The 72,089-nt window shown below is 36.9% G+C and overlaps 1 long non-coding RNA gene across 2 annotated transcripts; it reads right to left on the reverse strand.

The window, feature by feature from the left end:
• Positions 1-15,361: 15,361 nt before the first annotated feature.
• LOC103104358 (uncharacterized) lies at positions 15,362-47,695 on the reverse strand. Of its 2 annotated transcripts, none has more exons than XR_468416.3 (4): positions 47,616-47,695; positions 42,857-43,005; positions 36,785-37,092; positions 15,362-15,536 (listed from the first exon to the last, which is right to left on the reverse strand). It is a non-coding gene; the product is annotated as an uncharacterized LOC103104358 (long non-coding RNA). The 2 variants fall into 2 exon arrangements; XR_468415.3 differs by lacking the exon at positions 47,616-47,695 and adding an exon at positions 47,471-47,609.
• Between the last annotated feature and the right edge of the window lie 24,394 nt (positions 47,696-72,089).

A 72,089-nucleotide genomic window follows, 5' to 3' on the forward strand; every position in this document is an offset into this window, starting at 1 on the left:
TGGCATCCAGGTCAGAAGAGAGGCAGCCAGAGCAAACCCCATTCCACCTAAAGGCTTATGGTAGTTCTTCTGCCTTGAAAGGTTTTGGAGAAGAGAATGAGAGATCATCTGAACATTTACTATCTAGATGAGGTTCCAGTTTGGCAGTCACGTAAAAAATTGTCACCAGGTAGTAGATAAGTAAATGCATTCTGAAGTAGAGGGGAAGGATTTCTTTGTTATATCCATGTCTATGAGAATGGAAACCTGGCAGGCAATAGGCTGCTGGAGCCTATTGACCAGTTCTCAATATGGATGGCTAATTTTCAAGAACTAGATCTTGACTAAAAGAATATTTGACATAAGCATCAAATGAAAACTTGGTATATTTCTTTGACAATATTTTAGTTGACAAACAATTTGTGACCTAGTCATCTAAAGTTAAGTGCTGTGCTTTTTAGGCAGAAGGATTTATTTCAGAGGAAATAAAGAACAAGGCAGCTTCTAAATCAACACTGGGAAATGTGTTCTTAGCGCCAAAGTTAAGTAAGAGTGGGGGAATGTTTTACTTCTTTGGGATCATCAGAATGAACATTTTAATGCTCCCTGAGTGTGGAAACTATGGTTCAGTCTGAAAAGATTTGGGACTTTTCATAATGTGAGGAATTTGAAACAAAAAATGGAAGGTAACAAAGGGGCTTCTTTAGGGAATTCTTACTTTTTCCTTTCCCTCTTGCACTCATTTGGATAAGACCAAAAGAATTATTAAGCAGGAGTTGCAAGGACTCAGCTAGATACTGCAGACAGATGCTATCTTTGGTGAGCAGGAAACATAGATTTAAAAATAGACTTAGAGCCTAGGGACATTATTTGGCTGACTGGGTGGCTGTTTGTACCCCGATGTCAACACTCTCTTTCTGTTAGTAAAGCTCTGAGGACTGACAGACTCTTTTTAAGGTGACATAATTTCCCTTAGTCTACATGTACTGATGTGTGAGGATGTGGAGGCATACGTACTGGTACTACATCAGTTAATTTCAGGCCAGGATTTAGAACTGAAAGCAACCTGAGAGGTCATCTAGTCCAACATCTTCAGCTTGTAGATAAGGAAGCCAAGTCTCAGTCAACCTGTAGTCAACCAGCCAATAATTCAGAAAGCCAGCAATTGATTTCAGGTCCTTAGACTCCCTCGATCCAATTCTATTTCACCTAAGAAAGCTTCTAAAACTTAAATGAAGACCAAGCAAGATGAAGGGAGTTCAGCTGTCAAATGAAGACTGTACCTGACCTTGACCAGTTATATCCAACTCTTCATGACCACATTCAGTGTTTTCTTAATAAAGATGGTGGAATGGTTTGGCATTTCCTTCTCTAGCTCATTTTATAGATGAGAAAACAGAGGCAAACAAGGTTAAGCGACTTACTCGGTTGGGGTCACACAACTAGTAAATATCTAAGACTAGATTTGAACTCAGCAGAATGAATGTTCCTTATTCTAGACATGGAGCTCTATCAATTGTGTCACCTAACTGCCCAAAATGGCATAGAGAACTTTTAGATAAGATAATGGTCTCTATCAGTGCAGGTCAACATCTTTTCTACAGCTTTAGCTTTAGAAAGTTGCTCAAAGCACTGAGAATTCAGTTTTGCATAGGTCAGGAGAGGGTCTTGAATCTAGGTCTTCCTGGCTTGGAGGCCAGTTTTCTAGCCACTATACCTGTGCTGCCTGTCTGAAATTAGACAAAGTAGCATTAATCCTAAGAAAGAATTGCACTTATTTGAGACCATTATCTTATCTCCTTTCTTATTGTCCAGTTCCCAAGTCAGACTACCAGTTTTTTAAAGAATTAGATATTATTGAATAATAAAGAATATTTAGTATTAGAATCATATGCAACGTCACATTATGTTCCTGAAGGGTAAGAATAATCTAAAAATGCTTTCCATGTCAGTTGCACTATAAAGTTTACAAAATGAAGTAGGGGGCAGGCCAAGAATCAAGAAAGCCTGAGTCATATTATGGCAGGACCCCACTTTCTCTAAAGAGAGATGAGTTTCCCCTAAAGGCCAACAAAGCTGACCCTTGGACCTGATTAGCTTCACAGTCTCCTTTGATGTGGTTTTCTGTTCGGCTAAAGATATAAAAAGAACCACCCACGTGGAGTGGTTGATCCTTTGACTTGGTAATTTCTGCAGACCACAGTGAGCTATATTTCCATTTGAAGATTAGGGAGAACCTTAGGGGAAAGCCACTTTAACTGGTTGTATATTTTTCCGGTATTAGGACACAGTAAAACCCCTTTTGTTAACTGTTTAATAGCTGTTCAGTGTTCATGCCAACATTGACCTTGACCTAACAGAGTGCTTGTATTAGGCATGCCTCTAACAAATGCTCTGGCTAGCTAGGAGATCAAGGCTTTTAAGTTATGTAGACAGTGCACATCACAGGCAGCATTGTTCAGCAGTCCAAGAAAGTGTCTTCACCTTTTGGGAGAGTAAAATAAGTGATGGACTCTGGTTTCTTGTTTTAAGCATTTGTAAATGTGTGCTTATGGGTAACGTATCTTAAATTCTTCCTGTAGTAGAGAAAATGAATAATATCCCATATACCATCTAGTTTGTACATTGAATACCTTTTCTAGAAGGTGCCTTATTTATACTTCTTAGGGGAAACTCTGCAAGTCCAAAAGCCCCCAGAACTGAGCCCCATCCATAAGAGTCTAGAACCAGATTCCCATCTCAGCCAGTCTTTTCCTTTGTCCTCCTCTCCACCCCCTACTCACATAACACAAGAGTGTCCTACAAAGGATAAAGAAATTCCAAAAGGCGTGGACAAAATATTCTTCTCCGAGTTTTTGTGATGGATGAGCATCCCCCTCCCTAATGCCCTTTTGGCCTCTCTCTTTTACACTTTGATGCCAAAGCTTCCCGAGTCTCCAATGAGGCATGTGATTTGTTCTTTGAGGGAGGATATAAAGTGGGTGGTCATGTAAAAGAATGGAGAAAAGGAGAGAAACACAATCTCCAAAGACATTCAGCCAGGCCAGAAATAAATACTTAACTCAAAGATTGATTTCAATCAGGCAGGTATCTTTGTGGCATATCTAGAATCCCAGATGGGGGTAGATGGAGATAGCAGCCTCAGGCTTATTGGTTAGGATGGTAAACTTTGGCAGAACTGTGATGGTCTGGCAAACTATGTTTGGGATTAAAGAGATTGAAGTGTCATTGTATTGACAGCTGCTCCTGCCTACACTAAACCTTTCATTATGAACAGAGCAGCCAAGGCAAGTTTCAGAAGATGCCTCATTTTTTTATCTGCAATTTGGAAGAGCCCACACTTGAAACAGGCCTATTCCCCAGGGGCTTCTCGGCATTTGTTGGTAGATTAATTGGGCTAATCTTTTTAGAATAAAAGGTTAGAGAGTCTGCATGATGGTGGGGAGGAGAGACAAGAGGGGAGGGACTGGGGAGCCAATAATGGGGACTAGGCTTATTTCAGGAGAAAAGACAAAGTTTCTTTACTGTTCCTGGACAAGTGCTGACAGGTGGGCAATGCTGCTGTAATTGCTCTGTTATTGAAGGCTTTGCCAAAAAGACCCTACACACCCACCAGTAATGAGTCTGGACAGCACCAGCTGTCAGTCAGGGAGAAAGAGTTCCCAGGGCCCCATGGCCTGCCATTTTCTTCCCTTGTGTGGATAATTAAGAGGAAGAATCCAGACATAGGTAGTCCTAAGCACTGAAAGCACACATTATTATAGAGCATCACAGTGATTTTTCTGTTCATTTTTATTTCTCTCTTAGTCTTTCTTCTCAATGGGGCAGACTATGTGGCTGCTTTCTTATGCTTTCAGAAAGTGGTTGGAATTAGAAATTACACCAGGAGGAGAACAAAGATAATGATTTATTATTGTCTCATGGAGGAACATGTTGTCTGGGCTAGTCCTGAGCTGAAACATAATGTCCTGGTGAGGGTTGGAATTTTAAGTTGTACCAAGCAGGAGCAGAGAACTGATGACCAGTGCTTTGCAGACAGAAAAAAGTCTACATATGGACCTTTTAGGAAATGTGGCAATTGGAATGAGTCTTCAAAGAATGGGGAGAGAGAGAGAGAGAGAGAGAGAGAGAGAGAGAGAGAGAGAGAGAGAGAGAGAGAGAGAGAGAGAGAGAGAGTCAGAGACAGAGAAGGTGGAGAAGGAGGCTAAAACAAATTGTGACAGAGACAGAGAACAGAAAGACAGAAACAGAAAAACATACAGCTCAACAAATGAATTCCTGCCTTTCACAAACAAATCCTCATAGATTAATTGTTCTAAAGAAAAAGAAAGATATACTTGCCTTAAGTTGATGATAGGGTTTATTGATAGCATTTGACCCACTGGCAGAAAATTTCCACAAATAAGAAGACATATGCCACACTTGAGATCAGGAATACCTGAATTCAAATCTAGGCTTAGACATTAAGTAGCTGTGTGACCTTGAGTAAGTTACTTAACCTGTTTGTCTCTGTTTCTGCAACTGCAAAATGGGGTTAATAATAGCACTAATTCCCCAGGGTTACTATAAGAATCAAATGAGATGATATTTGTAAAGTACTTTGAAAAAGTGCCATGTAAATGCTTATTGTTATTATTGTTATTACCATATACTTCACTACCAACCCATATCCTAGCTTTGACCTGAGTCGGGAAAATTAAGTTACCTGTGCTATTCAAGATGACCTTGAATATGGACTCTTATGGACCAGGCTGGAGCTTTTCACAACCACACTGATGTAAGGTAAGTAAGTAGCTTTGACTAGAGTAATCAAAAGTAGTATAAACACAGGAGCTGGTAGAATTCCTTTAGACTCAGGGGAGAAACATCAGTCATGTTAGCTGTCTCTATCTACATGACCCTTTCCTCCTGCCTCCATCCTCTGGGGGAAGACATTCATTCTAAGTAAGCAATTAGATGAGTATGGATAGCACCATCTTTGTGAAAATGCTTTAAGATTTGTTAAAAAAAAAAACTCTTACTTTCCAACTTGGAATGAATGCTTATGTATTGGTTCCAACGCAGAAGAGTTGTAAGAGTTAGGCAATGGGGCTTAGGTGACTTTCCCAGGGTCACACAGGAAGGGTCTGAGGGGAGATTTGAACCCAGGATCTCCCATCTCTGGGCCTGGCTCTCAAAACACTGAGCCACCCAGCTGCCCTACTACAATTCTTGTTCATGTTTATGGGAAATCTATAAAATATTTAAATAAATAGAGTAAAAATGGAGGACTTATTCCAGATGATAGTACTCCAACAAAAGGATGTAGTCCTTAATCAATAATAACAAATGTAGGTATCATGAATAAAAAGGTGACATTTAATCAGATGATTGTCATACAAGTATTGTGCAAGTTGCATACACATACCAATCTCTATTAGATAAGCTTTCCATAATAAAGAAGGTGAAATATTTCATGGCAAAATAAAAAGGGCAAAAATACTAATATCTGTTACTCCCTCGCTCCTGGTGAAGGTCGCAACACTTATTCAAGGGAAGGATGACATAAGCTGATATCAAAATTTAAGTCATACATGATAGTCCATAATATTTGGTTTACAGTCATTGCCTGATCTAATTCATGTGACTGACAAATAGCTCTTTCCCACAAACACAGCTGCTCCAGCCTGATGTCTGCAAAAATTTCTCTATAAGTGTCTCCATCTTTCTCCTCTTTTTTACTGCTATATCCCAAATGCTGAGAAATATTGATAAGACATTCTTTTTAGACCTGTAAGGTTGCCTCACTTATAGCTCCATTACCAATGTGTTGGCCAAAACTAAGAGCCAATTCTTGATACTGTCACAGAGGAACATTATGGTACTCACCTTCAGAACTCTAGTCTACAATCCTGAACTTCAAGTCATTATCATCAGTGGCATATTCAATTTGGATGACCTATGTCTTACTCTGTCCCTCAGTTCTTCCAGACTCCTTTGGGAATAATGTAGCATACTCCCCTGATGTACAAGGGTTTCCAAATAATGTCAACAATATCTCAGTTAAGTCCTAGGAGCTCTTCCCACCCATGTTCTAAAAACTTCCAGAGAGGGACAGCCAGGTGGTTCACTGGATTGAGAGCCAGGCTCAGAGATGGGAGATTCTGGGTTCAAATCTGAATTTAGACACCTTCCAGCTGCATGACCCTGGGCAAATCATTTAATCCCCATCTCCTAGGCCTTACCACTCTTCTGCCTTAGAACCCAATATACAGTATTGATTATAAGATGGAAAGTAAAATTTTGAAAAATTTCCAGTCATGCTGGCAATAGTAATTGTTAAGGGATTATCATCTTTTCTTTTTCTTTTCAATAAGTCAGAAAGTAATGACTGGGAGGTTGGGGAATGGGAAGCAAGAGAAAAGGAGAGAGTGAAGATCCAATAGTACTGAGATAGTACTATTAAAAGAATGAATATCCAAAGAAAATCTCATGAAGGACACAGTTTCAAATATTCTTGTCGTTCAGTTGTTTCAATCACATCTGACTCTATGTCCCATTTTCAGTTTCCTTGAAAAATATATTGAAGTAGTTTGCCATTTCTTTCTCCAGCTCATTTTATAGGTGAGGAAACTGAGGCAAACAACATTAGGTGACTTGCCCAGGGTCACACGTCTAGTAAGTATTTGAAGTCAGGAAAATGAGTTTTTCTGACTCCAGATTTGACACTCTATCTACTGTACCATTGACCTGTCCATATCAAATGTCTACATACAAATGCAAAAATATAACCAACAAAATAAGTGGAACCAAAACTTCTAATGAACGAACAGAAATTTGATGTAAATGAAACTGTGGAATGAAATCCATGGCAAGAATATGGCTCTAGTTTGGTATCCATTATTCCATATAGACATGATAGATAAAGGGGTAAGTTAAGATTTTAGGGTATGAAAAACCTCTAGACGCTGTACAAAAGCATCTGGTTCATAGAATAAGCACTATATGAAATTGGAATTGTAGCAATTGTTTTTTAAAAAAATCCAGTTCAGAAGTGGGAAAATTTCACAGTCTCATTTATCAACTATTGCTTAATGTATGGATTCTTTCTGGTGTTGTGGACCCCTTCGACAGTTTGGTGAAACCTATAAATGCATGTGATAAGATATATAAGGATTGCAACTAAAACCAATTATATTGAAATCCAATTATCAAAATATTTTCACAGACAAATTTATGAACCCGGATTTTAATGTAAAACTTTGTTTTTTAAAAAATGTATGTAGTGTGGAGTAGCTATTACAAAATGATAAGAAACAACAACAAATTCCTTGTGTAATATTTATCTTGACAATTTCTTCTGTCTTGATATTCCCACTGTTGCTTGTTCCAACACAGTGGCAGAAAGTTCAGAACTTATTTCTAGTTTCCTTTCCACACTTGAAGAACATGAACCAATGCATTTATCAAAATTATTTTATCTCCTTAGTATCTTTACTTCCTCTAAAGAAGTGTTTCTTCTGTAAATGAAGTTAAATTTGGTAATTCTGGCAATGAGAACAATCAGGATTCTTTTTCACTCAGGTAGGGTCAATTTTAAAAACTAAGGATGCTGAATTTTATGACAATAAGAAATATTTAAGAATGTAAATAGCAAAAAAAAATAATTTTAAATCTTTTCCCAGAAAGGAGCAAATTCTTGTACAAGGCATAAAAAGTACAAAAGAAGATTAGTTAAAATGTATTCTTCAGAAGAAAAGGAAAATGAAAGCAAAGATAAAGATGACAATGCTCTATCTAATTCGACAATGTTCAAGAAAACTTTCAGTGTGGATGGATTCAGGACTGTTCAAAACTCACTAAAAGATTAAAAAACAACATTTCAGACCTACAAGAAATTATATTTGAACAAAAGTAGAATCCTAGACAAGAGTCCCACAAAGTAATTATCTAAGATAATTAGAGGAAGTTTAGGAAGCACTCTGTGATACTGAAAAATGTCTGAATGCTATTCTCTCCAACAATTAATTAATTCTATATAGCAATTTTGTGGTAGCAAAGAATTAGAAACTGAGGGGATGTCCATCAGTTGGGGAACAGCTGAGTTGTGGCATATGATTGTAATGGAATACTACTGTACTATAAGAAATGATGAGAAGAATGAACTAAGAAAAACCTGGAAAGACCTATATGAACTGATACAAAATGAAGTGAGCAGAACCAGAAGAACATTGTACAGAGTAAGGATTATTATATGATGAACATTTATGAATGACATCTATTCCTAGCAATAGATAAGTGCAAGGAAATCCTCAAGGACTTATGATAAAAAACATCATCTACCTTCAGAGAAAGAACTGGACTTTAATGGACTCTGAATGCAAACCAAGACACACTATATTTATCTCTTATCTATATATTCTATATATATATACATATATATATATAATATATATATTATACCTTATCTCTTCACTCTTATTTGGTTTGTTAGAATTCTCTTTCACAAAATGACTAATATGGAAAGACATTTTACATTATTACACATGCTGTCTCTGGTAAGGGGGAGAGGGAGAAAGGGTAAGAATTTGGCTCAAACTTTTAAAAAGGGATAAAATTTTGTTCATGTAATTGAAGAGAAAAATTTAAAAATTAAATACAATGGGATATTATTGTGCCTTAAGAAATAACATCTGGCAAGACTTGTATGAATTAATGCAGAGTGAAGTAAGTAGAAATAGGAGAAGAATTTGTACACAAATAACCATATTATAAAGAAAAACAACTTTAAAGAATTTTAGAACTCTTATCATTATGATGATCAACCCTTATTCCAGGGGAATGATGGATGAATCATGTTATCTACCTTCTTTAAACAGAGGGGGTGGACTCAAGATGCAAAACGAGATATTCATTTTTGGATATGGTCAATACTAGATTTTGTTTTTGTTTGACTATGCATATTTGTTATTAGGGTTTTCTTTCTCTCTTTTTTTTAATAAAGGGGGTCAGGAGAAAGAGAAAATAAAAGCCTCTTAATTTTTTAAATAAAGTAAAACAGTTAGACTAGGTGATATTCCAGATCTGAAATATTTTGCCTCTGTAATAGTCATCCTTTTGCCATCTTCATACATAGTTTCAAGTCAACTGAACTGTAAGTGGTCTCAGAAGCCCAATAAAGGTGAGTGGCAGTTGTCCTTTTGGCCTCATTAGAAATTGAATAATTCAGGTAGCTTGATTCCTGCTCCTGCACTTAACATTAATTATACAGACCATGGACTCCACAGATTCCAGCTTCCTAATTAATTTCATGGGTTTGAGGCAAATATGATCAGATCCATTTTTGCCTAATGAATCTATTTCTAGAGAGGTAGTTTATAAAAATACACCCATCAAAATGGTCATGATAATCCTATAGGAACATAAGGACAGTCATAAGGATCCCCTTTGAGGACTCTCTTCCCTCTTGTAAAACAGAAGATGTACAATAAAGGATGTGTGTGTGTCTGTAGTCATCATAGATTTTGTGATTATTTAAGACCAACATTTATTAAGTGCCTACTATGTGCAAGAGCCCTATGCTAGGAGGATTGTAAGAATGCATCAAAAATACTACAATGTACTATCTATCTGTAGGGTGTACCTATGTCCCATGTTGCAGGCACATGCTCAATATAAAATAAATGCATATTTTCATAAACATCCCAATGCTCAGATTATAATGTTTGTCTGTCACATTTTGAGACCAAAATGTATTTTTGATATATATATGTATATATATAATGATAACTGATTTAATTAATCTGATTATTATTTGTTGACATACGAGGCTATAGTTTAATAGTTTGGGGCTAAAGTTGAGCAGAATTGAATTCTGGATCATCTAATGAAATCTTGTACATATAATCACTGTAATAATGATTACATTAACATAATTTGAAGTTGGTTTCTTATTCAAACTGGGATTGATCAGACTTTGATTGTTCTGTATTCTCTGGCAAGAATTACTATTCATTGATATTAGTGGATGCTGACAAATTTTGTTTGCTTTGCACCCTCTGTAATGATATAGCTGGACCACGATGTTTGTAGATTAGTACCCTGTACCTTCCCTTGCTTTCTTCCTCAGTTTTTCTCAAATGTAAATTTCTCATAGCTCATGTGACAATAGGGAGGACTAACTAAATAGACATCTTTAGATGAATTCTTTGGATCAGTGTGGATCAGGACCTACTCAAACTGTTCAAATTACAATGTGTTAGCTGGAAAAGTTTTCAGAGTAAGCAAAACGGGATTCTGAAAGCATTCAGAACATTTTACAACAACTTAATACATACACATGCCCCATGATCATTTCTGCATTTTTTTAAAATGCAAGGTAGTCAGGGATGGTCAGTTTTATAATCTCCAATCTCCACATTCTCTCAAGTGCTTAAAGTGAAATTTCCAGCTTCAAATTCTATTCCTTACTGCTTCTTGAAAGTCATTCCACTTTATATGCTTGCAGACAGAAGTAAGTTCTATATGAAACTTCTTACAGTAGGGGGAGTAGATTGCCTAAAGATGTACCCATGCTCATCTATTAGTATCTGGTGGTAGTTTTCTTTTTCTTTCTTTTTTTTAAGAAATGTGACAAGATTTTTTTTTATTGAATTAATGTTATTAGGAATCAGAGGTCCTACTGGATGAGGAGGAAAATTAAAAATTATAAAAATTTTAAGTAATGGAAACGCCTTATTCTATAACTACACATGGTACTGTTGAATGCCTCTCCCCCCCACCCCACCCCTGATGTCCCTTTTTTTCCAATCCCTGGAAACCACAAAATAAAATCTTGATATGTTTTCACACATTTTTTACTGAACCATTTTAAAAGGAGGAAGGATATTGCTGTCTTCTGATTATGCTAGCCTATTTGTGCCTAACATTCAATTTCTCCAACTCAGGATTTAAAGGAATCTCATTCCATGGCTTTTGGAGAATGGTTTAACTTGGCACAGTGAATAGAACACTTGTCCTGGAGAGAGAAGATCTACATTCATATTCAGCCTCAGACAGTTACTGTAGTGTGAGTAGGCAAATTGCTTAACCTGTCTGCCTTAGTTTTATCATTTGTAAACTAGGGACAATAACAGCACCTACCTCCCCAGGGTTGTTGTGAGGATCAAAAGGGATAATGTTTGTGAAATGTTTTGCAAAAGCACTGTATGAAAAGCTGATAACTATTATAAATCTACTCCTTTTTCACTCTCAGGTATTTATCAAAGATAATCCTTACCCACTATTCATAAGATAGTGGGCTTCACAGATTCTTGGAATTATACATTATTTTTTTCATAATCAAAAGATCAAAAAAGAGCTTAGCAAAAAAAACTTATTAAAATTGCAGAATTAAATGTCTGAAAAGAATTCAAAGACCATCTAGTCAGATTTACCAAGAACTTCAGTCTATGACATCACTGAAATGTGGTCCTACAGTTTCCCTTTAAAGAGCCCTCTGAGGAAAGAAAACATCATCTCCTGAGGCATTCATTTCTCCTCTTTGGGATAGCTTTGGTTGTTAAGAAAGTTTTTTTTCTTTTAATTAATTCTAAATCTCTCTATAGCAATTTGTTTAGTTATTCTCTATTTAATGGACACCCCTTTGTTTACAATTCTTTGCTACTATAAAAAGAACTGTGGCAATTTTTGTAAGGATGGATCTTTTATTGACCTCTTTGAGGCTGTAGATCCAGTAGTAGTATCACTAGATCTTTTGGAGTATAATTCCAAAATGCTTTTCAGAATGACTGGACCCATTGACAGCTCCATCAATAAGCTCCTGGTTCCCCAAAGCCCTTCCATCATTATCATTATCTCATCATCACAACAGTAATATAAATAATAATAAATATAAGTCATAATAAAGCCTTAAGATTTTACTTTTTCGCTTCACTTTTAAATATTGTTTTCTTGGAATCTTTGGGTTCTGTTTGATCCAATCTAATTTTCAGGGAGACCACTGAAAAGTGGTATTTGGTAAGTGTTTCCACCTTCTGTTCAAAACTATTTACTTTCCATCCACTTTTCTCTCCAGAGATCTCATTTCAATTCTGATTTTTAAAAAATCTTTTTTCACCATGTCTTTTAGACATTCCCATAGTCCTTGTACCAAGTTATTATTGTTAGGTTTTCTTGGTTTATATTATCTCTAAGACTCTACTTTTATTTGTTGTGGAGTTACCCTTTTCTTCTTGGCTTACCTCTTTAGCCCACAGTATTTCAACATTGTTTTGCATATTTAATTCTGTTTACTCATTTTTAGATTCAGTCAGTGGCTTGGGACTTGGTGCCAAGGCCAGGCTCTTTCCTCTCTGGAATTTGTGGATGTGTTATATAGATCTTACTTGGTTTTGGTCCTTCTATTCTAGCTGCCACCACCATTCTAGGTACTAGGTATTAGTTGCCATGATCTGCCTTAATCCCTACTTTCTGTCTCCATTACCTAGTAGTCCACTACTGAGGCTAGTCTTGGGCCATCTCTCTCCTCTTAAATAATCCCCAGTGAGGGGGTTTTCCATCTATCTCTGATATATGGAGATATCTCTGATAGTCTTTTAAATTTTTTTTTGAATTAATTTATTTAGTCAATTTAGAATGTTGTTCCTTGGTTACAAGAATCACATTATTTCCCTCCCTCCCCTCTCCCCACCTTTCCCACAGCCAATGAGTCTGATAGTCTTAACTCATATATTCAAGACCCTTTGGTCTCAGGCCTCCTGCCAGGGCATAGGCTCCTAGGGAATGAGTTTGCTCCATCTTTTGTTGTTGCTTCCATTGTTCCAAGGAATAACTATCCAGACCCTATTTCCCTATGGAGACCTAGAGGGGCTCATTCTGTCTACTCCTGTTCTGACAGATCTGACTTCAGGGTAAGAAAGCTAGAGTTTGTAATTACCTGTGATTCTGAACATCCTTGTTTCAGATAGCCTGCTGACTTCAGGACAGTTTCCTGGATTTTACATTGTTTTCTCTGGAGTGACCCTTCTCCCATCACCCAAAAGCTTCAGGTCCATTTCCTGGAGTTTTCAATGGTGTCCCTACTTTTCCTAGGGTCTTTCCCCTTGACTTTCCATGTTTCAGGACCATTTTCTGGAGCTTGCCTGGCATAGATCTTGCCCCAGCCTCTAACACATTTTGGCTACCTTTCTGTGCGGTTCTGGACCAGACATAAGAACTCACTTCTCTTTTTCTTTGTAATTTTTCTGAGTTCTTTTTCATATATCTTCTGGGTTTGGGGTGATTGAAAGGAGTTGAGTTCCTTAAAGTGCTTCATGGAACCAACTTAACTGGAAGTCTCTAATATATTATTTTTAAAGGTTTATTTATCCTTTGTATAATTCTTCAATTTCTTACTGTTTTTCAGTGATCTCTAGGGAGCCCTTAAAATTATCTTTCCTCATTGGAGAGTTTTGATTCATTTTCCTTCATAGCACAATATTTTTTGTTCCATTATATATTTAATATGGCCTTTGTTGACTTGTTTTCTGAATGTCTCTTTGGCCATCATAAGCCTCTCATGATTTATCTTTTATGGTTTTGTCTACTTTCTGGATTTATGGTTTATCTGCTTGGGAGCCAGATTTTTACCCAAATTTCCTCTCCTAGATTATCTTTTAATCTTTTAGTTTTCCCATCATATCTTCCCATTATCTTGTCTCTGGCTTCATTCCTTAATCTCTATTCTTTCTCTTTTTATCAACATACAAGACCCTGAAGTTGGGTGTACACAGCCTTCTTGAGATTGGGGAATATGATAGTCCAGCTAGCTTCCTGTCCAGAGAAAACTCCCTGGGAGAGCATTGACCTCAGATGGAGTTTCTATTCCTCTTTGCTGAAAGCACAGAATCCTCTAATGTGCTACTTCTTCTCTAACTATTCTCTTCCCTTTCTGCTTACTCTTTCTTTATCGTGGCTGGGGAGAATCATTCTCTTCCATCTCCTGCATATTAGGGAAGAAATTTCAAATTGACTCACTAACATGGGAAAAATGACCATGAGCTCTACACTCAGGCTCAAAACCCAAGCCCTGAGACATTGAATGTACTTGATATATTTTTATTCTCTGTGGATATCTCACCTCCTAGTATGCCTCTGTCTTCTGGTCTTGTGTGTTCAATTTAATCAAGATTTGGGGCTTTTTTTTTTTTTGATGCTGATATACTAGAACACTGAGTAGACTAATTAGAATGCTAACATCATTCCTCTGTAACTTATGCTGACCTTCCATGAAGGCCTCCAAAACATCCTCATTCTCTTCTTTCTTTTAAAGCTTTTTTTGAAGTTCTGGACAACCTTGAGATCAGTTAGGGGATATGGACCTTTGCTTTTTGATTCATAAGAATCCAGATCCTCCCTTTTTCAATCCATCCTTCCCAAGACTGTCAAAATCATTTTTCCAAGGCACAGGACTAATCTACTCTCAATATAAATAAATAAATAAAACCACTAAATAATCAAAGGTAAATTTTGAAAAGTTACAAAGAACAAGCCTGGCTCAAAAGAAAAGAGGACAAGGAATATACCTAACTTTTGTATGTCAATTCTTTGCAGAAATGGAAGGTCCAACCATGTGGTGCATTTACATATATTCAGACTTTTTTGTTGTATCAATGGGTTTTTAAAACAAATATTAAATATATTAAACTTAAATATGCTAACAACATTTGTTACATGGGCTGCTTCTCTGGGATGAAGTAGGAAGAAGAATATTGGAAGAAAAATTGGATGAGGTTAAAAAAGGCATCAACAAAAAATGTATAATATTTTCTAATGGAATAAGAAATGGGAACTTTTACTTATAGTCATGTTTTTATGACTTTTCTAATTTGGAAATATAATTTAATATCTGTGTGCCTCCTTCTTCCTACATCTTTAGACTCCAGGTGTTTTTTCTGGCTCTCTCCAATGTCTGGAATTCCCTGACTTCTCATCTTTTCCTTCGTATTTATATATAGTGATTTGCATGTTGTCTCCCTCAGTACATTGTGAATTCCTTCAGAGCTGAGTTTGTATTTCGCCTTTGTATCCTGAGCACTTAGTACAATTCATGGCACATAGTTGGTACCTGATTAAGATCTGTTGGCTGACTAACTGCTTCTTAGGGATGATTAGAGAACTTATGAAAAAAGTTCCATAACTGACAAAAAGTTATGGGTAAATATGCAACAATTGTTATTAATAATGACACTTTTCATCCTTGCTGTAACCCCTTCTAGTATTGTCATGATTTAATTATATCTTCTATAGTTCTTAATTTACCAATCTGGGAATCCCGCCATTTGTATTTTTGTTCTTCATGGTACTTTCATAGGCTTTGAAGAAACAATGTTAGATATGAATTTGGTAATAATATACTCATGAAAACATTTAGCACAAGTTTATCTACATGAGAGCTTCCCCTGTAACAACAACTTAGTGCCAGGGAGATCTTGTGTAACATATTTAGTTACTGGATCATAATGATGTGGTTGCAATCTTCTGGAGACTGGATTCTGTCAGACTTCCACGGGCCTTTCTCCATCAAGCATTCTTTCTGACTAAAAAACAGAAAGAACAACAATAAGAAAGCATAGCTTCAACATCCTTGTTTCTATGATTTGTTTTTTGTCTCACTCATTTAGGATTTCACTGTTAAGTCTTCATTTGGGTCTGTGTTTTTTCATGTAGTCCCTAAACTATTGACTATGTCAGCTCTTTTGCATTTGTTTGCAATATCTTTGGGTCTTAGTACACAATCAATTTTTATAAAAGTTCCTTGTGGTGTTGAGAAGCATGCATATTCTTTTGCAATCTTCTTTAGAAGCTGCTGGAGGAAGCAAAATAAGCAGGACTAGGAGAACATTGTACACAGTAACAGCAATATAATGTGATGATCAGCTGTGAAAACTTGGCTATTAAATCAGCTGGGACAATTCTGAAAGACTTATAACAGGAAATGCTATCCACCTCCATAGAAAGAACTGTTGAGTTGGATAGATGCAGATTAAAGCATACTCTTTCACATCAATGTATTTTCCATTTTATTTGGGGATTTTGGTTTTGTATGAGTGTGCTCTTACAATAACCAACATGGAAGTGTGATTTGCATGATAATTTGTATGATAATACATGTATGGTCCAGATCAAATCTCCAAATAGGGAGAGGGAAGGGAGGGAAGGAGGAAGTCTGGGCCTTATAATTTTTGGGGAAAGTGTTTTAAAAATTATATGTAATTGGAAAAATAAAATCTTTGAGTTTTAAAAAAAAATATATATATATATATGTGTTTATACATATATAAATAAATAAGATACTAGAGGTCTTTTAACTCTAATTTCTCTAGCAATTTGTTCAGTTCCATATTTTTCCTTTTTGTTTATCTTTCTGTTAGACTTATACAAACCTGAGAGAGTGTTACTGAAGTCATCTGTCACTTACTAATTTAGATGCTAAAGCATTTGGAGAATGTAAATTTATTGCTGATATTCAGTTCAATAAAATTTGTTAAGAACCTACTATGTCCCAAGCACTGTACTAAGTACTGGGGCCGCAATTATGAAAAGGAAAGACAGTTTCTGCCTTTAAGAATCTTAAAATTGAATGGAGGAAGAAAATACACAAAAGGAATCTGAAAATCAAGAGCAAGGACATGATGTGCTGTAAAATGGAAACCAAGCAAAGCTGTTCCCAAAAAATGGAAAATGGAAAATTGATATTGCTTGTCAGATAGCATGATTATGATTCTTGTTTATTTGGATTCACTTGATGCATTTTTAAAGTTTTTCTTGTAAGCAACACATTATGGGGGTTTGTTATCTCGTCTAATCTCTCCCTTTTTCATTTTATGGGTTTGTTTAATCTATTTATAGTTAGTTATGTTTATATTTTCCTGCATTTGTTCTATTTTTTAGTTTTTTAGTTCTATTTTTTCTTTTCTTCTGTTATAAAGTACTATGTTCCTTCTCTTATTTTAACTTAATATTTTAAAGGGATTATTCCTATTTCCACTGGATCTCTTCTCCTCATCCTCAATCCCATCCTTTACCCCTTTGTTTGTGTGGAATTTTGCTTATTAATTCCTTTTTTTTCCCGATTTCTTTTTCTGGTTAAAATATTCTTTGACCTTTTTTCCCCTCTTAGTTAAGTAGATTCTCTCTTCTGCTGTCTTTCAACTAGTCTTGTTCATTAGTTGTTGTTCTAATTTCATTTTTGCATTCTTTTCCATTCTCACATTCTTTTTCAGCTTTCCTCATAGATCCCCCTTTTCTATTATGTCTCACTCCCAAAACAATGCTAATTCCTTCAGGTGACATGGTAGTATCCCACTGTCATCACATCCCTGGTTATAAAGTGTAATACCAATCTATACTCTCCCTCCATTTGCCTCAAAATCTCCTCCTTGGATCTATACCCTATCTCTTCCCTGGATGCCAATTACTCCCAGGAGTTCTAGCTATTTCCAACAAAGGTCTTTTCAAGCATCAAATCTCCCAGTACACACTCAGCAAAATGTCTCCATTTGCCTTCACAAAACATTTCTTTTCACCTAGATAAACATTGGTGGAACTTCCTTCAATTCCCTCCCCATTCATCCTTCCCCTCTCCCCTCCTACTCCCTTCTTTTCCTGAGACCATAATGGTCACTTTTTCCTCTCATTGAAAATACTTGGTTTGATTTGGGCACATCAAATCCTCCCTCCATCCCCCAATTTCCTCTCTTATTTTATTCACCCTCTCATTTTTAATGTAGTTTTCTACTAACAACAAATAGATTTTTCTTACAGACTGGGTGTTGCCAGTTCTATCCATAATGCCTTAGGCTTTCTTTCTTTATTCTACCTCCAATTGATTCCCACTTTCACTCCTTTGTTCTTGTGTACATTTATTAAAAAGTCTCTTTTATGTCTCTGTCATCATTCTCTGACTAGTGCTGTCTTTGGTTGCTGTATTTGGCCACCTTCCCCCCTTTCCCCCCACTCCCAATTTCTTTTCTCTGGGATATCTGAGAAGCTATAATTGATTCAGGACTCATTTTTAAATCCAAGATTGTTTTAATTTCCTCCTTATAGTCTTTTATGATTAAGCTCTGAATTTCAAGGAATTTCTCCTTGGGTTACACCCTGAGCTCCATTGTTCTTCAGAATACTTGATTCCATTCTCTCCTGCATTTTTCAGTGATAATATAATGTTCTTATATTATATCAATTTTCTATCCTCTGTATTTTTTGTTCTTTTCCCTGATTATTTGTAGAATTCTTTGTTCTTTAGTTGAATTGCTAAATTTAATTGTTATGTGTCTTAGAGTTTATAATCTTGTTTTTTTTTTCCTGGAAGGTGATCTATGAATTCTTACAACTGGTATTTCATTTTCTGTATGCAGAAGTTGGATCAATTCTCTTGCTTTATTTCTTAAATTATGATGTTTGAGTTTTTTCTCTTGTTATGTTCTGGGATACCTAAGGTTGTCTCTATTCAAGATGATGAACATATTTTCATTTAATTTTTTTTCTTTTCTTCTTCTAGATTATCTGTCATTTCTGTGTTATTTGTGTTCTCAATCCATTGTTCTCCTTTTTGCTTCTTTGATAAGACTTGGCTGTTGAGTTTTTCTGTTCTGGTCTTTATTTTTGCTGTGTAGGCCATAAACTCTTCTTTCATAATTCTCATTTCTCTTTGAAACCACTCAGGAACAGAATATGATGATTCCATATTTTCCTCAAATTCTGCAAGGTCCTCTATCTTATCAAATACTGAATCATTTTCCTTAATTCTGAAGCATTTCTTTATAGATGCTTGAATTGTTTTGCCAGATTTGGAGACCATATTTCTTTCTGTTAATGTTTTCCCCAATTCAATTTTTCTTCCTAAGATCTTTGGTAATTTCTATCTTTCTCTTTCTTCCTTCCTTTTTATTTTCCTTTATTGTTTATTTTGACTACTTCTATGATGGTGGTTTCTTTAGGGGTTGGATTTCAAAGTGTCTCAGCATCCTCCTGTATTGAGCGATTCATAGTTCATCAGCCTAGATCTCTGACCCTGAGTGAACTAGCTTGAGCTGGATGGTAACTTCTTAGGCTTAGTGAATTGTCACACAACCCCTTCCACACATAGGATATTCTGTCCCAGGGTCCTCTCTTGCTTCTTCTGTTCCTCAGTTCTCTGGACTAGGACTGGCAATTCAAAGATCTGCCACACTAGTGCTCCAGGATTAATTTCTGCAGTTTGGATCTTCTAGGCATTGGGAAGAGGGAGGTTTGTGGGGTTGAGATTTATCTCAAAACCAGACATGTGTTCTACCTCTTTTTCTCTCTTCTGCTACTTTCATATATTTATTATTTCTACTCTTTTGCACTTGTTTGCAATGTTTTTATGCCCTAGTATATGGTCAATCTCTATGAATGTACCATGTGCTGCTGAAAAGAAGATGTATTCATTTTTGTCCCTGTTTATTTTTCTCCACATATCTACTAACTCTAATTTTTCTAAGCTTTCATTCACCTCTCTTACCTCTTTCTTATTTGTTTTTTGGTTTGATTTATCTAGTTCTGATAGAGCTCTACTCTCATACAGAAATCTTTTGCTGAATAGGACACTACAGCAGTCACAATAGCCATCTCTCAATTCTGTGCAAACTACCATAACCTGGAATCTATGGCATTGGAAAGCTGGAGAAGAGATGATGGTGTAGGGTTGGGTTTTATTGAAAATCCATGTATTAATCCTTGAGTCAGCTAGTGAAGCTTCGCTAGCAGTAATATAGTGACTGGGGAAGGGGAGGGAATTGTGAGGGAGGTTAAGGAAGTTATCCGTTCATGGATTTTTTTTTAAACCTTCCTTTGGATTCCAGATGTCTTGGACCACTGAGACAATTGAAGCTGATTTATCTGTGGACATTCTGTTTTGGAGAATTTTGAGGATCAGAGAAAATGTCTTGTCCTCCATATTTCTGGTCATTTGATCCAGAAATCCACTCTAACCTCTTTAAAAATCCATTAATAAGAAAACCAAAATTTTAATTTAGTCGACTAATCTTTTTGACTATTCATCTTAGTTAAACCCTTCCATACTAATATACTTATTGATAGCAACTGTCTTCCCAACTATTTTCTTCCCTCTCTTTTCTGTTCATTCTTCCTTTCCCTTCTCTCCCTTTTCTTCCTATTTAATTAACCTTTCTCTTCTTTCTCACCAATTATACATAGTTCTTTTTCTCTCATCCCGAATCTGGGCTGCACCATGACTAAAGCCTTTTCCACAGACACTAGATAGAAGGGAATTCTAAACCTGTCTTGAACAAAGTAAATGAAATGAGAAAGTACAGGTATGTGATGTGATGTGCTATGTGTGTGTGAGCATAAAACTAATATCAATGTACACTGAATATTTTTGGACTGGACTTTGGATTAGGAAAAGCTTAGGAATTAATTTTTTTTTAAATCTTTACCTTCCAACTTGGAATCAATACTGTGTATTGGTTCTAAGGCAGAAGAGTGGTAAGAGTTAGGCAATGGGGGTCAAGTGACTTGCCCAGATCACACAATTGGGAAGTATCTGATATCAGATTTTAACCTAGGACCTCCTCTCTCTAGGCCTGGCTCTCAATTCACTGAGCTACCCAGCTGCCCCAGGAATTAAAATTTCAACCAACACAGATAACTTTATAGTCTTAGACAGCTGTCTGCATTCAGAAATTAAGTGATTTGTCCAGAGTCCAACAGTCTATGTGTAACAAAGGCAGAACTAGAACCCAGTCTTCTAGGTTCTAAGTCCAACACTATCTACTATATTAAAAAAGCATTTCACAGAATATAATACATAAAATCATAGAATGTTAGAGCCAGAAAGAAAGCAGGGATCATCTCAGTCCAATTTTTTCACGTTATAGATGAGGAAAGTCAGGCCCAGGAAACTTAAATTACTCACCAGAGGTCACAGAGCTTCTGGGGAAAATCATATATTTCATTTTGGGGGCCATTGGTTTATTTTCTTGGGGTTTTGTTTTGTTTTTATTATGCAAAGAGCATAGAATCAACAAAAAGTAATACTACACTAGATCTGTGGGATGGAATTTTTAAAAATAGAATAAACATAAATGAATTAAAGAACCAGAAAAACTAGAATAGGTACATTTTAAAGAGTAATTTTAATTTAGACAGTATGAACACGATCCAGATAGTATTAAATTTCTCTGGCAAGCCAATACTATATGAATCATTGTTCATTGTCTATTAACTGAAGAAGCTTAAGGGAGGAGGAACAGAGAAAAGGAAAAATAGCCAGAAGGTTTGATTTATGTAGATAAATTAAGGGGGAAATTCTATTTCACTTGGCCCTAAGAAAAGGCGATTGAGACTACCATTGACCCCAATGTATACAGTTTGGCTATATTCAGCAGATTAGTATTGGGTCTTGAGCTGGTAAAAAGGAAAGAAAGCATAGATGCCAGAAATATTTGACTTGGTATATAGCAGATTGGGAAACGAGATCTTTCTACCCTGGGAGTTCTTAACTTAGGATCTGTAATTTTTAAAATAGATTTCGATAATTGTATTTCAATATACTTGGTTTCCTTTGAATTTCATTTTATGCATTTAAAAACATTATCTTGAGAAGGGATCCACAGACTTCACCAGAGCACTGAAGGGATCCATGTTTTTTTTAAAGGATTAAGAACCCTAACTTTCTTCCTCCTTCCTTCCAAAACTCGGTCACATTACACAGAGAAAGAGGGAGGAGATCCTAGAATTTTTCCACTGCAGGCAGCAATACTAGTTACTGTAGCCTTCATAATATAATGCAAATATTACCTCTGCCCTATTTATTCTCTCTGAAGAATTAAGTAGTCAGCATGATGACAATTTTTCCTCCACTCTCTTGCTCCACATGGGCTTTATTCATCTATTTCTCTTGTCATGACACACAAAGTTGTGATTTGTAAGGGGGTAAGATATTGGATTCAAAATATATACCTGGGGGAAGCTGGGTGACTCAATACATCAGGCACCAGACCTGAAGTTGAAAGAACCTGGATTCAAATTTGCCCTCAGACACTTTCTAGCTATGCCACTCTGGACAAGTCACTTAACTCCAATTGCCTAGTCATTGCCTCTCTTTTATCTTAAAATTGATACTAAGACAGAAGTGTGAAGATTAAATTGACTTTTGCCTGATTGTGAAAATAAAAATACTTAACTCTCCCCTGATTGTGAAGATTAAATTGTAACCCTTGTCTATTTTTAGATTTTAATCCCCATAAGTGTAAACACCCTACTTAAAAGTTAAGTATGGAGACCTGCCCATTTTTATATTCAATTACAAAAAATGCAAATATACCACTTAATCATGAAGTGGGAGTTCTGTGACCCACATGTGCGATAGTGGGTAACAAATCAGAATCAACTAACTGCCTTCTGCTCAGTCCTAGAGCAGAACTTCAGCTGTGATTGGTAAGTATGGAATTAGGGGTAGTGATGCAAAAGGAAATGTCTTTAAAAGTGGAGTTCAACTTGGAACTGGAATACTTGGAGTGGAACCTCCTGTGAGAGAGTTCTTCATTTTTGCAAGTGGAGACTGGAGTTCAAATCTTCATGCTTTCGAGTTGAGGCTGGTGAAGAGGGGCAGAAGGATCTGTCGACTTGACTGACACATGGTAAGTGAAAAGCTGACTCTTAACTGCTGAATTTTTCTGAGGAGATTTCCCCAGGTCCTGGGTTACAGGGGCCAAAACTTATCCTGTTGAGGACTAAACTCCTCTGCCTGATTTTTTGAGCCAGGGATCAGAATAAATTACTTAAGTGTTTAGGCTAGATATCTTACCTTATCCTCCCTCTGATTTCTTACTTCACTCTTTCTATATTTTGTAATGAAATTGTAAATAAAAATCTCTTTGAAATTAATTAAAATTCCTGGCAACCAACTTCCGGGTAATCATGGTTGCAATCTAAACGCCACATGCTTCCTATCCCCGGCACCGAATGAAATAGACTACATCAAAGGAGCATAAAAATCACCTTTGGAGGAACAGAAGGACACCTCAGTACTCCACAGAGGCGAAGGTACATGGGGCTTGAACATTTCCACACTATAATGAGGAAAACCTTGCACAGAAAAGTGAACTGAGCCGGCCTTCCCCCACCCCAGCTCCCCCACCAAATCAGAGTGAGCTACCTGAGCACTCACCGGGACAGCGAGTAAGTGGGGAACGTCTCTGTCTGGGGGGGGGGGCACTCCAGGGTCCTTGGGATCTGGGGACTGCCAGGAAAAAATGTCTCAGGGCGGTTTCACTGGAGAATCCGGCGCTGATTACGGGGGTCAGCAGAGCTGTACTTGGGGCGGCTGCACTGAACATCTCCGTGGAGCTAAACACCAGGGGCGGACCACGTGCTGATTATCTGGGCAGAGCTGAACACCTGGGCAGTGTGGCTGTGATCAGGGACCCAGCGCTCTAAGAAACCTCGGAGGCTGGGAAGAACTAGTCTGAAGCAACCTAAATTCACAGAAAAACCACCCATATAACCCAGATCCCAGACCAAAAAGGAAAGGAGAATAAAACCACCAAAGGGATGGCTCATGTGGCCCAACATCAAGCCTCCAGGAAGAAAGGGAAAAAAGTGACTATTGAAAACTTTTATGGTGGAAGTACCCAAGGAAAAGAGGAGAATGAGGAGGAAATAAAAAAAAAATCAGAACATGCCTCCCAAAATGGAAACTATCAATAAGCTCTGGAAGATTTCAAACTGGAACTTATCCAAAAGATGGAAACCTGGAAAGAAAAATGGGAGAAAGAGATCAGCAGTCTGACAGATAAGACTGCTCAATTGGAAAAAGAACTCGAAGCATCCAATAGAAGGGCAGACAAGGCTGAAAAGCAAAACCAGTCCCTAACGACCAGAATTAAGCAACTTGAAGAAAGTGAGATGATAAAACAGCAAGGATCAATAAAGCAAACCCAAAAAATTAAGGAATTAGAAGAAAACATAAAATATCTCACTGAGAAGGTCACAGATCTCGAAAACAGAGGGAGAAGAGAAAACCTCTGAATTATCGGTCTCCCAGAAAAAACAGAGATAAACAATAAACTCGATATTATTCTACAGGAGATTATAAAAGAAAATTGTCCTCACGTTCTGGAGCAAGGGGACAAAATAGAAATAGAAAGGATTCATAGAACACCTTCTATACTAAATCCCCAAAAGACAACCCCTAGGAATGTAATTGCCAAATTCAAGAGCTTCCAAGAAAAGGAGAAAATCCTACAAGAAGCCAAGAAGAGGAGCTTCAGATATAAGGGGGCTCCCATAAGGATCACACACGACTTAGCGGCTAACACACTAAGAGACCGCAAAGCATGGAACACGATATTTAGAAAGGCAAGAGAGCTGGGTTTCCAACCAAGAATCAATTACCCAGCAAAACTGACTATTTACTTCCAGGGGAAAGTATGGGCATTCAACAAAATAGAAGATTTCCAAGTATTTGCTAAGAAAAGACCAGAGCTCTGTGGAAAGTTCGATATCCAAGCACAGAAAGCAAGAGAAACATGAAAAGGTAAATATGAAAGAAAGGGAAAAGGAGATAAATCTTATCTTTTTCTTTAAGTCAAACTCTCTTCTATAAGGACTACATTTACATCAAATTATATATATTAATATGTGGGGAAAATGTTTTGTGTAACTCTCATAAATTGTATCATCATAAGAGTAGTTAGAAGAAAGATGCATAGGGAAAGATTGGGGCATTAAGAAAATTTGGGGAAAGTGGGGGCAAAGAAAGGAAAAGGGAGGGGGGAACCGTCGATAATACTAAGATTCACTTCAAGAAATAGGGGGGGGGACTCAATAGAATAATCTTTCCCATATAAAGATACACATGGGAAGGGGAGGGGAAGAACTCTCATATGAGAAGGAGAGGAAGAGAGCGTGAAGTGGAGTTTCTAAAACATTACTCTCAGTGAAAGCAAATCTGAGAGGGAAGAACATCTAGATCCAGTGGGATCCTGAATTCTATCTTATCCATTAGGGCAAGAAAGAAAGGAAAATTAAGGAGGGGGAGGGGGGAAGGAGTATAAAAAGGGAGGGAAGGAGAGGGGGGAGGGGAAGGGAGCATAAAAAGGGAGGGGCTAGAAAGGGAAGCATCTCAAGGGAGGGGACTAGGGAGACTGACCTAAAGTAAATCACTGGTTCAAAAGGAGAAAGCTAAAGAAGAAAGATCAGAACTAGGGGAAGATATCAAAATGCCAGCGAATCCACAAATGACAATCATAACTTTGAATGTGAATGGGATGAACTCACCCATAAAACGTAGACAAATAGCAGATTGGATTAGAACCCAAAACCCTACCATATGTTGTCTTCAAGAAACACATATGAGACGGGTTGACACAAACAAGGTTAGAATTAAAGGTTGGAGTAAGACCTTTTGGGCCTCAACTGATAGAAAGAAGACAGCAGTTGCAATCATGATATCTGACAAAGCCAAAGCACAAATAGACTTGATCAAAAGGGATAGGGAAGGTAAATATATTCTGCTAAAAGGGAGTATAGACAATGAGGAAATATCATAATCAACATGTATGCACCAAATGGTATAGCATCCAAATTTTTAATAGAGAAACTAGGAGAATTGAAGAAGGAAATAGACAGTAAAAACATATTAGTGGGAGACTTGAACCAACCACTATCAAATTTAGATAAATCAAACCAAAAAATAAACAAGAAAGAGGTAAAAGAGGTGAATGAAATCTTAGAAAAATTAGAGTTAATAGACATATGGAGAAAAATAAATAGGGACAAAAAAAGAATACACCTTCTTTTCAGCACCACATGGCACATTCACAAAAATAGATCATACATTAGGTCATAGAAACATGGCACTCAAATGCAGAAAAGCAGAAATAATAACTGCAGCCTTTTCAGATCACAAGGCAATAAAAATATTGATCGGCAAGGGTACATGGAGACCCAAATCAAAAATTAATTGGAAATTAAATAACATGATACTCCAAAATCGGATAGTTAGAGAAGAAATCATAGAAACAATTAACAATTTCATTGAAGAAAATGACAACGGCGAAACATCCTTTCAAACCTTATGGGATGCAGCCAAGGCAGTACTTAGAGGAAAATTCATATCCCTGAGTGCATATATTAACAAATTAGGGAGGACAGAGATCAAGGAATTGGAAATGCAAATCAAAAAACTTGAGAATGAACAAATTAAAAAACCCCAGAAGAAAACCATACTAGAGATCCTAAAAATTAAGGGAGAAATTAATAAAATCTAAAGTGACAGAACTATTGAGCTAATAAACAAGACTAGAAGCTGGTACTTTGAAAAAACAGACAAAATAGACAAAGTACTGGTCAATCTAATTAAAAAAAGGAAAGAAGAAAGGCAAATTAACAGCATCAAGGATGAAAAGGGGGATCTCACCTCCAATGAAGAGGAAATTAGGGCAATCATTAAAAACTACTTTGCCCAACTATATGGCAATAAATATACCAACCTAGGTGATATGGATGAATATTTACAAAAATATAAATTGCCTAGACTATCAGAAGAAGAAATAGTTTTCTTAAATAATCCCATATCAGAAAAAGAAATCCAACAAGCCATCAAAGAACTTCCTAAGAAAAAATCCCCAGGGCCTGATGGATTCACCAGTGAATTCTATCAAACATTCAGAGAACAGTTAATCCCAATACTATACAAACTATTTGACATAATAAGCAAAGAGGGAGTTCTACCAAACTCCTTTTATGACACAAACATGGTACTAATTCCAAAGCCAGGCAGGCCAAAAACAGAGAAAGAAAATTATAGACCAATCTCCCTAATGAATATAGATTCAAAAATCTTAAATAGGATACTAGCAAAAAGACTCCAGCAAGTGATCAGAAAGGTCATCCACCATGATCAAGTAGGATTTATACCAGGGATGCAGGGCTGGTTCAACATTAGGAAAACTATCCACATAATTGACCACATCAACAAGCAAACCAACAAGAACCACATGATTATCTCAATAGATGCAGAAAAAGTCTTTGATAAAATACAACACCCATTCCTACTAAAAACACTAGAAAGCATAGGAATAGAAGGGTCATTCCTAAAAATAATAAACAGTATATATCTAAAACCATCAGCTAATATCATCTGCAATGGGGATAAACTAAATCCATTCCCATTAAGATCAGGAGTGAAACAAGGATGCCCATTATCACCTCTATTATTTGACATTGTACTAGAAACACTAGCAGTAGCAATTAGAGAAGATAAAGGAATTGAAGGCATCAAAATAGGCAAGGAGGAGACAAAATTATCGTTCTTTGCAGATGACATGATGGTCTACTTAAAGAATCCTAGAGATTCAACCAAAAAGCTAATTGAAATAATCAACAACTTTAGCAAAGTGGCAGGATACAAAATAAACCCACATAAGTCATCAGCATTTCTATATAATTCCAACACAGCTCAGCAGCAAGAACTAGAAAGAGAAATCCCATTCAAAATTACCTTAGACAAAATAAAATACTTAGGAATCTATCTCCCAAGACAAACACAGCATCTATATGAACACAACTACAAAACACTTTCCACACAACTAAAACTAGACTTGAACAATTGGAAGAACATTAACTGCTCATGGGTAGGACGAGCCAATATAATAAAAATGACCATCCTACCCAAACTCATCTATCTATTTAGTGCCATACCCATGGAACTTCCAAAATTTTTTTTTTACTGATTTAGAAAAAACCATAACAAAGTTCATTTGAAAGAACAAAAGATCAAGGATATCCAGGGAAATAATGAAAAAAATACAAAGGAAGGTGGTCTTGCAGTCCCAGATCTCAGACTATATTACAAAGCAGCGGTCATCAAAACAATTTGGTACTGGCTAAGAGACAGAAAGGAGGATTGGTGGAATAGACTGGGGGCAAGCAACCTCAGCAAGACAGTATATGACAAACCCAAAGATCCCAGGTTTTGGGACAAAAATCCACTATTTCATAAAAACTGCTGGGAAAATTGGAAGGCAGTGTGGGAGAGATTAGGCTTAGATCAACACCTCACACCCTACACCAAGATAAATTCAAAATGGGTGAATGACTTGAAAATAAAGAAGGAAACTATAAGAAAATTAGGCGAACACAGAATAGTATACATGTCAGACCTTTGGGAAGGGAAATACTTCAAAACCAAGCAAGAATTAGAAAGAGTTACAAAATGCAAAATAAATAATCTGGATTACATCAAATTAAAAAAGTTTTTGTACAAACAAAACCAATGTAACCAAAATCAGAAGGGTAGCAACAAATTGGGAAAAATCTTCATAAAAACCTCTGACAAAGGTTTAATTACTCAAATTTATAAAGAACTAAATCAATTGTACAAAAAATCAAGCCATTCTCCAATTGACAAATGGGCAAGGGACATGAACAGGCAGTTTGCAGCCAAAGAAATCAAAACTATTAATAAGCACATGAAAAAGTGCTCTACATCTCTTATAATCAGAGAGATGCAAATCAAAACAACTCTGAGGTATCACCTCACACCTAGCATATTGGCTAACATGACAGCTATGGAAAGTAATGAATGCTGGAGGGGATGTGGCAAAGTAGGGGCATTAATTCATTGCTGGTGGAGTTGTGAATTGATCCAACCATTCTGGAGGGAAATTTGGAACTATGCCCAAAGGGTGATAAAAGAATATCTACCCTTTGATCCAGCCATAGCACTGCTGGGTCTGTACCCCAAAGAGATAATGGACAAAAAGACTTGTACAAAAATATTCATAGCTGCGCTCTTTGTGGTGGCCAAAAATTGGACAAAAAGACTTGTACAAAAATATTCATAGCTGCGCTCTTTGTGGTGGCCAAAAATTGGAAAACTCAATTGGAAAATGGCTGAACAAATTGTGGTATATGTTGGTGATGGAATACTATTGTGCTAAAAGGAATAATAAAGTGGAGGAATTCCATGGAGACTGGAACAACCTCCAGGAAGTGATGCAGAGCGAAAGGAGCAGAACCAGGAAAACATTGTGCACAGAGACTGATCCATTGTGGTACAATCGAAGGTGATGGACTTCTCCATTAGTATCAATGCAATGTCCCTGAACAATCTGCAGGGATCTAAAAAATACTACCCACAAGCAGAGGATAAACTGTGGGAGTAAAAACACCGATGAAAAGCAACTGCTTGACTCCAGGGTTGGAGGAGATAAGACTGAGGAGAGACTCTAAATGAACACTATAATGCAAATTCCAACAACAGGGAAATGGGTTCGAGTCAAGAACTCATGTGATAACCAGTGGAATCATGTGTCGGCTATGAGAGAAGGAAAGGTGAGGGGGGGGGGGGGAGAGGGGAGGAAAAGAAAATGATCTTTGTTTCCAGTGAATAATGTATGAAAACAACCAAATAAAATTATGTTTAAAAATTTTAAAAAAAATTCCTGGCAACCACACTCATAAAATATAAGTCCAACCCTTTAAAAAATAAACCTCTTTTCCTCTTAAAGAAGGTATATGTTTTTAAAAAAGAAAAAGAAAAGGAAAAGAAAATAATATATATCTAGTTGTAATCTATGTGGACTGAAAGTTAAAAGAAGAAGTAAGGATGTTTAACTTGAAGAGAGCTATCTCCAAATACTTAAAGAAGGATTAGTATTTAATTGGCCTCAGAAAGTAGAGGGAGGAATAATGAGTGTAAATTAAAAGGTGTTAGATACTGACTTTCCCAATAGAGGTATCCAAAATTGCAATAAAACATTTCTGGGGTTACCCTGTTACTAGAGGGATGATGTGGAAAGGTTGGATATTTATTTATTGGGTATATTGTAGTCAGGGTTCCTGATCCATGTAAAAGTTGGAAAAGATAACTACTGAGACCCCTCTAAGCCTTGAGTCTATGACATGATATTTCTCCTTATCCAAGGGTATACTGGAGAGCCAACTTGAATTGGCTCATGAGAAATGATAGTTAAATCTTCATTGTGAACATTTATACCTCATAAATTAATAAACAGTACAAATCTGAGTATGATGTTTTTGTTTTGTTGATTGTTTAGACTTAAAAGAATAGGGGGCAGAGTCAAGATGGTGGCTTAGAAGCAGCAGAAGTTCAGACCTCTGAAAACCCTTCCTTACTGATCACAAACTGAATGCTCCTAGGGGACTGAAAATCAAACCTAACAACAGGACAAAGCCAAGGAACCCTCCTGCTGGACTCAATCCAAAAGGAACACCCCTGTAATAGAAAAGATGATCGGTTGTGAACTATTTCTTGTTACAATAACTGAAATGAACTCTGGTTCACTAGAGAGCTGCTATTAGAGGGGAACCTGACACTGCTTATTTGTAATGGAGATAGATATATTACAGAGATATTGAGAGAGATGCTCCCACAGATAGAGGGATGTTGCCACAGGGGAATGCTCTGGGGTTTGCCTACTGATCTCTACTGATGACTAATGGATCAATATTTTCCTAACTTCCTCCTACCCTCTTCCTCCCTCACTCCCTCCCTTATCCACCCACTTCTTGAAGCCTTTGGTTTCTTTCTCAGGTAAGGGGTTTATTGGGAAATAACAGGATGGGAAACTGAGGAAAGAGGGATGAGGGTTTCCCTAATCTATAATAACAATTTGAGGGTTTGGAAAATCAGTCCAGTAACAACTGTGACAGAGGGACACTTAGAGAGATGGAGGACAACTGTTTAAAATGTTCTTTCTTCTTCACAAAGCCACCAAGGTCTCTCAGTCTAATTTCAGAAGCCCCCCTCAAGGGTCCTACTTCCTGGAACAAAAGCTAACAAGATCAGGTCAGGGCTTCTCTCCTTCAGCCAACCACCCTTGGTCAGAAAAATCCAGAGAGCCAATGTCTCCTGTCTTGGACAGTCATAGGACAGAGAGAGAGACAGAAAACAGATACTCCCCCTGGCCAGCTCAACTGCCTCCTCCAGGAACTTTCTATTTGGAACCTTCTCCTTGATTTTGAAGACAGGTAGGTCCTCAGCCTTGGTTCTTGCATCTTGGCTTGTCTTGCAAAACCTCTCTCTTCATGACTCTACCATCACCACCCCCAAAAGCTGGAATCCAAGAACATTCAGGTTTAAGGGAAAGGCAAAAGTAAGGTTCCAGAACCCCTCCCACCCTCACCTCCAGCGGCAGTGGGAACCTCTGGGAGGGCAAAGGTGTTGGTCTGGAGGGTGTACCTTGTGGGCAGGGCTATGCCAGGCTCAGAGCATTGAACACAGGTGGTGGGGAAGGAGCTAGAAAGGGAGCGCAGAGCTGGCAGCCTGGACAGAGCTACAGAGACCCTCCATATTGCTCCAGTCTTCCAGGAGGTCTTGGCATCAGGGCACATCCAGCCCAACCCAGCTGAACTTAATCCCATCAAAAGTCTTCAGAGGTCAAGGAAGCTCAAACTCCAACACCCCACCCTCACAGACTGCTGGACTTTAATCCAATCAAAAGCTTCCAGACAGGGGCAGCTGGGTAGCTTAGTGGATTGAGAGCCAGGCCTAGAGAAGGGAGGTCGTAGGTTCAAATCTGGTCTCAGATACTTCCCAACTGTGTGACCCTGGGCAAGTCACTTGACCCCCATTGCCTAGCCTTTACCACTCTTTTGCCTTGGAGCCAATACACAGTATTGACTCCAAGACTGAAGGTAAGGGTTTAAAAAAAAAACACGCCTCCAGAGGACGAGAAAGATCAAACTCCAACACCCCTCCCCCACAGAGTGCTGGACTTTAATTTATTCCAATCAAAATCCTCCAGAGGACAGGGAAGCTCAAACTACAACACCCCTCCCCCACAGACTGCAGGGAGAGACCTTCTGTCAAAGCTCCAAGAGGGGAGCAAAGGAGGGGTAAATATAAGCAAACAACAGAAAAAGAAGAAAGAAATTACAATAGACAGCTTCTGTACAGACAACAAACAAAGAGCAAACAGAACAAGGAGGAGGGATCAGTAAATGATGAATCAGAAATCCCAGCAAATTGGATATAGGCTTTGGAAAAACTCAAAATGCAATTCAAAACACAATTAAGAGAGGCTGAAGACAATTGGGAAAAGAACTTAAAAACTAAAATAAGTCATCTGGAAACAGAAAATAGTGTCTTGAAAGCCAAAACCAACCAGCTTGAAAATGAGGCAAAGAAGATGGAAGATGAGGCAAAGGAGATGAGAGATGAGGCAAGGAGGATGAAAGATGACCTCCAAAGAAAATCATTCCAGAAGGAGAAGGATGACCAAAAATCCAGGGATGAAATTCAGTCTTTAAGAACCAGAATACAACAACTAGAATTAAGTGACCTCATAAGGCAGCAGAACACTATAAAACTAAAAGAATGAAAAAATTGAGGAAACAATGAAACATCTCATTAAAAAAACAAAAGATTTAGAAAGTTCTTCAAAGAGAGACAATTTAAGAATCATTGGTCTACCAGAAGTCCATGTCAAAAGAAAAGGCCTGGACATAATACAGGAAATTATGCAAGAAAAATGCCCCACTATTCTAGAAAAAGTGGAGATTGAAAGAATCCACAGATCATCTCTTGTACTTAATCCCCAACTGACAACACCCAGGAATGTTATAGCCAAATTCAAGAACTATCAGACCAAAGAAAAGATATTACAAGCTGCCAAGAAAAAGTCATTCATATACCATAGAACCACAGTGAGGATAACACAGGATCTGGATGCATCCACACTGAAGGACCGAAAGACGTGGAATGTGATATTCTGGAAAGCAAGGGAACTAGGTCTACAACCAAGAATCAACTACCCAGCAAAACTGACTATATTCTTACAGGGGAAAGTATGGTCATTCAACAAAATAGAAAAATTCCAAGAATTTGTAAAGAAAAGACAAGACCTGAACAGAAAATTTGATGTCCAAACACAGAACTCAAGAGAATAATCAAAAGGTAATTTAAAAATAGGGAAAAAAGAAAAACAAAACAAACAAAAAAAACCCACAATTTTTTTATGAGACTCAATAATTTAAAATGATATATATCCCTATAAGAAAAAAGGTCATTGATAACGCTTAAAAACTCTTATTTTCACCTGGGCAGATAGAAGAATTATACTTAGAGGGAACAGTGACAAACTGTATAGGATGAAATGACAAGACATAAATAGGTATATAGATATATGTATGCATAAATACATATACATGTGTGTATATATACATATATGTATATATATATAACTAAAACTTAAAAAGAGGTTAATACTAAAAGAAATGGGAAAAGAAATGAATGGGGGTAAATTTATATGTCACAAAGAAGCTCATGGCAGGAGGGGGAAGAACATCAATACACCGGGAGAGTAAAGAGGTTGGAGATAGGAAATACTCAACTCTTACATGCATTGAAATTGACCCAAATAGGGAAGAACAATCCAATCCATTGGGGCAGAGAATAGATTTGTGCCATATAAGGGAGTAGAAGGGTAACAAACATACTGGTGGGGAGGGAAGCAGTATAAGGAAGGGATAAGGTGGGGGGGGTAGTTTTAAAAAGACTGCAAAGAAAATATGGGGGGATAATAAGGAGGGAAGAAAGGGAAGTAAAATAAGGGAGGGAACTAGTGGGACTGATTAAAAACAAACATTGGTGTAGAAGGAAATAGTGAAAGAAGAAAAGGAAGGACGAGTAGAAATGAAAATGCTGGGAAATACACAGCTAGTAATCATAACTCTGAATGTGAATGGAATGAACTCACCCATAAAATGCAAGCAAATAGCAGAGTGGATTAAAATCCAAAATCCTACCATATGCTGTCTACAAGAAACACACATGAGGAAGGTAGATACGCATAGGGTGAAAATAAGAGGGTGGAGCCAAATCTATTGAGCATCAACTGATAAAAAGAAGGCAGGAGTCGCAATCATGATATCTGACAAAGCCAAAGTAAAAATAAATCTAGTTAAAAGAGATAGGGAAGGTAATTACATCCTGATGAAAGGCAGTATAGACAATGAGGAAATATCAGTACTCAACATGTATGCACCAAATGGTTCATAGCATCCAAATTTATAAAGGAGAAACTAGTGGAGCTCAAGGATGAAATATATAGAAAAACTATACTAGTGGGAGACTTGAGCCTTCCTCTATCTGAACTAGATAAATCAAATAAAAAAATAAATTAGAAAGAGGTAAGAGAAGTGAATGAAATCTTAGAAAAATTAGAGTTAGTAGATATGAGGAGAAAAATAAATAGGGGCAAAAAGGAATACACCTTCTTTTCAGCAACACATCGTACATTCACAAAATTGACCATGTATTAGGGCATTAAAACATTGCAAACAAGTGCAAAAGAGCAGAAATAATAAATGCAACCTTCTCAGATCACAATGCAATGAAAATAATAATTAGTAGAGGTAAATCAAAAATTAATTGGAAACTAAACAATACGATTCTCCAAAACCAGTTAGTCAAAGAACAAATCATAGAAACAATTAATGATTTCATTGAAGAAAATGACAATGATGAGACATCCTTTCAAAACCTATGGGATGCAGCCAAAGCAGTACTCAGGGGGAAATGTATATCCTTGAATTCATATACTAACAAATTAGGGAGAGCAGAGGTCAATGAATTGGGCATGCAAATTAAAAAAACCAGAAAGTGAACAAATTAAAAATCCTCAAATGAAGACTAAATTAGAGATCCTAAAACTCAAAGGAGAAATTAATAAAATAGAAAGTCAAAGAACTATTGATTTAATAAATAAGAATAGAAGCTGGTGCTTTGAAAGAACAAATAAAAAAGACAAAGTACTGGTCAATCTAATTAAAAAAAAGGAAAGAAGAAAACCAAACTGACAGTATTCAAGATGAAAAGGGAAACCTTATCTCTAATGAAGAGGAAATTAAGGCAATCATTAAAAACTATTATGCCCAATTATATGGCAACAGATATGGCAATCTAGGTAATATGGATGATTGCTTACAAAAATATAAATTGCCTAGACTAACAGAGGAAGAAATAGATTACCTAAACAACCCCATATCAGAAAAAGAAATTGAACAAGCCATCAAAGAACTCCCTAAGAAAAAATCCTCAGGACCAGACGGATTCACAAATGAATTCTATCAAGCATTCAAAGAACAACTAATCCTAATATTATACAAACTATTTGACAGAATAAACAAAGGAGTTCTACCAAATTCCTTTTATGACACAAATATGGTACTGATTCCAAAGCCAGGCAGGTCAAAAACAGAGAAAGAAAACTATAGACCAATCTCCCTAGTGAATATAGATGCAAAAATCTTAAATAGTGTAATTGAAAAGGTGATCTGAGTTAACACTTTCTTGTTGCTGTAACTGGATACTCTGGCAGGTTAGCTAACTGCTACTATTATGGGGACACTGGAGATAGACAGTGAGAGATAGAGAGATGGAGAGAGAGATGCTGCCACAGGGGAATGCTCTGGGGTTTGCCTATAATCTCTATTGATAATTGATAGATCAATATATTTTCTAACCTCCTCCTCCCTTCACTCCCAGATCCCACACACTCCCTCACCACCCCCTCCCTTCTTCCAGCTTCTCCAGTTTCTTCTTGAAGCTTGTGGCTTCACCCCTCCACCCTGAGTGGCCTATGAAGATACTCTTGTTTTCTTTCTCAGGTAAGGGGTTTATTGGGAAACAACAGGATAGAGAATTAAGGAAAGAGGGATGAGGGTTTCTCTAAACTATAATAAGGGATAGGAGGAATTTGGGAAATCAGTTCAGTCACAGCTGTGACTCTAGGACAGTCAGAGAGATGGCAGACAACTGTTTAAAATCTTCTTTCTTCTTTTCTTCTCCACAGAACCACCAAGGTCTCTCAGTCTAATTTCAGAAGCCCCCCTCAACGATCCTGGGACAGAAACTAATAATATTAGTTCTCAGCTTCTTCCCCCTTCATCCAGGCTTTCCTCCTTTGATCAGAAAAAAGTCAGTCAACCCGAGAGAGAATCCCTTCCTCCCCCTGGTCAGCTCAACTGCCTCCTCCTACTGGGAACATTCCCTTTGGAATGTTCACCTTGATTTTTGCAGATCCAGTCCCCAGCTTGGTCTGAATGCCTGGGTTGTCTTGCAAATCCTCTCTTTCTTCATTTCTCTTCCACAATCCCCTTTTTATTTGACAAAAAAAAATGCAACTTGCATTTTTCAATGATACTTACCTGTATAATAATTCTATCTATCTATTCTCAATTCTACTCTGTTATAAATATACCCTTATCCCCCCAAAATAACAAAATCCTAACTCATCTTAGGTATTCTATCTATCTAAATGCTAAGCTAAGAGTGGGATAGGAAAATGGTTTAGGTAAGGGAATTACACGAACATAGTTTTTTACATCACAACAAGTCAATTAACGTTCAAGTGATCTTAACAATTCCATAAGAATATGCAAATGTCCTATTTCTTAATGTCTATAAATTCACTAAGTAAAATGTCCTATCACTAACAAATGCTAACTTACAATTATGATGCAATCTAACTTCTATATTTCAGAACTCCTATGTCTCAACTTCCTTAAGCCTTAAATTCACTAGATTATTAATATTGTTAGTGGTTAGACTATTAATAAATTTCTCTAATACCGTTAGAAAGTTAGTTAAATAGTAAGTACATGTGTCCATAGGATATATTTAGTACAGATTTACATATGTATATCATTCTAAATTTCTGTGCAAACTCATACAGAAAAGAAATATCTTTAGTTGTTTGAATTTCCACAAATATTTTCATCAGTGTGTCTTTATGTTATGCAACTATGCACATTGTATACCTACCCATTCCATGAAATATCTTCCTTTGCTATGTAGGATGTACATGCATATTTATGTGATGTTCACATGTACGATGCATCCTTACATATCCTCATGGCCAAAAGTTCCAAGATTTCAAAGTTCAAAGTTAAGTCCTTCCATGTCCATTCATGTTCCTTGTAGAACTCTTTCTTCTTCTCTGGTCCTTCATCTGGTAAGCATGCCAGTCGCCATCATACAGTCTTAATTGAAGACATGGTCTTCCAATCAGGATCCACTGGTAAAATCAGTCAGGAACCAGGAACACACAAACAAAACTAATGCATCCAAAACTAGAAGGGAAGCAACAAATTGGGAAACAATCTTCATTACAAAAACCTCTGACAAAGGTCTAATTACTCAAATTTATAAAGAACTAAATCAATTGTACAAAAAATCAAGCCATTCTCCAATTGATAAATGGGCAAGGGACATGAATAGGCAATTTTAAGTTAAAGAAATCAAAACTATTAATAAACACATGAAAAAGTGCTCTAAATCCCTAATAATCAGAGAAATGCAAATCAAAACAACTCTGAGATATCACCCCACACCTAGCAGATTGGCTAACATGACAGCAAAGTCAGGACATTAATCCATTGTTTGTGGAGCTGTGAACTGATCCAACCATTCTGGAGGGCAATTTGGAACTATGCCCAAAGGGCACTAAAAGACTGTCTGCTCTTTGATCCAGCCATAGCACTGCTGGGTTTGTGCTCCAAAGAGATAATAAGGAAAAAGACATGTACAAAAATATTCATAGCTACGCTCTTTGTGGTCACAAAAAATTGGAAAATGAGGGGATGCCCTTCAATTGGGGAATGGCTGAACAAATTGTGGTATATGTTGGTGATGGACTACTATTGTGCTCAAAGGAATAATAAAGTGGAGGAATTCCATGGGGATTGGAACAACCTCCAGGAACTGATGCAGAGTGAGAGGAGCAGAACCAGGAAAACATTGTACCCAGAGACTGATACACTGTGGTTGTAATGGACTTCTCCATTAATGGCAATGTAGTGATCCTGAACAACTTAGAGGAATCTATGAGAGAAACTACTATCCACATTCAGAGGAAACAATGTGGGAGTAAAAACACCGAAGAAAAACAACTGCTTGAATACATGGGTTGAAGGGATATGGTTGGGCATGAAGACTATAAATGAACATCCCAGTGCAAACAAAGTCATTGAAATGGGTTCTAATCAAGGACACAAGTAATACCCAGTGAAATTGTGCATCGGCTGCGGGAATGGTGGGTGGAGGGGAGGGAGGGAAATAAAGTGACTATTGTAACCAATAAAATAAAATAAAAATTAGACTTAAAAGAATAATGGAGAAAGTGTTGGTGTTGCAAATTAAACTTTTAAAAATAAGTTACAAGTACTTTTTTCTTTCTGGAGAGCTGATTTTCAAACATTTCTTGCTCCTATCCAACCCTTTAAATCTTCTTGTCTACTTGCATCATCTTGAAGCATTGTTGTAGTACATATAATGAATATGGGCAATGAGTCAAGCAGCAGTGAATGAAGGAATAGGTAAAATAAGACCAATATCAGCCTCTTCACTTTTGAGCATCCATATTACTTCTCTGTCTTTGTCCTTTCAATTTTATACCTATACTTCATCCCTGTGGCAAAAATTGTTACTCAAATATTTTTGAAGAAAAAGAAAAATATAAGTTAATCAATTTTTCATGTGGTTTCTTGAAGTTATTCTCTTAACAGAAAGCAGAAAGCTAAGGAAACAACCACATATTTCTCCAACCCATAGATGAAATTTTAGTTCAAAAATAGAGAGAAAATTCACTACAAATTGTACTTGTGGGGAAATCAAGAACGAACCAAAGTGTTGACAGATACTTGGGAAAGTGGGAATAGATAAAGGGTAGTACCACTTGTTCCTCCCCTTCCCCAGGCAGAGCTGTTTGACTATGGAGTCAGGTCTAACTAGAGTAAATGGATAAGTGAAAATCCCCTTTAGTCTTGTTTCTTAGTTGATGTATTTTGTAATTCCCCTTCTAGCACATTGAAAATTATTAAGTCTTCAGTAGAATCAAAAATATCTATTTATTGGGTGAAGGGCTGAGTATAACAAGGGTAGAGGAAATAGGGAGTCCCTGACTATTTCCCTTCTACAGATAGTTTTAGGGGTTTGAATCAGGAGTCTGGGATGTCCCAGACTATTTTAATGTCTTGGTGAGCTCAAGATGTTGGTATTTCTTGTCTCAGAGATATGGTTGGTATATTTCTTTTTCAGGATAGGCTCTTGCCTTCCCCTAAGGAAACAAATCTCTATCCTAAAAATATCACCGATGAATGAACTGGGTCTTCTGTTTCTCAGTAAAGGATTAATGGATATTTGTTGTCTTCTCAGTAAGGGTTTTATTCCTTCGCTCTTCAAGCCAAGGAGAGAAAAAGAACCCAGCAGTTCTCAACTGTTCTAGCTTTAACTTGGCTGGAATGTTCCATCCCATCCCCCGATGGCAGTAGGATTCAATTTAATCTTTTTCTGAGACAGCTTTTCAAATCCAGTCTTTTCCATTCATTTTCTTTCTTTCACAAATTCAGTTACATAGCATATTTTCTTAGGATAAAAAAACAATAAGTTGGAATTATTTTTCATTAATTTAGTCTAATTTTTAATTCATTTTTAAATTTAAATTTTCAAAATTTAATTTGGTCTTGATTTATTAGGCAAAATGCCACATATGAGGCAGATTTACATAGTTGCAGATATATAACTAGAAATGTTTGTGCCTGGGGCACCTCAAGACTCTGGGGAATATATTTGGGAAAGAAGATTGTCCCTAAGAGCAAATTCCTTGGAGCACTATTCCTGGGGATACTTGCCAATGGAAGGAGAAAAGTGAGATCATATCAAGTTAACAAGTATTTATTTATTAAGATCCTACTATGTGCCAAGCCAGGGAAAGTTCTCTCATGGTGCAGGAATGCCTTCAGATCCTACCTGGATAAGTATACCTCAGTATCAACACTAATGCAAAGTTTGTTTTATGAAAGGTATGGTGTAAGTCCCCAGGCCCAGTATTGTGACATAGAAATCAGCATTCTATCCTAATCAGGTACCAGGAGAGAGAAAAAGATTCCTTCCCTACCCCTAATCCCACCTCCCAGAGAATTCAATCCATATTTCCATGGCATGGCTGAAGAACTCCAATCCAACCCTTAGGAAAGGTTGGGGAGGAGAGGAAACTAGTGGGCAATGTTAGGCTAAATTTTGTGACATTTCACAGCCAATATGTATTAGAAATTGGATTTAATCCAGGTCTTACTGTTCCCAACCAAGTCCAGATTTTTCTCTACTATGCTGCCCAGGTAAAACATTAGCAAAACTAAATCCACACTTTATATTGTAATAATTACTATGTCAAAAAAAAAAGTCCCTGAAAATTGAGGAAGACTATGATTTATAGACTGGATACATTAGTATTTGATAAACCTGAGAGACAAGAATGGTGGAATTATGGGTAAAAATAGGGGAGTTTGGAAGAAAGGTGGGCTTTTGAGGTGTTATGGCCAACCATAATTCCAGAAGACTGATGGAACAGGATACTCACTTTAGGTTCAAGACATAACATTTTCAGACACCATGAATATTGGAGGTGAATTTGCATAGTGACTCATATTTATTACAAGGGTTTTATTTTGTTTTTTCTTTTGTTTTTTCTTTTTAATTGGGGGTGGAAGGTAAAGGCATGAGAAGGGAGGAGGAGCCAAATGATAGAGTAGTCAAACAAAAAAAAATGGACATAAAGAAAAGTTCATTGAAAAAAATTAAGTACAGTAGAGAACAGAAAAAAACCAAGAATGAATCACACACACAGAAAAGCATGACAGCTTTGAAAGTTATTGAGTATTGAATTTGTTACATATTTTAAAATCAAAATTCCATTTAATGTCTAATTTTCTTTTTAACTTGCATGGAAATATTTTGTATAATATCTTTAAGTTCAGAATAAAAAATGAAATTATTTTAAAAATATAATAAATAAGCATCCTATGACTTAAAATTTCTTTTAAAACCACATGTGAATTTACAGAAGAAAGGCTGAAGCTAATTCAGTAAGGGTTTGGAAACTAGATTGTCACACTTCCTAAATACTTCCAGTTTTCCCATAGCTCATGAATCTTCAAATTTGTAGCAATTTTGCCACATACATACATACACTCACACACTACAATTAAGATCAAGTTATTAGCACACTGTTAGCCCTCAAGGAACTTCCATTCTTTTATGAGGTACAACATGGACATATATGAGTAAATATGTAATATATATACAGAGGCACTTCCAGCAAAGGGCACAGGTCTAATATTAAGGGAGGTATGTTAATAGTGAAACGTGAAATTCCAAGGAACTCAATAGAAGAGTAATGAAGAGATGGGATTGACAGGGATGAGTATGAGGGAACAGGTAATGGTGGTCAGAATTATGACTCAGTTAACTCACAATTCAATTGTAGGAACTGTAAGAAAAAAACCAAAGAGAAGGAGATTGTCACATACAATACAGTGGCAAATTATTATTTTTATCATTATTTTAAAAAATTATTTTTATTATCATACTCTGAGAAAGAACATAGCTCGGGGGGGGGGGGGCAGGAGAGGACAGATATTGAAGGCAGCAAAGCATATATCCTGTCTTCTTGACAATCAAGTCAGAGGACAGAGAAGTCATGGAGACACTCTGCAGTGTGGTAGAGGAGAGCACCCATGAATAATATCAAGCAGCTATGATTAAATCAAATTCATCAAGATGGAAAGGAAAAGGTGGCAATGGCTGATGGGTTACCCCATATCAGGATATTTGGAGCTCCAAGCCATGCCCTTGAATCATTCCATTAACTATTTCTGATTTAGAGACTGGTTATGGCTTCTGTAGCCAGGCAGAAAAGAAAATAGCCTAGAAGGAAGCCTGAGAAACCCACAGTGAATATCAACCTTTAAAGATCCAAGTTATGCTACTTAACTACATGTGTGACTTTAAACAAATAATCACTTAACATCTCTGGTCTTCGATTCATCATCTGTATGATTTGGGTGTTGGACTAGAGGATTTCTAAATCTATGCCAACTCAAAAACTAGGATTCTATTCCTAGCCGCTCTGTCCTTATGACTCCAGACAAAACTCCCTTCTTGCCAACTCTTCTGGCTTTATATAGATGAAGCTTCAATAAAGAAATATGTGTTTTTACAATATGTATTTTAAACAAAAGGCAGCATATTGTAGTTGATAGAGGTCTGTCCTTGGGGTCAAAAAGATCTATGTTCAAGTTCTGCCTATGATACACATCAGCTCTGTCCCTCTACCTACTCTTTAATCCAATATTATTGGCAATTTTTTAAAACACAGAACTCAATCTCAAATCTGGGCATTTCCCCATGCTGTTTATTCCCTTGATTATCTCTAATATAGCTTATCTATAGCATGTTTTGTCCATAGTTGTTTGCATGTTGTCTTGTCTATTAGACTTAATATTAGTATTAATATTAATTAACTAATTAATTAATTCAAGTGAGTCTATTAGATTCTTTGAGAGAAGAATCTGTCTTTTATCTTTCTTTTAACCCCCAGTGCTTAGAACAGTGCCTGGCCAATAGTAAGGGTCTGTGATTCTCTGCAAGTCTCCTATCTTCTCAATGCTTCCAGGCAACCTTCTAAGGATAGAAGATACAGAGTAAGAGGTGTTCTGTATTGGTGGAGGGAGGTTTATTCCTGGGAGCTGCCCTATGACAATGAAATCACAGATCCAGTCTCTAACCATATTATCTTACTTAGCCCAGAAAACACATGGGCTTGTTGGGATTCGATTATTAGTTTAATCATCTTGACTAATTAGCTATATTACCATCTATTATCCTTCAGTTGAATGCTGTACCATGAGGAAAAGGGACCCAGACGAGGGACATTTTGATGGACAGTTGGTCCCAAACTTGGCCATGTCTCTATGAATGGAGAACTAGTTAGTGGCCTTAAATTACACTCTGTATATTTGCAGTATGCTTCTCTTTGTTTTTCCTGTACTCACTTACCGTTTATGCAGACAGTGAAATTTCTGCCCAATTCCCAGAATAAACAGCCCTTCTCTTCCACCTCCTCATGTGTGGTTTGGCAGCCTTGCTCAACTGATCTCCAGCTGGCATTTTCCTGCCCTGGCTCGTCCTTTTAGTTTTTATTTTGTCTTCCGGTCAGGTAGGTGGGAGTGGTGGGGAAATGAAACAAGGAAAGAAAAGAAAAATAAAAGAGTAAAAATGGATTTGACTAAATAAAGGAGAGAAAGCTACTTTTTAACTTGGGAGGATTAAACACATGATCTGACTGGATGAATTTAATAGAGGCAAAGGAGAGAAAGTATATTCTGGTCTTTCTTAGAAAAATCTGTAGAAGTTCTACCTTCAATAATACATTAATCAATGAACAAGTACTCATGTACTATATGCCACGTACTAGAAAAACGGTTACAAAGAATGAAATAATACTTTATTGCCAACACTTACATGAATATACACAACATAAATATAAGACAAATAAATATAGGGTATCCCCAAAGCCTTAGTACAGTTGAAAACTTTGGGGATACCCTATATAAATATAAAGTCATTCAACACAAGGTGGTTGAGTAGGACACTCACAGTTGAGCTTCATGTTAAAGATGATGTTGGAACTACATCTTTTTTATGGGAGTAAAAACACAGAAGAAAAACAACTGCTTGAATACATGGGTCAAAGGGATATGGTTGGGGATGTAGACTCTAAATGAACATCCTAGTGCAAACAACAACATGGAAATAGGTTCTAATCAAAGACACAAGTAATACCCAATGAAATTGCACGTTGGCTGCAGGAAGGGTGGGTGGAGAGGAGGGAGGGAAATAATGTGATTATTGTAACCAAGGAATAATTATCTAAATTGACTAAATAAACTTATTCAAATGGAAAAAAATAGAACTATGTCTTTTTTTTTTTAAGTCCTTCCTTTCAATCTTAGAATGTATACTGGTTCCAAGGCAGAAGAGCATTAAGGGCTAGGCAATGGGGATTAATTAACTTGCTCAGGTTAAGTGGCACAGCTAGGAAGTGTCTAAGGACAGATTTGAACATGGGACCTCCAATATCTGTACCTGGCTCTCAGTCATCTGAGCCATCTAGCTGTCCCTTCTATTAAAGGAAGAGAAGGATGCTTTAAGAAGGAGGTAAGGAGACAGTGTATTCTAGGTATGTGGACAGTCACATCCAATATGACTAGACCACATAGAATGAGACAAGGTTGTGAAGGCTTTAAAACGGAAGAGTTCCTATCTTATCCTAGAGACACTAGAAAGTCACTAGAGTTGAATGAGTTGGAATCACATGATAATATTTGAGCTTAAGGAAAATTATTTTGGTGGCAGGGCTTAGCATGAACTGGGATAGGAAGAGGTTGGAGGTAGGGAGGACTAATTAGGAGTCTATTAAAATAATCAAGATGAAAGGTGATGAGGGCAGGAATTAAGGTGCTAACTGTGTGAGTGTGCAATGGAGCCGGGCAGGTTATCAATCATTTCAAGAGACTGTGACTACACCTAATACACCAATATAGAAAAGATATGGTTGAAGTTGTTGATTATATGGGGGCAATATTCAGGTTTTCCATACCTTTCTACTCTCTTCCCTACACTTGACAACCTCATATATAGTGTTGCCATGTACCTGTCTTATGAATCGATCTCTAATTATTTTATAAGATTACTTATTTGATAAATGTTTTGAACATATCAGCTCTTGAAAACTGTGAACTAAGTAGAAAGATTTGAGTCAATGGAAAGTACCCACGATGGCAGATTGCTCTATTATTGAGTATATTATGTATGATTGTGTCATATCTACTTACTAAGATATAAATTCCATGAGAAGTAAGGGTTATGTTTGCCCACATTTATCATCTCACTCAGCTTTAGGACTCTGCACAAAATACTCATCGTCAAGAGTAAGATTGTTAAGGGCTTTAAATTCCAAGAAGAAAAGTTGTATTTGATCCTTGAGGCAGAAGGGAGACATAAGTTTATGGAACATAGAAATGGCATGGTCAGACATGATATATATGTGTGTGTGTATATATATATATATATATATATATATATATATATATATAGAGAGAGAGAGAGAGAGAGAGAGAGAGAGAGAGAGAGAATTTTGGTAAATATTTGAAGGTCAGGCAGCTAGGGAGTATGTTGGATAGAGTGCTGGGCCTAGAGTCAGGAAGATTCATCTTTGTGAATTTAAATCTGGTCTCAGACACTTGGTAACTATGTGACCCTGAAGCAGTCACTTTCTTTTGGCTTCAGTTTTCTCATCTGTAAAATGAGCTGCAGAAGGTGGGAAAACACTCATATCTTTGGCAAGAAAACCCCAAATGGGGTCAAAAAGAGACCCCACAAAGAAACAACTGCAAAATAACTAAATAATAACAACAAATGTGTAAAGGGTGGATTAGAGAAAGAAGGGACTAGAAGCAGAAAGGCCAGTCAAGAAGCTAAAGTTCAATATTCCAAGCAAAAAAGAATGAGTCATCATGTGTCTAAAGAAAAAGAGATAGAAACAAAAAGTATTGTCAAGGTAGAATGGGAAAGAGGGGAGGTAGGTGCCAACAAAACCAGTCAGTATAGCTGGAATCAGATATTAGATTATTAGTCTAATGTTATTAAATACATGGAGGTACTGCTGAAGAAATGTGGTACAGGGAATAAAGCCAAATCATGTGAGAGATTGGTTAGTTGAATTCATTCAAGTTAGTAGATAAAGCAGGAAGAAAGAGATGCAGGACAGAAGGAGGTATACAGGAACTCAAATTCACAAGATGGAATTCAGGAAGGGAATAAAAACTCAGAATGTCAAAAATCTGGTCTGAATAAAGTCTCTTAGACTGAGTTTCCTCCTCCCCCTGTAATGTAGCTTCCTATTACACAGGCACATACATAGGCACGTTCCCAACACATGTATCAGTGACTTTGTATGAGGGAGAGTCTAGTGAGATGAATAAAAATCCTAATGACTCCTTCCTTTTAGTTAACAAAAAAAAAGTGTGTAAAGGGAACCCCTTCCTCCCATAGTCGTGAAGTTGCTGCTCATCCAAGCCAGCCCATTAGAGTGGCTGGAATGCTCCAAACAGGGACTTTGGCTCCTGAGATGCAGTAGACCAGTGCACAGGGAAAGGAACTGATGTAGAGAGGGAGGATATTGGAATGAGATTGTAGAGGAGAGGAAGGGCGTCTCTGTAGTTCTTTGGTTGGGGGTTTTCTGTGATTTGGTGTTGGTGGCTAAGATGGAAGACACTCTCGTGGGCTGGTAAGATTAGGATGGTAAGCTAGGAAATATTTTTCTATTTCCTTCCCTCCTTATTTCTTTCTTAGACTATATTTATATTAAAATTAAATTGTTAAAAGCCACTATCATCCTCATGACTTAAGGATTAATTATTTTATAAATGGCAACCACAACAATCTTTTTTTAAACTATTATATTTCCAAACCAATTTCTACATATTACATTTAGCATATTACATTTAGTATAATATTAATTTTTCAACATTACAAAAATTAAGTCAAAGGGCTCAGATTCCTGTTATACCCACTGGTTTTGTAGTCACTTATTTTCCCTCTTAGGGCTCTCCATTCAATACGATTAAATGTTGATTAAAGAGAATTATGCTAGGTTGAGGAGAAAATACAGAGATACATATAACAGGGTCCTTGACCTTAAGGGTTTATAGTCAGAACTATGCAGACACCAATCTTGGCCCTGGAGTCTGTCATTGGAGACCTCATCATTGCAGCTGTTTCTACAGTGATCTCCATCCTTTCTGCCATTTCCAGAGATGTTCCCCCCTCTTTGTGGTTTCTCCTGCACTGACCTGATCTCTGAGACTCTCAAAGCAACTCCTTAGAGGATTAAGGAAAGAAACACTGAGAGTTACTCCCCTTGTATAGCAATCATTCCATAATCTTGCTTTGAACAGTTGTTGTGGATAGAACCCTAGACCTACAGTCAGGAAGATCTGACTTCAGATCTTGCCTCAGAAACTTTAGCTGTGTGACCCTGGACAAGTCATTTAACTCCTGTATGCATCAATTTCCCTGGATGTAAAATGGGAATAATAATAATAGCATCTACTTCCAAGGGTTGATATGAAGATGAAAAGAGATATTTGTAAAGCTCTTTGCAAACTTTTTAAAGCAATATATAAATGTTAACTATTAACTTCAGTCATTCTTCATTTCTTGCCTGTCATTGGAGAGGAAGAAATATATCTTATTCTTTATCCTATCCCTTCTCCAACCCTTTAAAATGTTACCCCAAGAATTATCTCCTCTCTCTTACAGCTTTAATTTCTCTCTTTCCATTAGATCTTTCTCAGGATACACACATGTTCAGGTGTCCTCATCCAAAAAAACCAAACTTTCCCTTGATCATGCTATGGCCTTCTTATCACCCAAAAACATTTCTGAAAAAAATTTCTCAACTATCAACTTCTCACCACTCATCCATTTCAACCTCTTAGAATCTGGCTTCTGCGTTCACTCAATAATAATGATTTATTAGGCATTTTGACTGTGTTTTGGACATTGTACTAAACACTGAGCATACAAAGACTAAAACATATTTCCTACCTGCAAAGAGCTTCTATTCCAGAAGAGAAGACATGTAAAGAAATTGGCATATATAAAATAGATGAAAGTTATTCATCACTTTAATGAATTAAAGAATTCCTCTTGAAGGAACACTAATGAACTCCTAAATGTCAAATCATATTACCTTTTTAGTTCCTTGTGCTCTCTACCATATTTGAAAGGAACAAATTCCTTGTTCCTCTGAAATTCTCTCCTCTGCAATTGTCTTTGTCATAGTACTTTAGAATTCTTGCATGTCTGAATATTCTTTCTATTTCACTCTTTGTACGTGTCCCCTTAGGATCTATATTCAATCCTTTTTTCTTCTTTCTTGTTATCTCATCAGGTTCCATGGTTTCAAGTATCAACCCAAGTATCAACTAGATGACTTCCACATCTAAATTTTTAGCTCTGAATGTATAACTCTTCTTTCTTTTTAAATTCCTGCTAGAACCGAGAAGGGGGAGGGAAGAGGGGAAGGAGAGAACGTGAATCATGTGACTATGGAAGAATATTAAAAAATGAAATGCCTGCTAAATATTTTGGTCAGCTTCTTTCTATCAGCAGCTTATAAAGCAAAAATTCATGTTTGATTCCTCCATTTTCATCATTCTCTGGAATCCAGTTCAAGTTGCAAGATCTGTAAAATCTACCTTCACTATGTCTCTTACATCCTTCCTTTTATTTCCACCCCATGATAATTCTAGTTCAGGACCTCATTGCATCTTGAATAGATTATTATAGGAGGCTCCTAACTATTCTTATCAATACAATTCATTCTACCATTGAAGCAAGAGTAATAGGCTTAAATCACAACTTTGATTCCATTATTCTTCTGTCCAAATTCCTTGTGTTATTTTCCATTATTGACAATAAAGCCCAAATTGCTTAGGGTGGTTTCCAAGGCCCTTTACAATATGGTGGTAATCTACTATGGCAGATTTATTTTCCATTATTTCCCTTATTTAGTGTAATAGTGACTTTTCTGCACATGCCCAGATCACCCTGCTTCTGGGAGATGACATTCTGAATTCATATACCTTACAGGTGGGAGTAGCCTCTTTCAATTGGTTATGTAATCAGAACAGGTTACACCTTTAAAACTGTTAGAGTCTTGCTCTTTCTTACTCCTGGAGTCCAGAGGGAGTGAAGGTCATGTTCATCCACAATGTAGACTCCATGAACCGACTGAGTAGAGGAAAAGGGCTACTTTATCATTTTACCTTGTGGTCCTGAGAAATGGGCTTGGGGATACAGGGTTTTGTTTTATTTGTTTGTCCTTTTAGTTCTTGGTATGGATGGCTGAAATACCCACCAGACCTAGACTTGAATAATAATGACCATGGAAGCAAGATTCCAAGCCATCTATAGAGCCACCCCCATCAGGGAAGCCTTGAGAAGCCAGGATGTTTGAGATTCAAGCCCAACTAGAATTTTAGACTTGGAACTTAGTGGGACTGTGCTTAACAATGACTAAGCTAAGCTATGAACCAAATCTCCTTTTACCTCCCCAAAGTGGTTCAGGGTAGGATTATGCCCTTAGGTGTTGGGATCATACATTTGTATGTTTGTTATATATCTTTCAAGTAAGCATTCCTTTGATTGTTAAGTGGTTAAATGAAACTTGAGTGCAGAGAACTCTTAGAATTGAGGAAACATCAATGATTGGGGCTTGAGCCAGTGGCAGGCCCTAGGTACACTAAAACCCCCTTAGAGGTATTAGATAACTCTAGGGGAGAGGAGGAATATAATACACCTGACCATCAGGCAGTGGGAGCCAGTCTGATCACTATAACATTAAGTAATATTACATTGAACACATAATTACAGTACTAACTGTCTGCTACCTGCAAAGTTCTCTGCTAGAGACTGGAGGAGATATAAAGTTTGATTTAGATAAGACACCATCCCTTGTTTTATGAGGCTTAAATTCTGGAAGAATGCCAAATATTAAGCAAGAGCTATGGAACTCTAAGAGCTTGGTAGACATCAAAGACATTATGGTCACCCACTGCATTCTGGGTCATTGTCAGTCATCCAGATTTTCATTGACACTGGGCTTTGACAACTCTAGAAGAGGGAGGGAGACTAAATGACTTTGTGCAACACTGTCTTACTGAAATTCATTTGATGTACAAGTCAAAACATCACCAGTCATGTCATTATTCCTCTTTGAAAACAAAGGACAAGCAACAACATATAATATGCATGATGGGTCCACTAGAGAGATACAGAACATGAAGTATCCAAGCCAGTCTATGCACTATTCCCTGAAAATCCTCTACAGAGAAAGCATTATGGTAGAAGCAGAGGATTTGAAGTGAGAAAGGTCTGGCTAGACTTGAGACCCATTTCTCATACATCAGCTGTGTGACCCAAGTCAAGTCATTGAATTGGAGTCTCACTTTCCTCTTCTTTTAGACAAGATCATTCTATGTTCACTACCTATTTCATGGGGCTGTGAGGAAGGCTCTTTGTAAATCTTAAAATGCTATAAATATGTGAGTTATTTCCTGATTATGCCTATGGTGTCTTTTCCATCCAAAACATATACCCTTTCCGCTATGTTGCCAATTCTGCAAGTTTTTTAAAAATACCCATCCATCTCCTTCATTAAGGTTTTCCTGTTCTTCTCTACCTACGAGCAACCTTTCATCTGTTCCCAATAGCTTTTTGTATTTTTCAAAGCCTCTAGCTCTGGGTGATGGAGAAGGAAGTAGCTCCAATATTTTTGCCTAGAAAACTCCAAATGGGGTTACAAAGAGTTGGACATGACTCAATAAAACACTGGGTCTACAGTCAAGAAGACCTGAGTCCTAATTTAGCCACGGCCACTAGCTATGTGACACTAAACAAGTTATTTGATTGCTATCTGGCTTAGTTTCCTCAACTGAAAAAAATGGGAATAGTAATAGCACCTACCTCACAGGGTTGTTGTAGGGATTAAATAAGATACACTTGTAAAGCACACTTAGCACAGTGCCTGGCACATATGCTGTACTTAATATTTCCTTTTTCCCTTCCCTCCAACTAGATTTTAAACTTTTTTAAAGGCAGGAACTTCATTTTATTCATCTATCTTCCATGGTGCCTTTTACACCAAGAAGAACTCATAAATGTTTGCTGGATTTAATCAGTTTAATCAGTGGTTAAAATTGAGGATTTTATAGAATACCAAAGGAATTCATCTTTGATTTCTTTGAGGGGAGCATTGAGAATATAGGGCTTAGAAATATTTTAGTAGTAAAAAGGAAGCTACTGGAACTATTTGTGTGTGTGTGTGTGTGCCTACAGTGCCTATAGTGCTGTTCCTAATCACCAGGTTCTCAACAGAATCAACATAGCATGCAGTATGATTTCTGTCCTCTACTTGTTCTTGTTATTATAAAGGGGTAGTGAAGAGATATAGAAAGAATAGCAATTTCATGATGAAAAAAACTCAGTCCATTGACTTTTATAGTAGAAGCTAGGTTCAGTTTGATTCTGAAATGTGCATTTAAACTTCTTAGTCTCATTTTTTCAGCAGAGTGAACATGGGGTGCCTTGTTGTGGAATTCCAATTTATAACTCTTTTCTCGTGGTGATTTTTTAAAATGACAAATGTCAAGTTATTTTGAATTGACATTTTAGGAAAATGTTATTACACAGGTTAACTTAAGGCAGAATATTAAAAATGTACTTCTTTCCATTGGCACAAGTTGTGTGTGTTCAATTTCTCCCTAGTGATTGTTTTCAAAGTAAAAAAATGTTCCCACCAGTCTTTTCCTGTTGAGTAGTCTCTTATTGTATAGTTTTTGCCATGAAGCTATCTCATACCTATGCATTTTTTCTTATTGTTAATCATGGAGTTTTTTCCAATCAGCAAAAATTTACCATCTCTCCTTCCCCACCCCATCCCTCTTCTCTCTCATTGGAAACAAAGGAGAAGAAAATCCCTTGTTACAAACACATATATTCAAGGAAAACAAATTTCTGCATTGGATGCATGTGTGTTTTTTAAATTGTTCTCATTCTGCACTCTGGGTCCTTTGCCTCTCTATCAGGAGATGGACAGCGCATTTCACTATTAGTCTTCTGGAATCAAGATGCCTATGCCTACACAAGCAAATTAGCAATGGTTCTGAGCAAAGATTGACAAAAGCCAGCCTACTGCAGAATTTATGAACCAAGAAAATGGTCTTTCAAAAGTCAACAATACTCTGGACTATCAGAAATACAAGAAAATACAGCATCAACAAATGGTTTTGAAGTGTCTGGTAGACTGGTTATTTTGGAAAGTGTAATTTGACTCTTTCTATTTCACATCATCAGAGAGCCAGGATAAAGGCCTAAATATAAGATAATTCTCCTTGCCTGTTCTGAATGATCAGAGATTTTTTTTTTATCTTTGCGTATTTCTTCAATTCAATACAGACTTATTAAGTATCTACTGTGTTGAGAGCAAACTAGGTGCTGGGAAAGAAACCATGTTTACCTTAGCTAAGATATAATCCACTTGCCTTCATAATCATATAGGGAGATAAAACACATGAATACATCATAATTTTCTAAAACACGCTTTCATTCATGTCCTTTTTCATATCACCATAATTTCCCCCCAAATCCTCCTGCCTCATTCAATTTCATTTAACAAATGTCTTTTTTGTCTTTTGTAATTGCCTCCATCTCTTATGTAGTTAAGAAAATATCTCCTACCAATAGCTATGAGAAGTACAACATCTGCCTCTCTTCTAATTTTTTATAGTATGATCTTAAAAATTAACACCATGTATCCATTTAGAATATATAGTGAGGGCAACTAGGTGGTGCAGTGGATAGAGTGTCTGCTCTGGAGTCAGCAAGATTCATTTTCCTAGGATTAAATCTAGTCTCAGATATTTAAAGCTGTGTGACCATGAATAAGTCACTTAAAACTGTTTGCCTTGGTTTCCTTATCTGAAAATGAGATGGAGAAGGAGATGGCAAACCACCCCAGCATCTTTGCCAACAAAATTTCAAAGGGGATCACAAAGAGCCAGGCACAACAACAACAAAGAATGTGTTGTGTGGTATATTGGTCTAAACCCAATTTCTGCCAGATCACCTTCCACTTTTCTCAGCAGTTTTTATCAGATTAGGAGTTCTGTCCAAAGTAACTTATATTTTCCATTTTGTCAAACATTGGACTATTGAGTTGTATTATTTCTTATTGTTCCTTGTCTGGTTTATTCCATTGGTTTATCTTTTTTTTTTAACCAGTGCTAGATGATTTCAATTGCTGTTGTTTTATAATACAATTTGAGGTCTGGAAGTCCTATTTTCCTTAATCACTACTACTTAGCATTATTGTGATATTTTTTCAATTTTCTTGATAATTTAGCTCTTAAATTTTTCCAATTGAATTTTATTATTTTATTGAGTTTCACATATTCTTTTGATAATTTGATTGGCATAGCATTAAAAGTTGTAGTATTGTCATTTTTTACTATATTGACACAACCTACCTGTAAGTACTGTATATTTCTCTATTTAAGTTGTTCTCTATTTCTTGACAGATACTTGTAATTAACTCCATACCTATAGATAATTTGTGTTCTTTGATAAATAGAATTATCCTTTCTTTTATTACATTATTGTCATAATGATATAATTATGTATTTGATTTCTTTAGATTATATTATTATGATGTAGAAATTCTACTGGTTTTTGAGGATCTATGTTATAATATATATTTTAACTAAATCCATTAAATATGTTCAAAAGCAAGTGCTTTTGGACAGTTAGGTAGCACAAAGTGCCAAGCCTGGAGTCAAGAGACCCTGGTTTCAAACTGACCTCAGATACCTCCCAGTTGTGTAACCCTGGACTTAACCCCATCTTGACTTCTATTTGCCTAGCTCTTACTACACTTGGTAAAGGTTTGGTTGTTTTTTAACCAAGTGCTAAAAAGAAGGATCATAACAGTAGAACTGGAAGGGTCCTCAGAGGCTCTCTAGTCTAATCCCCTCATTTCACAGGTAAGAAAAGAGGAGCCCTTGGAAGAGAAGTGATTTTCCTGAAGTCACACAAGTAGCAAAGTTATATAGAGGTGGGCTCTGTACCCAGGTCCTCCAACTTGAGTATTGTTTCTGCTTTTTACCTGTAAGAGGTATAAATTGTGAGAGGGTTTTATAAAAGGTTAGACTGGATTATTTAAGAATAAGATTGACAAAAATTTTAATTAATTCCAAGAGATTTATTTAATAATATATTTACAAAATATAGAAAAAGTGAAAGTAAGAAAATGAGAGGATGGGGTAAGATATCTAGCCTAAGCACTAAGTATTTTGCTCAGACCTCTGGCTCAAAAAGGAGTCTCCCTCAAGAGGATAGGTCTCTCCTGAGGCTAGTCTCTTCAGAAAATCCAGGGAAGGAGTCAGCTCTTTCACTCACCACATGTTCTAAGGTCTTAGGTTCAGTCAATAGATTCTTTATCAGCCTCTAACTCAAACTCCAAACTCCAGAACTCCCCACAGGAAGTTGTAATTCCTTTTAAAAGACACTTCTTTTGTGTCGCTTCCTGTGCCTTCCTCCACTTTAACATCTACCAATTACAGCTAAAGCTTTGCTTAGGACTGCCCAGGGGGAAGTCAGTCGATTTTGATTCGTTATCCACTATTGAACACCTGTGTCACAGACCACCCCCACTCAATTGTGACTGAGGTGTTTACACTTTTGGTGATTAAATCTAAAAAATGGGCAGAGAGAGTTAATTTAATCTTCACATACCTTATGTTATGAGGGAGGAGGACTAGATGATCTTTATAAGTGTACAAAAGCCAGAAAGTTAGGTTGGCATGGAAGAGAGTTGGAAAAAAATGAATGAATGGTGAAGATAATTTTAGTCAATGAAAAGATATAGGAATGCTCAGTGAATACCCACAATATTAGTATATGGGGTGGGGGTGGGAGGGAAGCATTAAGAAACAAAAGACAAAAGGGAGAGGGAGGTGGCTGGAGACCACTCCTTAGGTTGCCATCAAGAGTGGCAGACAGGACTTCTGGCTTCCTGAAGACTCTCAGGGACAAATTCTAGAACATGGTGAATCTTCTCCTCTGTCTTTTTCTCCCTCTTATTACATTGCCCAAAGTCTTGGTGTCCAGGTGAATCACTTGGATGTTTAGAATGTTTTGCCTACCAGCAATTGACTTTTCTAACCATGAGTGGTTAGGTAAGAATAAAACTCTTTTTAGTGACTCACAAGGATGTCCTAGCCTTTTGATTTGACATATGTGCACTTCTAGGGCACCAGTTCTACTAGTTCTGGAGACATTGGGGTTTCTAGAGATACCCAAAATACATGAGTCCAGTCTGAAGCAGGCCAATCAGAGCTTGTTCTGGTCTGGTTTCAGTCTGAAAGACTTTTAGAAAAGTGGGGAAATTTCATCAATGCATGGAATATCTGATTTACTTTCAAGGAGAATTTTATTTTTCTTCCTGAAGATCTAGATCTGGCTTTGAATTTGGTGGCGAAGTTTAATTTAGTTTAAATCTCTAGTTTGTGCTACAGGAGTATATACAGTAATGTTGTTTAACATTTAATTCTGATGGCCCCAAAGGTTTACTTGATTTTTCTAAGATTGACATACATGAGAATGTTTCACTCAACTCTGAAAGTTATTGAGCTTTAACAGAAATGGCATTAGAAGCGTGGTAATATAAAATGTGTACAAATCCAAAGTATGTCTAACCCCAGTGGTGTGCTGGGAAATGTTTAGCAACCAGTTCTCCAAAAATGTATGACATCTAATTTAATCTGTATCATTAGCATTTTCTACATCATTCTATTGTCTAGACAATTAACAAAATAATAAATGAAGTCCTTGGTAGTGCTAATTTCTGAGGTATAAATGTTCACTCTAAAAATCTAACAATTTTCTTTCCTATCTTATTCCCTTCCAGTACAAATAAGTGCATATATATCTAAGAATGTAAGCTCTTTGATGATGGGGTTTTTTCCTCTTTAGAAAAAAAAAAGTAAATTCAGTGTCTTGCACATAGTAGGGGCTTAATAAGTATTCATAATTGAATGAATAGACAGCATCAAACTGTACAGTGCTCAAATCAATTTTAAGATCCTAAGAAAAAACACACTTCCTTATATTTCTGTTTGCTGTTTTCTTAAATTTCTTACCAATGTAAATTTTCTTTTCAATGTAACATTTCCATTTAAAAAAATGTTGCAATCAGCTATTGATTTTGTTTTAATGTAAAAGAGCAGAAACAAATATTTAAGAAAAACTAAAGCAAACACTGACTTCCATCGGCTGGCTATGCATGAGTGTCACAACATCAAGCATCTGTTTCCCTGGGGCTTTTTCTTCTTTGATGCATAAACCAGATGACCCTAAAAGTATTTTAGATGGTTAAATAAATGGGTTTACCTTCCTTTTTACATTTTATAGATCTATTTACTTCTGTGAATTGTCAAGGATAGTGATTTAAGGTTTTGATATAATAAAAGAATGTTTTTCAACCGAACACTCTGAAAACACAAGAAAAAGCCTACAGAATTCTTCTGCCTAGGAAGTAAAATATGGTCATCAATATATTGGGGTCAGGTTGGTTGCCTTCTGTCAGATCAATTTAATTTCACAAACATTCTCTCAATGCCTATTGTATACAGGCACTTTTGGACCCTGGGGATGCAAAAAATATTAATAAGAGACATTTCTCTTAAAGAGTTTACACTCTAATAGGAAGGACTACAATGGAGTCAGCTCAAATATGCTAGTGAGGGTTGATGGCTAAATTTTTCTGGGTGACAATTTACAGTTTTGAAATTAGCAAAGATTCTAAATTTTTGATGTTTTGTTGATTGTCTAGACTTAAGAAAGTGATAGGGACTATGTGACCCTGGGCAAGTCACTTAACCCCCATTGCCTAGCCCTTACCACTCTTCTGCCTTGGAACCAAGACGGAACTCCAAGATGGAAGGTAAGGGTTTAAAAGAAAAAAGAAAGAAAGTGACAGGGAAATGTTAATAAGGCAGATTAAACTTAAAAATACATTTTGCATACATTTTTATTTTTGGAGAAAAAGTTGGTTGTTAAAAGTACACCACAGTATACACAAATATATATCCACAAGCAAGTATTCTAAAAGATAAAATAAGATATAGGTAGAGGAGAGATTCAATGTTTTATAATAGAATTTGAGGAAGAACATTTTTCACTAAGGGGGATGACGAAAGACTTTATGAAAGCTTTGGCACTTGAACTAGACCTTGAAAGAAGAGGAAGGGTTTTTGGAGGTGAAAATTAGAAGGGAATGCATTCCAAAAATAGGCGTCACTCTTCACAAGGCAGGAGATAGCTTGTCAAGCTCAGGAAACAGCCTATTTTGACTGGACACTGAGGATGAGAAAGGGATTAGTGTGAGATAAGGCTAGATAGTATGTCAGGAGCCAGATACTGAAGGACATTAAACTCCAGGCTAAAAAAGTTGGTATTTCATTGTATAGACAGATGGGAGCCAAGGAACATTTTTGAGCTGGAGAATGGCAGGGTCAGTTCTATGAATTAAAACTATTTTAGTAGCTCTTTGAAGGAAATTCTGGAATACAAGAGAAGTAGAGAAAGGAGATTTCACTCAATAGTCTCCCAAATCCCTAACCAAAGGAGCCCCAGGGAAGCTCAGAAAACAGTTTCTCTGTCAGAGAAAGACCAAGAATAATGATCCAGACTCCCCTTTCCAGCCCCAAAGTATGTCTGAATATCAACTAGATACCAATTCCACAGGAGTTTCTCTCCTGCCCTTCTCTTATCTCTCCCCCAATTAAAATCAGAAAGGTGCCATGCTGGCTCAGGGAGATGATTGTTAAATTTTTAGTGTAAGCACTTATACCTCAGGAAAAAACTACAAATCAAGACCTGATATATTGTTTTGTGTATTGTTTAGGCTTAAGAAAGGTATTGTTTTAAGAAATAGATGTGAAAATGCTAATAATACAGATTAAATATAAAAATGTATACTTTTTTTAGAAAATAATTTTCTGTACATTTTTTGTTAATCCCCCCCCCCCAATTTTCTTTGTACGTTTTTCTTAAACATTTACCAGCATGCCACTGTCACTATCATGAATCAACAGCAATCCCCAGTTCCAGGTTCCTCCATCCTTCCCCCCAATACCTTCCACTGGTTCACCCAGATAACCCTACAAAAACCCATCTGACTTAGCTTTTTAGAGCACCCAAACCTAAGATGACCTCTTTGTACCATTCTCCTAGTCTGCCTTCAAAACTGACTTGCTTTACCACTTATCTTCCTAAACTTGTATCAAGATAGAAGCTATTATAATAAACCAGGACATATGTGATAGGAGCCTTAGGTATTGTCAAATAGTAGGAAATATATAAAGAAATATTGTGAAGATAACATTCACAAAACTTGGCAACTGGTTGGATAGATGGGGTAGGGAAAGGGAAAGGAAAGAGTGCATGTACAACTGAGATTTTGAGTCAAAGCAAGTGGGAAAATGATGACACTAACAGAAGGAGGAAAGTTAGCAAAAGAGACAAAGTTAAGAAGGAAGATAATTCCACTTCAGTCCTATGGAAAGGCAAAAATATAATGGACACAGACAGAGAATCATGATGAAGAAGACTTGGCTTTGAACTTTGCTAATGACACATAGAAGCGAAGTGACCTTGGACAAATCCTGTAATCTGAGGCTAAGTTTATTCATTTGTAAAATGAAGATAATTATGTTAATGTTGCATCTACATCTTTATTGTGAGACTCCAATGAGTTAGTGGATGTCAACCGCTTTTCAAATCTTAAGATGCTATAAAAAATTAACTATTGATTGAATTAAAGGGTTGGCAAGATATACAGCATTTGACAGCTAATTGAAGTCAAAGATATTCAGGACATGGTTGGAAAAGTGAGACTAGAATTTGGGGAAAGAGTTCGGCTAGACAGATGGATTTGGGCCCCAGCAAGGTAACAGTAATAATTGAAGATATCTTCACACATACTGAAATCCTGCCAGGGCCTAGAGAGACTCAAATTTGCTATTTCCCAGGCAGACTTTATCATTGTTGTACAAACTTTGACCTCTGAGGACCTGTCTCAGAATTGCATTTGATGTCTCTGAATCATCCAACTTTTTCGAAACAGACTTAGAAGACCTCTTTTGATTCCTTATGTGTTTGAGCATCCAGCAAATTTATGACAATCATACCAGTGAGTGCTGGAGCAAAAATGGTTTCATCAACAGGATTTGATTCCCATTCAAAAAAGGAAATTAAGGAGGGGTCTTAGATTATGTGTCACCCAGAGGGTCAAAAGTTGTTGTTATGGGCTGGGTGCCTCTTTAAAATGATGTAATTTCCTCTGCCAAGTTCCCCATGCCTACCAAACAAATCTTCACAATGTATATTAACTAATAATTAGCGACGCATAATTATATACACATACTTAGCACTTGTCATCACACCGTCTCATGATTATGACATGTATGTATATACAAATGACAAAACTGAACAGTGTGCATTTTAGTAATTCATCTGCGTGTCAGCACTGATGTAATCAGTTCTTTGTCATTCAGAAGCTACCTTCCACTGTCTGAATGATTCACAGACTTTGGTTTTTGATGTTTTGTTTTGTTTAATCTTCTGTCCATTTCCAGCATGTCAGTCTGAGACAAGACTACCAAAAGAAAAGATAAACTAAAGCTAAATTGAATGAAGCTAAACTAGGCTAAAATAATCAGCATACAGATCTGAGACCGATCAGTAGAAACAAATATTTCTATTCTGAAGAGCTGACCAACTGGCAGCTAAGGATAGCCAAGTGAAGAGGAACAAAGTTTAAGTCAAACCATTTGCTTCTTGTTAGCAGCTCTGGTCCATGTGGGAGATGGAAAAGAACACTTGGAATGAGGTTTTAAGATTAACTCTAGTTCTAATATACTCAAGGTTCCCTTTATTTTTGAGTGGAAAGTTTCAAATGACATTCAAATGCTTTTGATAACCCTACCTTCATCTTATGCCTGATCTTTGGATAAACACAACCCTTGAAAATATTTTCTTTCATGTTATTCCAAACGAGGATGAGGGAAACTGAAAGCAAGTCTGATTCAACCTCAAAAGACTATTTACAAGTTAATGCAAGTGGCATGCAAAACCCCAAACACCCACACACTCTCAATATTTTGATAATGACAAGGCCCTTCGGATTCAACCTCTCCTTTGATTGAAGTAGTCAGTGGGGAAACTCTCCTACTTAAATATTCAGCATTTCTATAGTTTTAAAGATTCAGAACTGGAAAAGCAGGAAAAGGTTATCCAGCCCAACCCTCTGAGCTTTATTGACATGAAACTCAGTTCCATAGAAGTGAAATAACTTCATAGTATTGCAGATGTAGTGCTGATAAAAGGACATCAGAAGTCCAACATACAACCCCCACTCCAGTTTTACAGATGAGGGAACTGAGGCCCTACAGGGTTCCGTGACTTACCCAAAGTCACACAAGTAGTGAGTACTAAATGCAAAACTTGAACCCAGATGCTCTGCTCTGACTCCAGAGTTAGTGCTCCTAGAATCTCATATGTAGTACACTAGTAGAGATGTATGCAAGTTCAGGTCCTCTGACTCAGACATTTTTTTCTGACATAATGTTATTTTTTTCTAGCTTTCTAACACTCAGCTTCATGTCATTTGTAAAATTGAAGAAAATAGCTTCCAAAGTCTCTTATGGCTCTAGATTGAAGATCCAAAATCTTAATGACTAGAAATCTAAACCTAGAAGAAGAAAAGAAAAAAAAATTTTATCCACATCCATTTTCTGCCAAAGTATTTTTGGCAGAAATGGCATATTTTTATGCCATTCCCCCAGACATCCCCTCCTGAAAAAAGTTGAGAGGCTTTTTCACTTTAAAAATTGTAATATGTGTTCTTTATTGACTTTGATTGAATTCTAATTTCTTTCTAGGAATTGTAGAGAAATAAAGGCAAATCTGAAATGGGAATTTGAGAGCTGACCTCAGAGCCAAGAAGACTTGAGTTCAAGTCCTGCCTCTGACATTCTGGACTCTGAGCAGGTCACTTAATGTTTTAGTGTTCTACTTGCATAAGGATTCCTCTTTGATCCTGCCACCCCATCCCACACACATGCACACACCCACTCACTCATGGTTTCACTGGTTCTTCTCCTTTGGGTTTCTAGGGGTGCTAACTAATTTGTGAGTTTACTAACTGAGGAGTGGCAGGAGTTCATTCCTTGCTGATGGGCTGATTGCCCCATGGGCTCCCTCCCCCACTGTCCCAGCCATCATTCCATACTACATTCCAAAGTCTTGAGCACATTCTCCTACTAGGAATGACTATTCACAGCGTTTGCAGGAACACAGTATAACAAGCTAAAATAAATTTACAATAGCACCAGGCTCTTAAAGAAGCTTTATGTCAGTTAATAATAATGCTTTATTTTAAAATACCACTTATTTAATACTACTTTTCATCCAAGGATTGTAGGACAGTATTTCCTCATAAAAAGCCTGGAACCTCCAAAAATGAGATGCTTACAACAAATAACCAACCTACTTATATTGCCAAAATTGCCAAAAGAAACACAAGCCAGGTCTGACTAGTTGACCACTTTTGGCTTTAAATCTATAACCCTCTTTGCCCAGTGTTCATCAGTTAGAGATGTTCACCTCTCCTGAAGAGAGTAACCTGGCTGCCTTCATTTTTTTAAAACATGAGCTAAATTATTAAATATTTACAAACTTTTTAGCACTTAAAGCCCTTTAGAATCTGGCTGTAACCCTTTCTCCATCACACTACTTCCAGTCCAACCAACCTAGACTTCTTGTTCCACACATATCACAGTCCATCTCCCATTGCTGCTCCTTTGCACTGCCTGTGCCCCACTGCCCGACTAATTACTTCTTTTTCCAAGAATTCCTAGTTTCCCTCATGTTGTTGTTGTTGTACTTTGTGACCCCATAAGGAGTTTTCTTAGTGTGCAGGACCTAAGTGTGATACAACCTCAACATCAATTCTTGTGTAGGCTTGTTCACTCCTTTTGCCCTCACACCAGCAGGTTTGGGTTTCCCCCAGAGAAATAACCGCCCCTTGGCTGCAACTCAGATTATCTCTGTGTCCTAGGAGTAACCTTGTTTGGAGATGGAGAAGGGTGATGAATATACTCCTATACACCACCACAGTTTCTGAGCCCCAAACAATGTGCTTCCCATTTATGTCAAATCAATTGCTATGACACCATTCAAATAAAATTATTAAAGAAAGATAAAAACACAAATAATTATAGCATTAGTTATTCAATTGAATGAAAATGCATGAATAATAAATATATCAGACTCCCTATCAGCATGAGTCATGCTTTTTTCCAATGCAAGCAGTGTCTGTAAGAAAGAATAACACCAGAACACATGAGTACTGAAATCTATGTTCCCAGAACAATTCACAACTATGGTTCTAATTTTCTTTGTCCTTTTAAGATAAATTTGTAAAACATGAAGCTGTTTCTCTGCTATCACTCCTGGTAAAGTTAGAAAGTTATTTGGTAAAAATTAGGTTTAGACCAGTATCTTATACCACAATACCCATTTTCACCTAAACTGGATAAGAAATCTGAATAGAAAGCCCACTGTATTAAAAAAAAAATTAGAAGAAAAAGAAGTAGCATTTACAACTATGTCTTAACTGAGCAAGACACTAAGGAGACCAAAAAAGACAAAAGCATAATTTTACTATATAAAAATAAAAAAAAAAATTAAGAATAAACTTAATAAACAAAGAATAAAAAACAGCAATTAGTGGAGAAAACATGTGTACAGATTATCACTGTTAAGAGTCAGTCATCCAAAATATTCTGGGAATTGATACAAATATTGAATACCAGAGTGGTTTCCCAGTTGGATAATAGCTAAGGAAGAATTCTGTGTTGATGCTGGGATCTTCTAGCTGTTCCTTTTTGTAGAGAGCATTTTATTCATTGTATCAAGCCCCAGAATATTGTAGAGACTCCTAGATGAGATCTGAACCACTCAGAAGATTTTGCTTAATCATTAACACTTGTAAAACCAACTACATAAAGATGTTTTGTCTCTGCTTAAACAAATGAAGGATTAAGAAAAAAAGACACCCCTTAGTGACTATGCTTTGAAGGCTGGTGTCTAGATCCTTCCTCCAATCAAACTGCTGTCATTTCTGGCTACCCCACAAGGACCTTGGTTGTTTTCCACTCCATTAAAGAATCTTTGCCCTGCATCCTTTTCTCCATAACTCAGCTACTTCTGACCATACCCATCCTCTATTGCAGTGAGATCTCTACCTTTGGACTCAAACTCTGAGCAGCTACTATAGGTAGCTTCAGAGAGCTATCTCATTGATTCATTGAAGTTTGTAGGAAGGACTACACCATTAATATGTAATATTATAATACATGACTTGACATAATAAATTGATAAATTTCTGTGATATAAGTATGTGATTCTTTTCTTTTTAAAGCAAGAGTTCTTAAGAGTCTATAAACGTTTAATATGTGTGTATTTAAAACTATTTCAGTATAATTGGTTTGCTTTGAAGTCTTATATATTTTATTTTGTATGTTTTAAACATGATTTTGAAAAGTAATTCATCAGACTTCAAAAGGGGTCCCTTACCCAAAAATAGTTAAGAACTCTTGACTTAGAGTGACTTTACAAATAGGCCACCATAGTGGGAAATTTAAAATCATTTGGTTCAACCTCTCTGTCTTCCTTACAGAGGTATGGGACCATAAGTGTGGAACACTAAATATTTGACCCAATTTTCCTGAAGTGCTTTTTCCCCTCCTTCATTTTAACTTTTCAAAAAAAGTAAAATAGAGAAGAAGAACATAATGGGAAATCAAGGAATATAAAAACAAAACATATATAAACATAAAAAGAAACAACCTTTTCCTTGAGATTTCATGTGTTACCACAGTAAATAAGTTTAGATTCTTTCTAATATTATGCAAGTAGGCTTTGTAACACCTCCTCACACCCCTTAGAATCTTGTGTCTTTTCCCAGAAGTTTCATGTCAGTGACAATAATGAAGGTGAACCCTTGATTGTGAGGTAATTGAGGATGAAGCATAGAACTGAGTATGAAGGCTCATGTAGCATAATTTATCCAAGAGCAGATTATTTATGCTTTGAAAGGTAGAATTGCATGGCTGACTACAGCTGCTTTTATATACAGAGTTGATAAATGCTCACATCAGTCTGATCTTCAAAGGAGGTGAAAGTACTAATATTAAAAATTAGTTCCCCTTTTTGATGGAAAGCAATTTCCTATTTTTCCCAAGTCTTATTAATTACACTATTTACAATCTTACCCACCTCCATAAATTGTGAGTAGCAGGAAGCTGATGATACTGTAACTGCACATTTTTAGAGAGAAAGGATGTTCAAAGTAGAATTTGTTTTGCAAAACAACATAATGAAACAAGTAGACAACGGAAAATTTTTTCTCATCCCACTCTCCTTAATGTTCCCAACTTCCTTTCTTTGTTTGGCCAAAAGTGGGGAAAACTCCTCCTGATAGGTGAGTGGAAAGGAGATGGAAAAGCTACATTTCAATCCAGTCTCAGATATTTACTAGTTGTGTGATCATGGGCAAGTTACTTAAATCAAAGTCTTCCTCAGTTTCTTCATCTGTAAAATATTTTTAAAATGATAGCCCCTACCTCCTTGTACTGTTGTAAGAATTAAATTAGATAATTTATGTAAGATATTTTGCAAATCTTAAAGTGCTTATGATAGCCCTGGATAATGAGTGATTTCTCTACCTATAAAACAACTCCAAGGGTTAAACCCAGTGGAATTGTGTGTCAGATATGGGAAGAGGGGTGGAGTAGGGGAGGGGGGGGTAGGGAAAGAACATGAGTCTTGTAACCATGGAAAAACATTCTAAATCATCTAACTAAACAAAATTTTTAAAATTTTTAAATTTTAAAAAAAGAACTCCCAGGATGGTGAGGGGCTTGAGGTATAAATGATCTGAGGATTAGTTGAAGGAATTAGACAGGTTTAATCCTAAGAAGAAAACTGGAAGTGTGGCAAAATAGCCGCTTTCTTCAAGTACATAAAGGGAAGTCATGCCCCATAGAATAGGGATTTTTACTCTCTGTTTGGCCTTGGAGGGCAGAAGTAAGTACAGAGGGTGAAAGTTGAAAAAAGGCAAGGTTAAAATGTCAGAAAAAGCTTCCTAATAATTTGGATTATTCAAAAGGTAAATAAGTTGCCTAAAAAGATAATCGATTTCTAGTCTTCTGGCAGAGACCAGGGAACCACTTTTTAGTATGGGTTTGACTTGAACTAAATGACAAAGCTGTCAAGTAAAATGAATATAGAAAAATTAACTTCCTAACAAAGAGGGTTATGTTAGGGATTAACAAATAATTATCACCAGTTGATATAAGTTGCATAGAAAAGAAGTTTAATCAATTATAATTTTTCCTATTAATTTTAAAGTTTTGTGTTTTAAAATCCCTTCAATCCCACTCCCGCCCACTTAGATGAGAAATATGATACTCATTATACGTGTGAAGTCATGCAAAACATATTTCCACATTAGTCATGTTGTAAAAAAAAAAGCAAGAAAAATAAAAGGAAAATATGCTTCAATCTGCACTCAGGGTTCCTCAGTTCTCTCTCTGGAGGAGAACAGTGTTTTTCATCAAGAATCCTATGGAACTACCTAAGATCGTTGTATTGATCAGAGTAGTTAAGTCATTCACAGTCTGTGATCATTATAATATTGCTGTTCCCATGTATACAGTCTGCTCAGTTCACTTTATATCAGTTTATATAAGTCTTCCCAGGTTTTTTTGAAACCATTCCCTTCATTTCTTACAGTACAATAGTATTCCACCACAATCATATACCATTAGTTGTTCAGACATTCCCTCAATTTCCAATCCTTTGCCACCATGTAAAGCTATTATATATATATATATATATAATATATATATGTGTCCTTTTCATTTTTCTTTGACTCTCAATTATTATTAAAGTATATTTTATTGATAATTACATTTTTAGAGTTTATTTTGCTCTTTTCATCTTTTGATTTTTTTCCCATTTCTGATTTAAAATGCCTAGTTTTTGAGACATAGCAAGCTTCTCCATAGACTCTTCATTTTCTTTAAAAACAGGCTCTTAATTTTTTCTGCAAGTATCACCATCAACTTTCTTCTCAGTTTCTTAAAAACTCCTATCTACTGCTAAATCTTAAATGTTGCATTTAGCTCTTAAAGCTAGAATAATAGTAATTATAGCAACTATAAGAGAAGCTTTTTAAACAGGTATTGCATCTATTAAATTAATTTCCTTTTCTTAGCTTCCACAAAAGCAGCTGGATATAATTTGTATAATGGTATACACCTTCCAATAAAAAACTGGTAGCATGTTTTAAAAGCCAGAAAATATTATATGAAATAGTTTCTCATGAAACACAGATCAAATGAACACTTAAATGTTGCATTCACCCCCAAACTTGTTCAGAGACTTTTATTGTCTTGTTATTTGATGGTCTAGTAGTCACTCCCATAAATTCCAAAGTTACTGCTTCTGAGGCTTGTAGCCATAATAATAATTAAATATCTTCAATTACATAGTACAAAACACACTGTGTAGATTATACTTTTATGAACTTTACCTAATCCTCCCTATAAGGGGCATAATGATGGAATAAATAGAATGCTAGCCTTGGAGTCAGGAAAATTCTTGTGTCTTACATATATAACAGATGATGGAGAAAATTGATTGAGAAATGAAGTATCTTTATGGTGTCTTTATGGCATAATAACCTCATTTTCTTTGGAAAGATACTAGAGAAACAGGAAGATGGATTGTCTTGGATTTGCTAAAGGAGTTTGGTCTAAAGTTATCAGTTGACAAATACTAATTTTGTAGAGCTTCCATGTAGTATATAAAGTCAAAATAAGCACTGATCTGAAGACAAAAATCAGTTTTCAATTGGTAATGACTAAAGAATTAATTAAAATTGAGAACTTTTCTATGATTTGGTGGCTATCAAGCAAACTTCTTAAAAAGTTGCTATTGCTAAATCACCAAATGTTATAAATCAAAGGTATATGATTGAGGAGAACTGAAAGCAGATAGGTAAAAAGATCAGATCACTCCAAACTCTCTAAAACCACCTAGAAAGCACAGGAGTGGCAAACGCAAAAAAAAAAAAAAAAGCTTGTAAAGAACTGGTCAGTTGCCTCACACATATACCAGTGTTTTACTCTGTCTGGGCTTCTGATCCTTTTTTGTGTCACAGACCCATTTGGCAACCTAGTGAAGTCTATGGACCCATTCTCAGCATTGTGCTTTTACATGAATAAAATAAACTATATAAGACCACAAAGAAAACCAATTATATCAAAATATATTTTATTAATGAGTTCACCGGTATTAGGAGTATTTTGAGGGTTATCCTTTGAGACTATCTTAGATCCAGTTTAGAATTTGGAGCCAAAGCAGCTACTAGAATTCTCAGATGTATATAAGAGTTGGGTGTTTCCAACTGTCAGTGTGGGGACCCTCTCTCTGAGCTTTCTGGGCTAAGCAAGGTCCAGAAGGCAGCTTTTCCTTAGCTTTCTGGCAAATTCCCTGTGAAACCTTTGGGAATACCAGATTGGCAGTTTAGGAAGTGAAAGTAGACTGTGTGGCAGTGACTGAAGTGAAAAGACTGACAGAAGAAAAGAAGTTCCTTTTCCTCTGATCTCTGAGAAAGCAGAGGGAGGACAGGCTTTGGTCTATCCAGGCAGGTAGCCATTCCTGCCTCAACCAGACTCAACTTTGGGCTAGGCAGGCAATACAGCAGTTGCAGAAATACCATCTTGAGATAGCATTTTTAAAATGTATATATTATTTCATAAGATATTAGAAAGAGGCTTAGCTAGATAGATTTGGGGGATTATAGAGAAAAGGAGAAAGAACAGGTCCAGTTTCCCAGACAGAAGAGGGCCTGTGAGGGTCTTGGAGTTGGGTATGGGTAGAGTTAGAAACCTGATAGTTTTTAGGGAACCCCTTATCCTTGAACCCTTGAACCACCTTTCATTTCCTTATAACTTTAAGATATTAAATATAGGTATTTTTATATATCTGTCTCTGAGACTTTTTATAGCCAGTCCATTTACTGGGTCCAAGAGGGTACCAACTGCTTACCTTCAACAGCTAATCAACAGGCCTTTTACCAATAACTAAGAAGAGATTATCCAAGTAAGGATACAGGTTCAATACCATCCTTACATAGGCCTCTAGTTAAAGAACTATTGATCTATGTAGACCCAAGCAAGCTTCTTTGCTAAAAACTGATGCTAGCCTGTACATTTCAGGACTAGCCTGTCCCAAGGAATGATCACTAAACTTGTTGCCTTTGCCAGTATAGGACTTATTGGGAGCATGACCTAGTAGGTTGGAAGTAGGTTGCAAGAAAAAACAAACAATAGGTGGCTGAGTGGATTGAGAGCCAGGAGGTCCTGGGTTCAAATCTGGCCTCAAACACTTCCTAGCTGTGTAACCCTGGGCAAGTCACTTAATCCCATCACCTAGCTTTACTGCTCTTCTGCCTTAGAACCAATACACAGTTTTAATTCTAAGACAGAAGGTATGGGTTTGTTTGTTTTGCTAGTTTTTAAGAGACAAATAAAAAAGAACCCCACCATAATGAGTTATCATGGTGTCAAGAATGCTCAAAACATGCACAGAAGAAAATCAACCTAAAACATCTACACTCACAGTCTCAAAAAGAAATATAACTTGGACAGAAATTCAACTAGAATTCATAGAAGAAATGAAGCAAGAACTTAAAATGATTTTATAAATGGAATGAAATGCTTAATGGAAAGAAATGAGAATTATAGAAGAAATAATTGGGGGGGGGGGATTAACAACTCGGCACAAGAGGTACAAAACATTGCTCAAAGCAATGTTACCTGAAATTTGGAACCAAAAATTGAACCAAATAGAAACCAATAACTTTATGAAGTAAAATGAAATGCTAAAACAAAGTAGAAAGGGTCAAAAATAGAAGAAAATGCAAGGTATTTCATGGCAAAAACAACTGATCTGGAAAACAGAACAAGGAGAAATATTTTTTAGAATCATTGGGCTATATGAATACTACGATCAAACAAAAGAGCCTAGGCATGATATTTCAAGAAATCTAAAAAGAAAACTTCCCAAATGTCTTAGAACCAGAGGACAAAGTAGAAATAGAAAGGATTCATCACCCACTATCTAAAAGAAAACTCAAAATTTGTCCTAGGTGGATAGGCTGTGCTGTTGTGACTGTTGAGAAAATTGGCTCTCAGAGTAGTCTTAAAAATTCCAGCTTCGGGGCAGCTGGGTAGCTCAGTGAATTGAGAGCCAGGCCTAGAGATGGGAGGTCCTAGGTTCAAATCTGGCCTCAGACACTTCCCAGCTGTGTGACCCTGGGCAAGTCACTTGACCCCCATTGCCTAGCCCTTACCACTCTTCTGCCTTGGAGCCAATACACAGTATTGATTCCAAACTGGAAGGTAAGGATTTAAAAAAAAAATTCCGGCTTGGAGGGCAGCTGGGTATCTCAGTGGATTGAGAGCCAGGCCTAGAGGCAGGAGGTCCTAGGTTCAAATATGACCTCAGACACTTCCTGGCTGTGTGACCCTGGGCAAGTCACTTAACCCCCATTGCCTAGTGTTAGGGTAGGATTTAGGGTAAGGGAGACACAAGAGGAAAACATAAAAATCTGTTTTATTGTTTGGGAAGGGAAAGGAATAAGGGCATAGGGATATACTTATTCTGCATATTTGTTTGTGTGTCATCTGGGGACCCAGCCTAGTTACATTTGGAGAGTCTTAGAACAAGAGGTTGGCCAACAGTGATAACATTTTTATGAGAATGACTTAGAAGTCCTGTCTACTCCAAAATGGGAGAATGGGGGCTATCTGTCGTCTTGATGGCAACAGAAAAAGGATGTGTTCTGTGTTGTGATCTGTGTTTATGGGGTCAAAGGGATGTGTTCTGTGTTGATAGGGATATTGACAACATGTGAAATCACAGTCACAGAAATATCAGGTCACAGAACTAGAAGACACCTTAGTGATACATTAATAAAGGATGAGCATTATCTAGGACAATGTATGTCAGAAGCGGATTGAATGTACATAGTTTATGAAATAATCTTCTGTGTTTATCAAGTCCTTAGGAAAGGCTACTTTCCTATGGCTTGTTGGCTTCTAAAAAATATGAGGCAAGGAAAACATTAAACATAATATGTTTAATATTATTATTAAATAATAATGACACCTGACATCCAGCTCTCACTTGTGGCTCCCAGTAGCTGCTAGCATGCGGTAGCGGCCACACCCAGGGCAACGGCTTCGACAGGCCGGCTAAACCTTGTGAGGGTAGCCATCGGGTCGTCGCCGACCCCTGGTGAACCAGGGCTTTGCTCACCCAGCATGTGAAGACTGCTTCGGCTGAACAGACGGAAGAAACCAATAAGAAGGTTCAACGGCTGAGAGGGCGACGCAGCAAAGCACTATGGAGTGCTTAGGGCATGTTGGAGCACAAAAGACAACAGGGCCATCCAATGCAACTGAGGAAGTCACCAGGTGTAACGACTTTTTGTGCCAATGGACCCAGGCTTCCAACGCCGAGAGAGTGGGACTGTCTCTGTGCATCGGCTTTTCCACTTAAATCTCCTTCACGCACAAGTGTCTTAGATCATCATTCTCGGTCACCGAGAGACTGCCACTAAATTCTTAAAACTAACTAAACTATATTAACTATGTTAATAACTAAATTAATAAATAAAAAATAAACTAAATAATAACTAAAAAATTAACCAAATACCCCAATCTCACAGCAAGAGTCCAAAATAAAATAGAGCCAGGATCTTTTGTTGTTAGATGTCCAAGTAAGTCCTGATGTCCAAGTAAGACTGATGCTGCCAGCAGCCAGATACAGGAAAATGCCTTCCTCAGTTTGATCACAGGCAAACTTCTCTTAAGGTCTTTAGGAGAGCAGACACACTCAAAAGACAAACTGGTGGTCCATAGAATCTTCCCAGATCCCCAGGCTCAGGCCCTTGGTCACATGCCACTGTCAATCATTCCTAAGTTTGCATTTTTCAGTTTTTGCACAGTTTTGCAAATTACAAACCTTTTCATCCTTTATCACACTAGCCCTTACCACTCTTCTTTCTTGGAGTCACAATATTGACTCCAAGACCAAAGGTAAAGGTTTTAAAAAATAATAATAATTCCAGCTTGGACTGTCTATGATAAGCCCAAAGATCCCAACTTTGGGGACAAAAATCCACTATTTGATAAAAACTGCCAGGAAAATTGGAAGACAGTATGGGAGAGCTTAGGTTTGGATCAGCACCTCACACCCTACACCAAGATAAACTCAGAATGGGTGAATGACTTGAACATAAAGAAGGAAACTATAAGTAAATTAGCTGAACACAGTATAGTATACATGGCAGATCTGTGGGAAAGGAAAGATTTTAAAACCAAGCAAGAGTTGGAAAAAAATCACATGTAAAATAAAAAATTTTGATTACCTTAAATTAATAAGTGTTTGTACAAACAAAACGAATGCAACCAAAATTAAAGGGAAGCAATAAACTGGGAAAAAAATTTAATAACAAAAACCTTTGACAAAGGTCTGATTACTCAAATTTACAAAGAGCTAAATCAAATTACAAAAAATCAAGCCATTCTCCAGGCAATTTTCAGATAAAGAAATTAAAACTATTAATAAGCACATGAAAAAGTGTTCTAAATCTCTTATAATCAGAGAGATGCAAATCAAAACAACTCTGAGGTATCACCTCATACCTAGCAGATTGGCTAACATGACAGCAAAGGAAAGTAATGAATGCTGGAGGGGATATGGAAAAGTTGGGACATTAATACACTGCTAGTGAAATTGTGAATTGAGCCATCCATTCTGGAGGGCAATTTGGAACTATGCCCAAAGGGCGATAAAAGACTGTCTGCCCTTTGATCCAGTCATAGCACTGCTGGGTTTATAACCCCAAAGAGATAATAAGGAAAAAGACATGTACAAGAATATTTATAGCTGTGCTCTTTGTGGTGGCAAAAAAAAAAAATTGGAAAATGAGGGGATGCCCTTCAATTGGGGAATGGCTGAACAAATTGTGATATATGTTGGTGATGGAATACTATTGTGCCCAAAGGAATAATGAACTGGAAGAATTCCATGGGGACTGGAACAACCTCCAGGAATTGATGCAGAGTGAGAGGAGCAGAACCAGGAAAACATTGTACCCAGAGACTGATACACTGTGGTACAATCGAATGTAATGGACTTCCCCATTAGTGGCAATGCAGTGATCCTGAACAACCTGGAGGGATCTACGAGAAAGAACACTATCCACATCCAGAGGAGAAAACTGTGAGAGCAGAAATACCAAAGAAACATAACTGCTTGATTACATGGGTCAAGGGGATATGGCTGGGGATGTAGACTCTAAATGATCATCCCAGTGATCCCATCAACAACATAGAAATAGGTTCTGATCAATGACATGGGTAAAATCCAGTGGAATTGCACATAGGCTATGGGAAGGGGT

Source organism: Monodelphis domestica, chromosome 6 (assembly GCF_027887165.1).
Source record: "Monodelphis domestica isolate mMonDom1 chromosome 6, mMonDom1.pri, whole genome shotgun sequence".
Classification (NCBI taxonomy): domain Eukaryota; kingdom Metazoa; phylum Chordata; class Mammalia; order Didelphimorphia; family Didelphidae; genus Monodelphis; species Monodelphis domestica.